This window comes from Tursiops truncatus, chromosome 8, assembly GCF_011762595.2.
Source record: "Tursiops truncatus isolate mTurTru1 chromosome 8, mTurTru1.mat.Y, whole genome shotgun sequence".
NCBI lineage: Eukaryota > Metazoa > Chordata > Mammalia > Artiodactyla > Delphinidae > Tursiops > Tursiops truncatus.
Genome location: NC_047041.1, coordinates 27,746,943 through 27,819,031, shown reverse-complemented (window position 1 = coordinate 27,819,031; position 72,089 = coordinate 27,746,943). Strand labels below are relative to the sequence as shown.

The window sequence follows — 72,089 nt, the reverse complement described above, 5'->3', positions numbered from 1 at the left end:
CTTCTTTTTATATGTGTTTATGTATATTTCATAATTTATGTTTGTATATGTATATACTATCTGTGTGTGTTCTTATTTCCAACTATGTGGAAATGTGTGGCAGTCTTTATGTTATTAGGTTTCTAATATTATCATGCAGTAGTCAGAGAATGAAGTCTCTCCCTGTATATTTTTGAACTTTGGAATGTGTCTCATGTCTCCACATGGACAAATGAAGTCCAGAAACCTAAATATCATGAATCTTTGTAGTGTTAGTTAACCTTACAATTCAAACTTCAGTTAAATTGAAGTTTGAATTACAATTCAAACCCATACAATTTCAGTTTCTCCTTGCTTTGGAGATGTAAGGTGGTACAGTGGTTAATAATTCAGATTCCAGAGCAAGCCAGATTGCCTTGAAATCCTGGTGCAGCCACCTACTAACTGTGTAACTTTGGGCACATCACTTAAGCTCTATTTTCTTTTGTTTCCTTACCTGTAAAATGGTAATATTGATAGTGATTACTTTATAGGGCTGTTATGAGGGTTAAAGTAGCTACTTATATACACACAATCCCTTATAACAATCAAAATCCTTAAAATAATCCTGACATACAATAATAAATATTACCTATTATGGTTGTACTTGACATCTAGAGAATCCTTTTATTTTTTTAATGCAGTTCATCATGTACTAAAATATTTATTCAGAATTCTGTGTGTATGTAACAGAAGTGGTACATCTCCTTACTTAGTAGCTCAGATGACCATGTGCCAGAATTCTTCTACCAAGATTCACCCTTCCAGAAATTTTAACATTCTCCTCTTCCATTGCTGACACTCCCCAATCTCTTTGCTGTTCTTTATCTAATAATATTTGTCTTTCCATACAAACATACTCAGTTACACAATCTTGAATCAAAAGCCCAATTTATTTTAGACAATAACCAAATATTTGCTAAATAATAAAATTTTCCTGAAGCTTGGAAATATGCAGAAATCTGGAAAGAAAATAATCAACAAGAAAGCAAATTAACTTATAGATGGGAAGAAAGACACATAGGCATAATTTGCTAAAATCATAACTTACTGAAGAAAAAAATGAACTCAAGCTATGATGTTGGTTAAATAATATATTAGGAAACTTCTTCTGCACAATTCTAGGCCTGGGGCTTAATGAGTGTATAAAGGAGGAGCTGACCAATTTACAGCTCTTGTCTCCAGATGGGCACCATCTCCTTTCACCCTATTGCTGAGGGCAAGTCATGACCAGTTCCCCTTACTCAATGAAGTGCAGATATTATATGCAATAAAACTAGAAAATCCAGTTTGCTTCTTCCACTTCATTTCCATACATCCACCATTTTAACTGAAATTCTATTCTCTATTAGAAGACCCCCCAAAACGACAGTTCATTTGTTTTCATTTTCACTGAAAGACAAAAGGTTAAACATGCGTTCTGTACTGGTAAAAGTGCTTCTTGAAGTTGAAACAGCTGAACTTCCTGTGATTTTCTGAAGAAGAGAAAAAGAACAGACGGTTAAGATAGTGATCCCTGGAAGCCTTCAATCCAACCCTTACTGTGAATCTTCCATATGCTTTTGCCATTTCCCTTGGCTTCTATCTGTGACCTTTGTAGTCTATTCATCAAAAAGTACTCAGAGTGATCTTTGCAAAATCTAAGTTAGATTATATCATTTCTCTGTTCAAAAGCTCTTGAAGGGTTTCCTATCTCACTTAGGATAAAAGATTTTAAAACATTTACATGTGATCATCAAGGCCCATGTGATCAAGCTTCTCACCATTTTTCTGAATTTTACCCTGCCATTTTTCCCACTCTTATTCTCTAGCCAGCTGCCTTCTTGCAGTACTTTAAAAGTCTTAAGCACACATCTGCCTCAGGGCATCCGTACTTCCTATTTCTGGTGTTGGGATTCATTTCCCACTAGAGCCATAAGGTTCACTCCCTTACTCTATCCATTCTTTGTTCTGATTTCAAATCACTTCATTACTTCAAAGCAGCCTTTATTGAGTAATCTATTTATAACAGTATGGTATTCATCTTTTTTTTTTTTTTACCTTGCAGTACGTTGGCCTCTCACTGTTGTGGCCTCTCCCGTTGCGGAGCACAGGCTCCGGATGTGCAGGCTCAGTGGCCATGGCTCACGGGCCTAGCCGCTCCGCGGCATGTGGGATCTTCCCAGACTGGCGCACGAACCCGTGTCCCCTGCATCGGCAGGCGGACTCTCAACCACTGCGCCACCAGGGAAGCCCCGGTATCCATCTTTTTGTGTCTCTTTAGCCCTTTTTATTTTTTCTTATTAGCTCTTACCACTCTCTAACATATATTAACTTGCTTGTGTATTTAGAGTCTGTCTCCACTCACTAAAGTATGAGCTTTCTGAGAGCAAGGACTCCATTTATTTTGTTCACTGGTACATTCCAAGCATCTAGAACAGAACTTGGAACATAGTAAGTGCGTGATAAATATTAGTCAAATAAATAATTCAATCCCCAAATATGGTTCTATTGGACTAATTAGGCAGTCAAAGCTATTCTGCTGAAGTATCTATGCATTTATGTAGCCAGGGTGTCAGAAACCAGGGGTAGAAGATGGTGGGTAAATATTTCAAGAATTGAGATAAAATTTACTATAAAATATAAACTTAATTATGTTTCTGAGAGGGAGATTAATAATATGCTTATAATATAGTGTGATATAAAGCTGTTATGAGTGAGTAAATAATTGTTGGGTCTAAACTCAATAAACACATTCTAAAATAATTTGACCAAAAATTTTTTGTTTAAGTGTTAATATGGGTGATTGAAGGGGTTTCTGAACAGTAATTAAGAATCTGAGGGGCTTCCCTGGTGGCGCAGTGGTTGAGAGTTTGCCTGCTGATGCAGGGGACACGGGTTCGTGCTCTGGTCCAGGAAGATCCCACATGCCGTGGAGCGGCTGGGCCCATGAGCCATGGCCGCAGAGCCTGTGCGTCCGGAGCCGGGAGAGGCCACAACAGTGAGAGGCCCTTGTACCGCAAAAAAAAAAAAGAATCTCAGAACTGACTCAGAATGTTCTGTGATCTACACTGTGAGAACAGTCAGAGAACCAGAGTCTTCATTGACACCAACTCTTCCAGGGTGCATTTTATACTGTATAGTAATGGTAGCTCAGTATCAGTAATATGACACCTGCACTCAGAGGACCACAGTCCTGCTTTCTCTACAGTCACCTCTTTTTTCTGTTTTTTTTTTTTTTAATCTGAGGCAATATTTGGTAACTAATAATGTGTGTGTGTGTGTCAGAGAGAGAGAGAGAAAGAAAGAGAGAGAGAGAGACATGAATATAAGTAATAATGGAAGCATGAGTACATGTCTATGCTAATAATTGTTACCCTGTGTCCTTCACTGTTTATTACTTTCTGTCTTGATTTGGCTTACCTTCTTGGTTGAGTGATTTATTGATTGATGATTGTAGAGATGGAGGGGTGGATCCAGATGCATATAAATAAGGTAAAAATTAGCAACTAATCAACAAACTACATAAACAAGGAATACTAATTTACTAATTTGACTACTAAAGCAATAGGCTGTCATTGGTCATTGGACCTCACTACTAATATCACTGTCCCACTTATTCTGCCTGCCAACAAAAACTCTTGATACTTACTATTTTCAATTGCCAGGAAAGAGGTAGAAATATCTTGTCATGGAGAGTCGTTCAATGGTCGGCATCTGGGCTTTAACACTTGGTTTTTCAAATGCTTTTTGTACCTAAAAACAAAAAGAGGTTCTGGCTGATACGTACCTCTTATGCATTCTCAAAATATGTTTTGCACAATAAGCCAAAAAATTCTTCGAATGAAGGGTGCTCCTAGGATCGATGGAACCAAGCCCTTGGACATTCTTATTCCCTGTCACTGCTACCCTACCCCTTAGAAATGACACCTAATGTCAGAATATGCTCTTTATCTCAAAATACACACTTCATGCCTAATTCAAGTCTTTTCAAACTGCATTTTTTTCCTAGTTTCCACTTCTGATCTACAGATCTGATGATTAATTATCCCTTGGTGTTCGTTCATGAAAAGTGGACCTCAGAGATCCTCTATCTTCAAACTCTAACAAGGTTAACTCCTCAATTCAATAAGGTTAAAATCCCAGAATTTTGTCCTTAAAGCCTGAATGATGAGCAATATTCACATTCACCATCAAGATGAGCTCTGAAGTATTTTTCTGTAGACTGATCAATGAGATCCTACTTACCTAGATCCACTATTTCTAATCTCTTCTGAGGAATTCCCTTGAAAGTATGTCTAAATCCTATTCATCCAATAGGACTTAACTTCCTAAGCTCCTAGTCACAAAGACTGTGACTCAGGTTACAATGCAATCTTCTCCAATTTACTAAAGGTATATCCTTCTTTTCCCATGGGAGTGCTATTGTTCTTTATGGTTTTAGTTTAAAAATAACCACACTTTCCCACGTTCTTAATACCAATACTTTTCTCCCTAAAAAAGGAGGGACATTTATTCACTCATTCATACATTTATTTATTCAGTGAATATTAATTCCTCCCTTCCAGCTTGTTGAGTGTTGAACAAATCCCTGCCTTCATGAGCTTGCATGCAAGTGAGTAAATACAGACAATAAACAAACAAAATATATACTGGGTGGGTGGTAGTAAGAGCTATTGGAGGAAAATAAATTAGGAAGGAAGGGGTAAATAAGGAATGTCCTGAGTTGGGGAAGAAGTATCAAGTCTTCCCTTCTGGGCCACTCTATTCAAAGAATTTTTCTCCTACATTCTCTTTCATGTGTCCTAGGACTTTCTCTTTTGGATCCTATCACAACCTGTATCACACACTTTTTATTGTTGTTGTTGGACTGCTTATTCAGTACCCATCTCTCGCACAAGAATGTTAGTTCTAGGTAGCCTTATGTCACATATGTCTCATTTACCCCTGTGTCATGAAGATATAACCCATTACCAAGTAGACCATCCAATGTATATTTATTGAATAAATGAAGCAGTGAAAATTAATCCAAAATACTTTCCATTCTTTGAATTTTAAGAACTTATAGCCCATAACACACAAGCTCACATGTTATAATATTTTGTTCTATTTTGATCTTTTGCTGTGGTACATTAACATAGTCTTTTTGTAAATCAGATTTTAAACACATGGATTACAGAAACCAGTACCACTCTACTTTCGTTTGTCTGACAAAAATCTGTCATTGTCACTTGAAAGGCAAATAATAGTAAACTCTTCCTGAACAAATACATGATTAGAAAAGGAGAGAGGAGCTTACCTTTCTAAATACTTCCTCTAGATGACAGCACCAAGAATATTTTTGGAAGCATGTGATGAGTTGAGTAATGAAGAGAGAACCTTTTGTGATGTCTCTCCAGGCCACATTATCTATGACGATAAGGAATGGTAAACCTTGGGCTGTGGCCTTCACCATGTTTTTTTTTTACATTTTTTGTCTTTTAAAACATAGCTTGGGAATTATCTTGACATGTTTAGGGGAAGAACTTACAACCTTTCATTAACTCATTTTCCATAAAGAAGTTGAACTAAAGAAGCAGCTCATCACAACTGTAGGTCATTGCATAGTGATTACCTTGTATTTTGGGAATTGACTTTCTACTATGTGACTTATGCTTATTCATTTGGCTTTTAAAGGAGGCTTGAGAGATAATTGTAATTATCCCATTTTACAGATGAAAAATAGAAGCTCAGAAGGATTAAAGAATTTCCTCATGTTCACATAGGTGATTGTTTACAGATTATATACCATGATGTCTTTCACAATACAGTGAGCAAAATAAATAAAAAGATCTAATGAAACTTTTGGAGGGAAGGGAAATGTTTTTGGTATAGATAGTGGTAATAATTTCACAGGTATATACTTATCTCCAAACTCATTAAACTGTATACATTAGATATGTGCAGCTTTTTGTATGTTAATTATACCTGCATAAAGTGGTAAAAGTACTTAAAAATATGTAAATTAGAAACCCTCAGATATAAGGCTTCTCAAGATGATTACCTAAAGTTCAAGGACTAGATACTGTTCCCCTAATAGTAGGCCTAATAAGTCCCATTGTATCATTTTCTTCTTCCTTTAAAAGGGCATCCACCTTCTTGCTGGGATACCACTCTAAATAGTACCAGATGGGAAATATGGAGAAAATGGTTTGGAGTTGATAATTTTTGAGAAATGGCCATCAGTCCCTAGATCCATAAAAACTCTACTCAAAATGTTGAATGGATTTAATAGAAAACTGAATCAATCATTTGTTTTTAACTAGTGTGATGGTAAAGGGATTTTCTTGTATTAGGTTGTTTTAATGGTTACTATACCTTTGTCTGTAAAGTGCAACATATAATAAAAGCCAATTTTTAAAAGTGAAGAATAAGTAAAATATATTGACAGCATTCAAAATTTGCATCAAATAATTGCTGCCCAGAGCTTATCTTGTTTTTTTAGAATCTTCAGAGGTAGCCTCAGACCCACAAATCCATGTCTGCAATTGAAAGACACATGCGTGGGGTTGAGGAGCAGAAAGCAATGAAGTCCTTCTCCACATGGGTCTTGTAAATGGCATCCTCCTCCAGGTTCTCAGGTGACTGTGAAGAGCTGTCTGCCAAGGCTGCTGGAGAGTCACTGACCCACAATTCCCCATGATTTGCTGTAGAGACATCAATTTCCTACACACTGTGTGTCTCCCTCAGTATGACTGTTACAATTGCCCACCTCATTCTTTTACAATGTTTATTCTAACCAGTTTCACACACACATGTGCACACATACATACACACATACAGGTATATCTCCACCCCACATACAACAGTTTGCCTTTTTATTGTGTTGTTGAGCAACATGCCAATTAATAGTGACAGCATTTTAGAATTGGAAGAACCCACTTGCTGAGAATAACAAAGAAGTTAAAGCCTTATCTGCATAATTTCAGAGCATAGTTATCATTTTATAGCTAAATTATTTTGGCTTTTCATCTTCAAACACTGTTCCAAAAAGCTAAAAGGGAACTGGGAGTCAGGAAAAAAAAGCAAAGAAAAATGTCACTGCAATCCCAGTTTCCCTCATCTACTTATTCATTTCCCTTTCAATAATATATGAGAAAAAAAAAAGATACTGCTATCACATAATAGCCTGACTTTCAAATGAAATTATTCTCAAGCCAGAGAATGTCAAAATGTCTGTAAAACATTTACAAGTAAAGTTGTCATTTAAATGATTTCATTCCAAGGTTGGAATATTTTTGTTTAACTTTGATTTGAGAATTCTGGTGATCTCCTTCACCACTTACCTTGAATCAAATTGAACAGAAATTTCTCAGCTAACAAAACAGAGTCTCATGATACCAGCCCCCTAATTGGAATTTCCTAATAATTCAATTTAGTTTATTTTCACTGGATGGGGTTTAAGATTGTTTCCCCTAGAAACAAAACATACTACAGTTCTCTGCAAACACCTTTATGACTTTTGGATTTTTCATCTCAGAACTTACCACCTCTGCAGGCCTGGACAATGATGACCTTAGGTTTGTCCTTTAGACTGAGGCAATTGCGGTTGTTGAATATCCAGAAGATGGTGTCATAAGGTAGCACATCTGGGTTTTCATCACTATGCATAGTCCCACAGATCCCATCCAGGATGCCATGAGACATGAACACCAAGAATGTGCTGTCTGAAGATTTGTGCTCTTCACAGGCAGCAAATCTGCACAGCACTGATTCCATATCCTGAAAAAGACTGCAAAGTGTTACTTTAACAGGACAAGCATTAAAATTAAACTGACCTCCTATTTATTATGATCAGTATAAGAAACATCTGTAACGTTCCAATAATGGTGGCTTTACATAGTGGTTACTTGATGATAGTTTTATTTTTATTTCTATAATGGATCAATGGGTTCAACTTTTTGTTCCTTCTGACATTATATAACCTGTCCCCAATACATTTTACATTTGCTTATTGTCGTTATATACTTTCATTTTCATCTCTGTATTTTCTCTCATTACTTAATAAAAACCTTGAATAATAAATGTATCATACCACTTCCCTTCTAAGGCACTCCCCACCATACTTAGAATAAAATAAAACTTGTGACGTAAGTATACTTCTCCCTTCTGACATTCTTCCTCCTCCTCTAGGCTCTAGTCACACTGGTCTTTCTGTACTTTTCAAGTGCCAGTTTCATATTAGGTTCAGACTTTTCACTTGTAGTCGAGCCTGCTTGGAATATATTTCATTCACATCTTTCCAGAGTTATCTTGTCTCTGATAGTCATGTGTCAGATCCCATATTACCTCCTCAAAATGTCTTTCTTGGCCATTCCATCAAACATTATTACTCCTCACTCACCAATTTGTTCTTATGTTTCCTTTTTCCTTTTCATTTCCTTTTCACTTCTTTTCAATCTTAGAGACACACAGATACATCAAATCTCTGAAATGTTCTGTTTTGCTTATAGTTTGATCACCCCCCACCAAGTGAACCTAGATCAATGTGAGCTGGGAACCTACTGTCTCATTTACAGACCCATCCCCAATGCCAAAATAGCCCCTGGAACAGTCAGGATTCAGTATTTATATGGTGATCACACTCCTGCTAACATTCATTACTCCAGAATTTTCTGGGAAATATTGGGGCTGAATCTCAATCATCCCACTTCAGAATTAAGAATTTTGTGGGTACATATGCCAATCAGTTTTTGTACAGTTTTATGGAACTGAGGATATTTGAAGATCTAAAGAGATATAGATTTCACCTGTCTTAATATTTTTATTTTATAACACACATTCACACACTTAGATACACACACACACACACACACACACACACACACACACACAACACACACACAAATGAGACCTATGGTTGTTAAAGTTATTTGCTTAATATTATAAAGTTCACTTGTTAGGAAGATATGTGTTGAATATGTATGTGTTTGGGGTGGGTGAGGGGCCGTTACCCTGGCTGTGAGTTTCTCTTCCACATCCACACTGTAGCCAAGGCCCTCAAGCAGCCCCTTCATTACCATGATGTCATGGGCTGCCCCATTCTTGAGAGGGAGATGATCAAACTCTGTATTGCATATGATGAGAGCCAGACGAGTGCGGGCCTTTATCTCCTTTATTGGATAGATCTGCAGGAAATTGATATGCAGTGAGTTTGATTTACCTAAATCTCTCTTAAACCCTCATACACCAATCACTGTTGCTTTTAAGGGCTTGCATAGATGTCCTCTCTCCTATCCTGTACCAGAAGACACTGTCTTCTCTCTTTTAGTAATGGATTGAATCGACAATAGAAGGAAGTACAAATTGGAAGGGAATTATTTTTCAAAAGCCCAGACAATGATCCAGATTATATTTGTGATGGTTACTCGAGAATCTTCAGGAGACTAGAACAATTCCTACCCTCTCCTTCTCCTCTTTCTTCTCCACCTAGTCAAATCTTTCTTAACAATCAAGTTTCAGATCAAATTTTGTAAAAACCAGGAGATATTTGCCATTGACTCCAGCTAAAAATAAAGATCCTTTGCCTTGGGTAACATTATTCTGGTACTATTTTTTTTTTTTTTTTTTTGCGGTACGCAGGCCTCTCACTGTTGTGGCTTCTCCCGTTGTGGAGCGCAGGCTTCCGAATGCACAGGCTCAGCAGCCATGGCTCACGGACCCAGCCTTTCCGCGACGTGTGGGATCTTCCCGGACCGGGGCACGAACCCGTGTCCCCTGCATCGGCAGGCGGACTCTCAACCACTGTGCCACCAGGGAAGCCCATTCTGGTACTATTTTAATTTATAGTGTTTTGCAGGTGTTAATAATTTTTAACTGGAATGCAAACAATTACTACTCAGCCATGTTATCTTATAAATATTTTGATTCTATGACTACAGCTAAAATTCTAATAAATCCCAAATATATAGGACAACAAATAAATGAAAAAAGTGAGAGACTTGTATTTTATCATAGGGTTGAAAGAGAATTGGAATCTGTGTGAAGCCATGTGATTTCTTCCTGCTCAAAGCATCTATGAAAAAGGAATCCACTGTCCCACCCTGCCACTCTGTAACTAATGCTTTAAGAAATTGTGTAATTAGTGAAAGCAATTGTTTTTCTCTCTTCTTCTCTTTCCTGTACAGAGCACAGTACCTCTTCAGCCCTTTCTTTACACAGTTTAAGAAATTCTTCATGGGGGCAAAGCTTGAGGGTATCTGTAGTTTCTGCTGACTCATCTGGTCCAGTCACGATTTCCTCAGGAGCTGCAGAATACATCACATAATATAAATTGTGATATCTGACGATGTGACCCAGTTATCACCTAAGAAAACTGACAGAAAAGGGTTATCCTGGGAAAAAGATTTTTAACATGTTGGGTTATAGTTGTATCTAACCTGTGTGTGAGGAGACAGATGTATTACGACTGGGAAAGAAGGGAGAAATCCTTGGTAGTAAAAACAGATCCACTCAAAAATGCAATAATAGATTTTGATATTATGAAGAAGACACCTTAATGATTTAGGGTCAAAGTTAGCCTTCCCTTTACTCATGAAAACAGTTTGATTTTTCCAGTGGTTTTACTCTAGGGTATTACTCATCTGTGTGGACTTTCTACTGTCTGTGAGCAAGAGTACATTTAGTAAATATTTATCAGAGTGCTATCTACTAGAAATAGAATTAAGTCACACTCACATTGAGTCACTTTTTTTTTTTTTTGAGAGTATGCAGCACTTATTACAAAGCCAGGAGATACAAATATCCCAGGGCAGGAGGAGGATACAGCCACAGCACCTCAGACACAGGACAAGGTGCAAACACAGACAAACCTGTTGGGGGACACCTGACCCCAAACACATAGGTTGTGATAGAGTCTTGCCTCCTCCCTTCATCCTGATCTGATCTATGCACATTGGAGAAAAAACTGGTGGGTGGGGGTCTGTTGGGGTCTGTCCCTCAGGGGTTGGACCACTTGATTTCTTGGGGATGGAGCTGAGGTCAGATCTCACAGGTTCTGCCTTCCTGTGCTTTTAGATGCCTGTTGCTCTTTCCTGACTTGGCCTCAGCTGCAGGTGGGGAGGGCACTGCAATTTAAAATTTTCTAATGTCCACATTGAATATAAACAGACAGAATCAATTAATTTAACAATATATTTTGTTTAACAATATATCCAAAATAGTATCATTTTAACCTGTTACTAGCCACAATTTATGCACTTAAAAGCCACGTGTGCCCAGTAGCTATCATATTGGGTAATATGACATCTCAAGTCCACTCCTAATTCACACAACAAACACAGACACATACACACTCAAATACTTAATAGAATCCTAAATCCTGTACCAACCAGGTATTATTTTTTCAGCAACCTCAGCGTGAATTCTTAACCTTTCCGGAGGAGATAGGCTTCAATGATTCACCGAGTTGTGAAATCAGCTATTTAAAGTAGAAATGCTATGCATTAATCATAGTATTGCATCCAGTGTCGAAGGTACAATTTTTTTGTCAGAGATGCTACATTACTCTGAATGTCCTTGCCTCCAAAGTGCTGAATAACCAGCCCTAAATTTTCAACCCGTGTTTTAAAATGTGAGGAAATAACTTCTCCTTGTTGGAAATGAGAAATGTAATATTTTCTGAAACTGTTTGGCCTCATTTGACTAAGATTGTGCAAGAGACTGGGAAAGTCCAGAGCCCTCCCTTGAAGAAGGAAGGAAGAGATTCCTCATAAATAAAAATCAGAAGAGGTTTATCAAGACCTAACATAACAAGGTTTTTGTCTATGAAAGGAATAAACCTTTATGTTCATTTACATGAATGAACCAAGACAGTCTCTTATTTTATTTTATTTTAATTAGAAAGGCAATATTATCTTCTGTAAATTTTTCAGTTTTTAAACTTTATAATTTTTTTCAATTTCATTTATTTGTTTCCATTAGTTTTTAAATAATATTTTTTTATAAATGTCTTTCTAAAAAGTATGCTAAAAATGTAAGCTCTGGAGATAGAGCAAATGGTATGTCTTTAAGTCTACCAAACTGTCTTAACATTTATTTCTGTAGATAAAGTACTGACACATACTCTCCTTTCCTACTGCAGAAGATTCTGCCAATGTGAAGAAGTCCAGGGTCTTGCGATAGTCCCTGGTCAGAGGGTATGTTTTGTCATTGAAAGTCTCCTGTTTCCAGGTCATTGACAAGTTTGGTGTACTCTTGAATTTAATAAATGTCATCTCCTAATGACCATTATATGTCTATATATAGATACACTATTTACAGAGAAAACTGAAAATTAGACTATCTTATGTCTAATAGTAAAATTATCATGAAACTGAATCATTTCATTACAACGTAATATAGTGTAGCCTGCTGTTCAAAAGGAGTACCCATGGGCCTGAGAGCACAGCAAAAAGAAATAAGAAAATAAGCAGATTAGATAAAAACTTTAATATCTGAGTTTTATCTGTTACCTAATGAAATGCTCAAGAAACCCCTTAAACTGAAACAAAACTAAAGATACTGATATTAGATAAGACAAGTCCTTCTCCCTTGGCAAGTAGGAATTTGAGTAATTATCTCTCTGACTGAATAACAGTGCTTGGCACATAGTATGTACATATACTGCTAAATAATTGAAACAAATAGCTTAGATTCTTCCTATCCCCCACTCCATTTCCTCAGTATCTCATTAAGAACCCTCTGAATTATATCCATGCCCAAAAGGCCTGGCTAGGACTTTTACATATTCTAATAGCCCCACTCACCAAGCTTCCTGTTCTCCTGGGCCAGTATACTCTAGGTGTCCTGAGATTCCTCTGGAGGTTCCATGTACAGTAGAACTCAGGGGGCTACTGGATACTTCATGAAACGGTCTATACCTGCCACCTGCCTGCCACAGACTCTGCTGATGGGATAGGTTATTTCAGTTTAAGGTTCATTCTAGTTCCTGGGGTTGCTAAAATCATTTTGAAGTTCCCCTTATTTCAATTCTGATTCCCATTTGTTGAATTATCTCTGATCTTGTTTTTATTTATTTTATTTTATTTTAGTCTATTCTATTCTATTCCTTTATGGCTTATTTTAGGATATTGAATATAGTTCCCTGTGCTATACAGTAGGACCTTGTTATTTATCCATTATATATGTAATAGTTTGCATCTGCTAACCCTAAACTCCCAATCTATCCCTCCCCCACACCCCTCTCCCTTGGCAACCACAAGTCTGTTCTCTTATTTTGTTTTTAAATCCAAATTGTTTTTATCCCATCCCAGGTTTAAGAGAAAGTAATAAACCTGCACAAGGACCAACTTAAATGTTAATGATAACATAGCCTAGGCCACAATCTTGGACATCTATTAGACTAGTGTATAATTCCTGCTGGTGGGAGTGTCCCTTCTCCATAGAGAAGGGATTATTGAAAAAGCTTATTTGCTATAGTGAGGTCTCTACAGTTATGTTGCATGTTGTTTATTATTGCTTATCATTATTGATAAATGCTAGTATTCAGGCTGGAATTTTAGGTTAAACTCTATACCAAATTGAGTCCATCACTGGTGAACTTGGATCTGAGGATATTTAGACTCTAGTAATATTCATAATTCATTTAAAGTGAAGTTTTGAAAGATGTTAATATATTGGACAGTTTATATTGAATAAGTATTCTCCTGATCATATTTTGTAACTCACAGAAATTAATAAGCACAGTAAACATTTAAATATTATAAGCTAAAAATAATTCTGGTAACTAATATTTATTACATGCATGTTCTTCATTTGCCTATTCATCCTATATTCATTACATGCCTGCTATGTCTCTGGCACTCTGCTAAGAGCTATTATTCATTGGTGAAGAAAACATTTGTGATCTGGATTAAGAAACTCAGTGGATTATAGTCCTGTCTAATGAGATAAACAGGGGAAAGAAGTGTAATAGATTTGATGTGGAGAATAAAGTGTTTCATTTTATATATCTTAGCTTTGTGAAGCCAGTGGAACCTTCAAGTGGAAATGCTGAATATGCAGCTAGAGCTAAATATATCTGGAGTTCAGAGGAGAGTTCCAGAAAGGAGCTAAAATATTAGGAATTGTCAATCTGTGTCTGCCATTATGTTCCTAGCTTTACAAAGCCTGTGATGAAGTGACTGAAATTGTCCCCATTTCACAGATGCTCATACTGATGCTTAGGGAGGTTAAGAAACTTGAATGAAGTCACATAGTGTCCAAAGTGACAGAAACCTGAGTTCAACTCCAGGTATCCCTTACTACAAAGTCTCTACAATTAGCGATCTCTATGATCAACCTAAACACAAGGACTCAACTTCTAAGCTAATTGGAAATTAGATACCTTCCCACAAATGACAAGGTGGCCTCTAAAAGGACAATGATAGGTTTAGTGAAAATTATACTTTAGTAATAGGAGGATGGGGAACTTAGAGGACAGTGGAGCAGCCTTGGAGCCAAGTAGATCTGAAAAATTTAAGATATCCCTTGAAAATAATTCCAGTCTTACCTTTTATACTGGTGGAATTTTTGTCTATGTTTAGGAAGGTTTGAACAAAGATTTGACCTGCTTCATGGCGTTTCTGTCTCATACAGTCCACCAAGACCCGTGCCTTGTCTTCAAGCTTGGCATTATAAATTTTTTTCTTCTCCTCTTCCTCCAATTTCAGGACATTTTTTCCCACCAAGTCATCCAAAACGCCAGTAATGAGCTCTTTGCCCACAGATTCCAAAATCTTAAGTGGGTTTTTGTTGTGTGTGCCTTGTCAGAAATACAAAGCTTCCTTTTACTTGATCTTGTCTCAATAAAAAATTCAGAATTGAAAATAATCTGATGACTGATCTTTCAATATGGTAGATCAATATGACACCAGGTTAATATATTACTGTCTGGGATAATTAGAACTTTTGTGGGTGATTAAGGAAGTCAAATTAATAAGTATTTTATTGTAATACCACAGGTATTATTTGAATGGATAGTGCATGGGAAGGCAGGGTATCTCATCAATACTTAATTAAATCTACAAAGACAGTTATAAAGTTCATCTAGATATAAAGATAGTCGACACAAAATGACATATTCTAAAAAAAAATGCACCAAGACATTGAACAAGAACTTTGCCCCAGAAGCACCAGCCTCATTGTTCATGTTGTCTTGAAGTATCCTTTCAGTAAATGTTTATTGGGTAAATATTATGAGAAAGAAACATGGACATTACAAAGCATGAATAAAAAGTTACCCAATATCAGTTCATTTAATAACAGCTAACATCTATTATGCATTTAGGATTTAAAAAGAAATACATTTAAAGCAATATACAATATTTTTATTATTTACAAGTATCTGTACTAAATACTTTATAAATATTAATATGATGGACCCTCACAATAATCCAATGAGATGGTTAATATTTTCCCTATTTTACAGATCATTTAAATAAAATGCCCAGATCACACAAATTAGGATTCAAATTCTGTTCTTACACCATATTCTATAAAGTTAAACATAGTACAGCTTCAGTAATAATAGTTGATATTCATTGAGGCCCCATTGGTCTCAAGTGCTTCATATGAATCTTATAAGTTAAAGTTAATAAAAATTCCACGTAACATGTATATTAATATTTCTATTATATAGTAAAGGAAACAGACACAGAGAAGTTAGTTAAATATTTGATCCAAATTGTGTGAATAGTACACCATGTTTAGTAAGAGGGTAGGAAGGGATTCAAACTCAGGGGTTCAGAATCGACTCCCCACTCAAATCATCAAACTACTTTACATGATACTTGGTAAAGAGTTACTTAAGAGAATAGAAAGTGATTCAGGGACTCAGAAAAGACTGGGTAAATTTCTGCAGATGAGGTCACAAAATGCTTCTTCTTAGAAAAGGTGGCAGAAACACTGGTCTTACACTAGAGTATACACATGTCAGAACAGAAAGATTGAAGAATTATGAACAACATGCAGGTTAATCTATGAAATGTTTACTCTGACTGAATTCTGGGTTTCTATTTTATTTATTTCTGCCTTCAACAGGTTGAGTGTTGACTGAATAAGTGGTACTGGGAGAAATATGGTAAACAATAAAACCAAAGAATGTTTACTTTACATCCTCTTATTATCTACACATTCTCATGTCTTCAGTTATTAGCTTTAAATAATAAATAAATTATCCCTGAATTTATAGATTCAGCCCAAAGGTGGATCCCCAAATTGAGGCTCATATATTCATCCCTTCTCTGTATCCCACAAATTCATTACACTCAACTTTTAAAAGCTGAACTTCTCATTTTTCATCACCTTCTTCATTCCCTATATATACTAGTTAATGGTATCTTACAGTCAAGTACACCAAATCAGTAAAAGTTGGTGATACTGAACCTCTTCTGCTTTCTTTGTATCTTATTTTCCATCTCACTTCAAACTGTATTGATTTTATCTGCTATATATTTGCAGAATCTGACTACTTCTCCCTCTCTAACTGTTTGATACTCTAGTTCAGGCCAACATCCTTTCTTGTTTAATTACTCTAAGAGTCTGATAAATCTACTCTTGTCCCCTTCTAATCTGTTCTTCTCAATGAAGCAAAGTCAGTGTTCTAAAAATCTAGACGTAACCATGAAATGTCTCAGCTTAATCTAATCTAGGTCTTCTCATTCAGCCTCATCCTCTGCTACTATACCCACCTTGCTCATTACATTTTAAACACTTTACCTTTCTTTCAGGTTCTACAAAGCCTTTACTTAGGGATCCTTATGTGTACAGTTTCTCACACCCAACATTCCTTTCTATTTCTCAACTGCTTCCTGTTTATCTTCAGGTCTCAGATGACATGGCATTTTCTTTAGGAAATTCTCCCTGGTGCTTAAGACTAGACTGAGTGTCAGAGCAATATGCTCCCAGAGAAACTTGTTTCTCCCTAAGCTAACATTTTTTTCCTTATAGTTGTTAATTAGTTAACAATGGCAACCAAACTCATTAGTTTATGTTTATTGAGTCACTTTACTTGTTTTGTCTACCGCTTTTCAGTTTATCATATCTATTATCTAATGATGTCCTGATTCCAATTCAATAACAAGTAAGGTCATCCTGCCTAGCTAAAGAGGCAGCCATGAGTGTGAATTTAATGTACTACTCCCCAGTCAAATGCTGTATGAGCACCATGAAGAAGATAAGAAAACAGTCAGTCCTTACATTTTAGGAGCTTAAATTAAATGTGTGAGATGAGACAGAAACCTTGGAAAGAATTACACTACAGGGAAAATAAGAAATAAAGAAACACAATAGCAAGAAAGTGTGAGCGGGGGCGGGAGGGGAATGCAAGTAAATGTTTGTTAATGAAGCTGAAATCATGCTTTAGAGAGATTAATGGTAAAGTGAATAAATATATTTTGAAAGGTAGGAAAACCTGTCTGACAAGTTCAGACATTTTTTAAAAGGCAATACAGAGCCATTGTATGTTCCTGAGTAAGAAAATTGCATTTGTAAATACCTAGAAGGTAAGAACTGAAAGATAAGGATCTGATCATCTTTCCTAACAATGCTAATCTGCAGACAAACCTAGTCCAGCTACATAAGAATCATTTGTAGATCTTTAAAAGATTATAAATGCTTACAGTCTATCCATGGTTGAGTAATTCGGGGTTATGAAGGGGGAAATAATCTAAATTTGTTAATGTCTACAGATTATTTAGATTTGTTGTAAGGTTTAGAAACCACTGATCTAGTTGAACCTCTTCCTTTTCAAATGAAGAAAATGAAGCCAAAGAAGTGATATATACACTAATATGTATAAAATGGATAACTAATAAGAACCTGCTACATAAAAAAAAAATAAATTAAATAAAATTCTAAATTCAAAAAGAAGTGATATGATATACCTGAATACTAGCTACATAAATAGCCAATGATTCCATCTCTTATACTTTCCAGTTTCTGTGTGTAAGATATGTGACCTGAAAGCAGTATGCAGTATGGATAGGAGGGTTAAATCCTGGAGAGAGGGAGACCAATTAAAAACTGTGATAGCAATCCAAGAAATACTGTGCTAGAGTAGTTAGCACCACAGCTAGAATGGGAGGAAAATGTAGTTACTTTACAAAGACAAAGAGCATAATTCAATATAGGATATAGTAAGGGGGGGTGGGAATTCAAAGACTCACTTATCTGATTACAGGGACAATTTTATGGAATCAAGAGGAAGCTGAGAAGATTTCAGAGTGCATTTAGGAATTTTCAGAGTTTTCTCACACATAAATAACTTACTCTATTTGTCTTTATCCACCCTTCACTTTGATTACCAGGGCTGCAAAAAAGGAAATAACTTCTTCCTGGCTCTGAGATAATCTGGACACCATACTCTCCTTCAGCATCTCCGAGACAGTGTCCCCCCGTTCAAGTTACACAGAGCTAATAAGGAATTTAGTTTGCACAGAATTGGCTCACTTCCCTTTTGTATATTTCTTCCTGTCACAAAGCAATTAATAAGTGTTTTCTAAGACCCAAGTTCCTGACCCTCAGCTAGGAAAGGACCCTTACTCACTAGCCATATGTAACAACCGTAGTCCCTTCCTGATGCCTTGAGAAGAGCACAGGCTTGAAAATGAAAGTTACTGGACACTTCCTCCATTCAGGGGGCGGGGACTCCTAATCATAGATTAGGAAACTGCTGCTCAGAACTTCTGCGTTCACTGTCAGGAAGTCCCCTGTAGTCAGCAAATGGATTTCCCAATCCTTTGGGAAGGATTATTTCTTCCTTTTGGAAGAAAAAAAATGAATTGACAAAATATTTTCCAACCTATGTTGGAACCTCTGACTGTTTTTTTCCCTCATTTTCTTTTTCTTTCCTCATTGCTCCACACCTCGTTCTCTCTGTCCTTCTGCTTCTGATCTCTCATTATTTCTCCTTTGTTCAGCTACTAGTGCAAATCATGAGAAGTTAAAACTAACAGGTTCCCTTTCATTTCTGGATAAGGATTACCCAAATAACTTTAGTTTCCTGTTTTAACTGTGCTGATCATGGTGGTATTATTCCCTCTCCATCTCCCTATCATCTTACACTTTTATTGGAAATAAGTTCTGAACCCTTGTCTCCATTCCTTTCATGATTTTCTTTAACTGCCTAAGCTTCCCTTAACATTTAATTTTTACTGAGAGTGACTATTCACCTCCCTTTTTGTTATATTCTGAACTAAGACTGACCATAGAAGTAGTCTCAGGCTGTAGTAGAATGATTGTGTGATAGTACAAAAGATATATATCCAGAAGAACTGTTAGTGAAAGGGAAAAAAAAAAAAGACTATGAAATGCTCAACTTGAAGGTCTTGAAAAGGTCAGAAATTCTAGGTCCATCCATGCTGCTGCAAATCATACTAAGTGAAGTAAGTCAGACAAGAAAGAAATATCATATGGTATCACTTATATGTGAAATTGAAAACAAATGGTACAAATGAACTTATTTACAAAACAGAAATAGTCACAGAAGTAGTAAACAAACTTATGGTTACCAAAGGTGAAGGGGGGTGGGAGGGATAAATTAGGAGATTGAGATTAACATATACACACTACTATAGATAAAATAGATAACTAATAAGGACCTACTGTATAGCACAGGGGACTCTAGTTAATATTCTGTAATAACCTATATGGGAAAAGAATCTAAAAAAGAGTGGATATATGTATATGTACACCTGATTCACTTTGCTGTACACCTGACACTAACACAACATCGTAAATCAACTATGCTCCAAAATATATATATGTACGCCAATTAAAAAAAAAAATAAGTGTATTTTTAACAAGTCCAAAAAAAAAAAAAGGACAGAAATTCACCTTCATTGTTAACGGGTTAGGATTAGAAAAGGCTCATATTTGCAAGTAAAAGAGTAGTTTTTCCAGTTCTTCCTAAGTCTAACCTTGCTAAGTAAAAACTTCACCCCAAACTCATTATCTGTGCACCACACAGGGACATTGTTTTGCATACAAGTCACCCTAGCATTTATTCATAGGGTGTCATGTACTGTCTGCTGATTGTTTCATGTTTGTTGACTGTCCCATCTTATCAATAAGACTGTAAACTACTATGTACCTAGAGTTGAATCAAATTACTTTGTATATTGAAGAATCCTTGTATCCCTGGGATAAACCTCACTTGATCATGGTGTATGATCCTTTTAATGTGTTGTTAGATTCTGTTTGCTAGTATTTTGTTGAGTACTTTTGCATCTATGTTCATCAGTGATATTGGTCTGTAATTTTCTTTTTAGTGTGATATCTTTGTCTGGTTTTGGTATCAGGGTGATGGTGGCCTTTTAGAATGAGTTTGGGAGTGTTCCTTCCTCTGCAGTTTTTTGGAAGAGTTTGAGAAGGATGGGTGTTAGCTCTTCTCCAAATGTTTGATAGAATTCACCTGTGAATCCATCTGGTCCTGGACTTTTGTTTCTTGGAAGGTTTTTAATTGCAGTTTCAATTTCATTACTTGTAATCAGTCTCTTTATATTTTCTGTTTCTTCCTGGTTCAGTCTCAGAAGGTGTACCTTTCTAAGAATTTGTCCATTTCTTCCAGGTTGTCCATTTTATTAGCTTACGGTCGTTTGTAGTGGTCTCTTATGAGCCTTTGTATTTCTGCAGTGTCAGTTGTAATTTCTCCTCTTTCATTTCTAATTTTAGTAATTTGAGCCCTCTCCTTTTTTTTTTTCTTGATGAATCTGGCTAAAGGTTTATCAATTTTGTTTATCTTTTCAAAGAACCAGCTTTTAGTTTCATTGATATTTTCTATTGTGTTCTTTGTATCTATTTCATTTATTTCTGCTCTGATCTTTATGATTTCTTTCCTTCTACTAACATTGGGTTTTGTTTGTTCTTCTTCTTCTAGTTGCTTCAGGTGTAAAGGTAGGTTGTTTATTTGTGATTTTTCTTGTTCTCTGAGGTAAGATTGTATTGCTATAAACTTCCCTGTTAGAAATGCTTTTGCCACATCCAATAGGGTTTGGGTGGGTGTGCTTTCATTTTCATTTGTCTCTAGGTATTTTTTGATTTGATTTCCTCTTTGATCTCTTCAATGATCCTTTGGTTGGTTACTAGCATATGGTTTACCCTCCTTGCGTTTTGTTTCTTAAAGTATTTTTCTTGTACTGGATTCCTAAGTTCCTTGTGTTTTGGTCATAAAAGATGGTTGATATGCTTTTAATTTTCTTAAATATACTGAGGCTCACTTTGCGGCCCAGCATGTGATCAGTCCTGGAGAATGTTCCATGGGCATTTCAGAAGAATGTGTATTCTGTTGCTTTTGGATGGAATGTCCTATAAATATCAGTTAAGCCTATCTGCTCTACTGTGTCATTTAAAGTTTTTGTTTCCTTATTTATTTTCTGTCTGCATGATCTATCCATTGGTGTAAGTCAGGTGTTAGAGACCCCCACTAGTATTGTGTTACTGTAGATTTCCCCTTTTATGGCACTTAGCATTTGCCTTATGTATTGAGGTGCTCTTATGTTGGGTTCATAAATATTTATAATTGTTATATCTTCTTCTTGGATTGATCCTTTGATCTTTATGTAGTATCCTTCCTTGTCTCTTATAACAGTCTTTATTTTAAAGTCGAGTTTATCTGATATGAGTATTGCTACTCCAGGTTTATTTTGATTTCCATTTGCATGGAAAATCTTTTTCCATCCCCTCAGTTTCAGTCTGTATGTGTCTCTGGGTCCAAAATGGGATTCTTTTTTTTTTTTTTTTTTTGCAGTACATGGGCCTCTCACTGTTGTGGCCTCTCCTCCTGTTGCGGAGCACAGGCTCCGGACGTGCAGGGTCAGAGGCCATGGCTCATGGGCCCAGCTGCTCCATGACATGTGGGATCTTCCCAGAATGGGGCACGAATCCATGCCCCCTGAATCAGCAGGCAGACTCTCAACCACTGTGCCACCAAGGAAGCCCCAAAGTGGGATTCTTGTTCACAGTATATATATGGGTCTTATTTTGGTATCCATTCATCCAGTCTGTGCCTTTTGGTTGGAGCATTTAATCCACTTATATTTAAGGTATTATCGATATGTATGTTCCTATTATCATTTGTTTTTTGCTTTGGGGTTTTTGTTTTTGTAGGTCTTTTTCTTCTTCTTCTCTTGTGTTTCCAGCCTAGAGAAGTTTCTTTGGCATTTGTTTTAAAGCTGGATTGATGGTGCTGAATTTTCTTAGCGTTTGCTTGTGTGTAAATCTTTTGATTTCTCTGTCAAATCTGAGTGACAGCCTTGCTGGGTAGAATATTCTTGGTTGTAGGTTTTTCTCTTTCATCACTTTAAGTATATCCTGCCACTTCCTTCTGGACTGCAGAGTTTCTGCTGAAAAATCAGCTGATAACCTTATGGGGATTCCTTTATATGTTATTTTTTGTTTTTCCCTTGCTACTTTAAATATTTTTTTCTTTGAATTTTATTTTTGTTATTTTGATTAATGTGTGTCTCAGCATGTTTCTCCTTGGGTTTATGCTGCATGGGACTCTGCACTTCCTGAACTTGGGTGGCTATTTCCTTTCCCATATTAGGGAAGTTTTCTACTATAATCTCTTTAAATATTTTCTCAGACTGTTTCTTTTTCTCTTTTTCTTCTGGGACCACTATAATTTGAATGTCGGTGCATTTAGTGTTGTTGTAGATGTCTCTGAGACTGTCCTTATTTCTTTCCATTCTTTTTTTTCTTTATTCTGTGCCTTGGCAGTTATTTCCATTGTATGTTCCAGCTCACTTATTCATTCTTCTGTCTCAAATCAATCAATGTGATACACCATATTGACAAATTAAAGAAGAAAAATCATACAATCATCTTAATAGATGCAAAAAAAGCTTTTGACAGAATTCAAAACCCATAATAAAAACTCTCCAGAAAGTGGGCATAGAGGGAACCTACCTTAACATAATAAAGGCCGTATACAACAAACCCATAGCAAACATCATTCTCAATGGTGATACACTGGAAGCATTTCCTCTAAGATCAGGAAAAAGACAAAGATGTCCTCTCTCACCACTCTTATTCAAGATAATTTTGGAAGTCCTAGCCATGGCAATCACAGAAGAAAAAGAAATAAAAGGAATCCAAATTGGAAAAGAAGAAGTAAAATTGTCACTGTTTGCAGATGACATGACATTATTCATAGAAAATCCTAAAGATGCCACCAGAAAACTACTAGAGCTAATGAATGAATTTTGAAAAGTTTCAGGATACAAAATTAATGCACAAAAATATCTTGCATTCCTATACACTAACAATGAAAAATCAGAAAGAGAAGTTAAGGGAAAAAATCTCATGTACCATTGCAATAAAAACAATAAAATACCCAGGAATAAAACTGACTAAGGAAGTAAAAGACCAGTATGCAAAAAACTATAAGACATTGGTGAAAGAAATCAAAGATGACACAAACAGATGGAGAGATATACCATGTTCCTGGATTGGAAGAATCAATACTGTGAGAATGACTATACTACCCCAAACAACCTACAGATTCAATGCAATCCCTATCAAACCACCAATGACATTTTTCACAGAACTAGAATAAAAAAATTCACAATTTGTATGGAATCACAAAGACCCTGAATAGCCAAAGAGAAAGAAAAAGAGAGCTGGAGGAATGAGGTTCCCTGTCTTCAAACTGTACTACAAAGCTACAGTAAAAGCAAAGCTACAGCACTAGCAGAGAAACAGAAATACAGATCAGAGTAACAGGATAGAAAGCCCAGAGACAAACACACACACATATGACCACCTAATCCACAACAAAGTAGAATATATAATAGAGAAAAGACTGTCTCTTCAATAAGTGGTGTCTGTAAAACTGGACAGCTACATGTAAAAGAATGAACTTACAACACTCCCTAACACCATACACAAAAATAAACTTAAAATGGATTAAAGACCTAAATGTAAGATGGGAAACTATAAAACTCTTAGAGGAAAACATAGGAAGAACACTCTTTGACATAAATCACAGCAAGATCATTTTTGATTCACCTCCTAGAGTAATGAAAATAAAAACACACAATAAAAACCAACAAATGGGACCTAATAAAACTTAAAGCTTTTGCACAGCAAAGAAAACCATAAATGAGACAAAAAAGACAGCCCTCAGAATAGGAGAAAATATTTGTAAACAAAGCAACTGACAAGGAATTAATCTTCAAAATACACAAACAGCTCATGCAGCTCAATATCAAAAAAAGCACATGAAAAGATGCTTAACATCACTAATTATTAGAGAAATGCAGATCAAAACTACAATGAGATCTCACCTCACACTGGTCAGAATGGCCATCATCAAAAAATCTACAAACAATAAATGATGCAGAAGGTGTGGAAAAAAGGGAACCCTCTTATACTGTTGATGGGAATGTAAATTGATGCAGCTGCTTTGAAGAATAGTATGGAGGTTCCTTAAAAAACCAAAAAATATAACTACCGTATGACCCAATAGTCCCACTACTGAGCATATACCATGAGAAACCCATAATTTAAAAAGACACCTGCACCCCAATGTTCACTGAAGCACTATTTACAATAGCCAGGACATGGAAGCAACCTAAATGTCCATCGGCAGATGAATGGATAAAGACGATGTGGTACATATACACAATGGCATATCACTCAGTCGTAAAAAGGAACAGAATTGGGTCATTTTTAGAGATGTGGATGTACCTAGAGACTGTCATACAGAGTGAAGTAAGTCAGAAAGAGAAAAACAAATATACATTAACTCATATATGTGGAATCTAGAAAAGTGGTACAGATGAACGTATTTGCAGGTCAGGAATAAGGATGCAGATGTAAAGAACGGACATGTGGACATTGTGAGGGGAGGGGGCATGAGATGAATTTGGAGATTGGTATTGATGTACGTGCACTGCCCCGTGCAAAACAGATAGCTAGTGGAAACCTGCTGTACAGTGCAGGGAGCTTCTGCACTGCAGTGACGTAGATGGGTGGGAAGCGGGGAGGTGGGAGGGAGATCCAAGAGGGAGAGAATATATGTATACTATAGCTGATTCACTTCTTTGTACAGCAGAATCTAACACAACATTGTAAACCGACTATACCCAAATTAGAAAAAGAAAAAAACTTACTTTGTATTCCTGAAATTCATTAAGGAAGGGTTAGAATTACATTAAGTGTAGTCATGACTTTTTCATCCTAAATTCTGGGATTTTGGATGAGTTACTTATCACATTACCTTCTCTGAATCTCTTGTTGAGCTCTAAATTCTTTGAATTCAGGTACCTACTGTAATTTTTTCTGTATTCCTAAAGCAGAAAGTCTAGCAAATGGTTTCTAGAAGGAAAGAATGGTGTTAGCCAGTTCAGGTCTTATGAAGTCTAAAGACTCCAAATCCATTACTTGCTCCAAATTCCATCGCCTGCCTTCTAAGAGTGGTGGAAAAAAAAAAAAAAAGACAGCCTTTCATTTTTATTTCAGATTTATTGGAATGTTTAAAGAAATGTCTCTTTTCTGCTGACAGGATCCCAAAACATGTATACAGTGGCAGAACTCCTGGCTTCCTAAAGAAAAGGAAGAGGAAATAAAAGAAAAAAATGAATTCTACTAAAAGAAATTCAAGTTATAAAATCACTCCACCAAGGGGTCACACAGACTCATAAGAGGGAAGAGCCCATGTTATGTCTAAATATTGCCCTGCTGAGGTAAAGGGGAGGAACATCTAAAACTGAGCTTTCATCATCTCTGGCCACCTCTCAATCTATATCAGCTAACCTTGAGAAAGGGCCATCTATCTCTGAAGAACTTTGAGAGGAGTGCAGTGTGCTCTGCACTAAACAACAGAAAGGCATCCTTTCATTATCCACTGTTTATTATATTAGACCTTGAGATCTTGACCAGGATGTAGTTCAGCACTCTTCCCCCAACCTCGCCCCACCCATACTACACACACACATCTGTCCCTACAACTTACTTTTTTAATATCCTGGAAAGAGGTAGAAACATCTTGTCAAAGTCACTCTTTCAGCAGTGGGCATCTGTGCCCTACCATCTGGCAGCTCAAATGAAAATCGAACCTAAAAGTAAACGAAGGTCTGTAGATTTTGTTTTTCCTGAGTAAAAGAATTTTCACTTATGCTGGAAAAATTGCAAAAAGTATAGCAAAATAAGTGATAAAAACAAAAAGTTTGTGCCTCTGTACAGATCAGCAATACACATCTAAGATGGAATGACCATGCTTTTAAAAGCTACTGAATCTAATAGATATGAATACAAGCAAATTAAAGTCCACTCATTTGTCTATTCAGAAAAGAGAGGAGTTCAAATAATTGATTGTCTTCTAGGGGGTTTCTAGGTCACAAAACTTGGAACTGGCTTCCAGGTTGGCTGACTCATCAAAGACCCTCAAAACTCATTTGAAATGGAGAGCAGTTTTTAGTAGAAAAACATGTCCAGAGCTGCTCCGTAGAGAGTTAGAACAAACAGGTAAGTAGAGTGTGAGAAGTATCTAGCACCTACCTTTCGGAAAATTTCTTCCAGGTCACAAAACCAGGCATATTCTTGCAAATGTTCAATGAGTTTAATAATAAAAAGAGAACCCAATACAGGATGTCGCCAAGAAACATTATCTGTGAAGAAAGCACATTCCAAATTTCATGCAAAGTCTTGCCTGACCACAAAAATGGAGTCCTAGGATTTCTATTCCAGCTGAGGCAGGATGTTGAGTTTATGTTGTTTCCTACAGACTGTATGCCATTTTAAACTGAATATATTCATCATTTAGTGTGTATATTTTCACTGATACTTGCCAATAGTTAAAGTCATGTGAAGTATACTATATAAGGTATAGATGTTAGGACAGCACAGTCTCTGAGTTCAAGGAAACACAAGTCTAGTAAACAAGGAGAGAAAGGCAGAATGCGGTGGAAGGGAGTGACTGGGCTTTGAGAAAGAAATACCTGAGTGTGGATCCCAGGAGTACTACTTAGTGACTTGATAGTTAATTATATGTTCTGAAATGCAATGGCTTTGACTGCAATGGGTAGGGTAATAACTTCTGCCACAAAGATATATTTTCATATTAGATGTAATGTATCACAAGAATCTGGGGGAATATAGGATATATAATACCCAGTCTATACAAGGTAATCATATTAATAATATTTCAGTTTATCTACTTTATAATTTAATTAAAATCAAATAATACTGACCATAAGGTATTTAGACAAAGAAAATATTAACTAAATATGAAAATGGTACCAACAGCAAAGAAATACATACCTAGAAAACATTTCAGAGGGAAAGATCATATTCTATTGGAGGACAAAACAGTCTTATGGAAAAGACATTGAAAAAGAATAATTATACAAAATAGTAGGGACATAGAAGTTATAAGCCATTTTAAAGTTATGCAAAGGAATATATAAGAAAAGTATCAATACCTGTGCATTTAACATGGTTACATGCTTTAAAAACCTTTTTGCCAATAAACATGGTAATAAAAGGTAAAATAGTAATGGATTAATATCCTATCTAAAACTACAACTGTCTTACGAAGCTGGTTCCAGTTAAAGGAAGTAGGTGGGAGAGAGTTGCAGGCTGGTATCTCTGTAAGTTCTTTGTGAAATTAGGTAGGGGAAGGTCACTTTTCTTCAGAAGAGCACTACATACAATGTAATTGGGATTAATACCAGAGAATGTGAAACTAGGTTTACTTTTGGAAACTGAAGACAACTGAACTGGAGTTTCTATGAATCATCTGGAAAGGAGGGTAAGGAAAGTGAATGAAAAGGAGACAGAAATCACCAAGATGGATGACAAGAAGACAGGGGGCTACAAAGTCTATAATTGCCAGGGGTAAATCTCTTGTGGAAGACTGGGATCAAAGGATTAAAAAAAAATAGTTATGTCTAATATTAAGTCTGCTAAATATACACAAACTGTAAATGTGTGGAGGTTTTGCTTAGTGTCATTGTTTTCAATTGTTGAAAAAAATTGATTTCTACATCAAGATATAGTCAACACACGAAGTGAGAGAGTGTCATGGACATATATACACTGCCAAATGTAGAATAGATAGCTAGTGGGAAGCAGCCACATGGTACAGGGAGATAAGCTCGGTGCTTTGTGTCCACCTAGAGGTGTGGGATAGGGAAGGTGGGAGGGAGACGCAAGAGGGAGGAGATATGGGGATATATGTACATGTACAGCTGATTCACTTTGCTATAAAGCAGAAACTAACACACCATTGTAAAGCAATTATACTCCAATAAAGATTTAAAAAAAAGGTTATGATCAACAGAATGCAAAAAGCAGGCTATCTCTGGAGAGATGCCACCTTATTATAGAAAATAATATGGAAATGAAACTATTTGATCAGAGGCAAGTTTTTAAGGTTGGAAGTAATCAAGAGAATGTCAATGTCCAAGAAATTCCAAAGCATAGTGTATGACTTTTATTTAAACCTTTATATGGAAAGTAACTCAAGGTAAAACCTTGAATTAAGTTACAACATAGAAACATCTTTAATAGTTGCCATCATTTAATGTGCACTTTACTCTGTCATGCTCAATATTTCATATTTATTATCTCATTTAATCCTTACAACAATGATATTTGTATTCACATATATTAGTGAGGAATTCAAAGAAAGCCCAGAGAAGCTACATACAGAGTACTAAATGACAGAGTCAAAATATAATTGGCAGTACTCTTAATCTAAAACCTAGACTTAGAATCATTCAGGTTGTTTCTGTTTCATAAACTCCATATTTCTGTTTGAAACAACTTTAACTTAGGGACCCAATATGCTTTGTCTGCTTTTCTCCTTCTCCCTACCCCTTTTATAAATACCACAGTTTTATAATACTTGTCTAGGCAAATTGAACTGTTGAGAGATCCCAAAATGTAGACCTTTTGGTATGTGGAGTCAGATTCTAATTTACTTCAGTGTGGATATGTTTCTATTTATTTCTCACAGTCCAGGAAAATATTTTGCACCATGGGAGTTTACTAGTTACTAATTTAGTAAAAATATATGTATATTTATTTGGTCTCCATGGATAAGGGGAATTGAAGGTGTAACTGAGAGGAAGGCTTGAGTTAGTCTTCAAGAGTCTCATGAAAAGTTCAACACAGATATCCACACTCTAATGGATGGTTGTGAGTTTCTGCATTGGTAATGCCCACAAACGTGTCTTACACAGATACCCATTACCTGGTGTTGAAGAGCAGAAAGCAATAAAATCCTTCTCTACGTGGGCTTTCTTAATGGCATCATCCTCAAAATCTTCTGGAGCCAATAAGGAACAGTTTCCAGAAGCTTCTACTGAATCTTTTAGCCATACCACTCCTTGATTCTCTGGAAAGACAAGATTTGGTCCCTTGTTCTATCAATAGTCAAGAGAACTTTCTCCCCTAAACATCTGTTCAACCATATTTACTAATTTATTTGTCATTAGCTTTAATTCACATGCAGATACACACATAACTTTCAAAAACTATCTTTTCAACAACGCTTATCTTAAGAGGCTCATCTTATCTCTCCTAACCCTCAAATGAATATATCCCATCCAAGTATCCCAACCAAGTATCAAAGTCTTAAGATTAAAAGTGGTATCTCAGCTGAAAATGGAACAAATATCTTCCAACCAGTCATACAATTCATAGAAGCTACACTCTTGTTTGTAATGTCAAAGAACATCTACTGTCACCAAAAAAGATTATAACCTTTTTTGAGTAGACTCAAAGGAATTGAAAAATACTGGATACATACAGATGATGAGATCAAAACTTCAGCGTCTGTGTTCTAACAGACATCAGCACTCACCACCACGGCAGGCCTGGATAATGATCACCTTGGGTTTGTCTTTCAAACTTGGACAATTCCATGTGTTCAAAATTTGAAAGATGGTGTTGACTTTTAATACATCTTGGACTTCTTCAGAGTATTTCTTCCCACAAACGCCAGTCCGGATTCCATGAGACATGAGCACCAGAAAAGTACTATCAGAGGTCCGGTGCTCTGGGCGAGCAGCAAATGCCTTCAGCTCTATAGTCATATCCTGAAAGAGACATACCACTGATTTTGAACTATGTGATTGGTTATCATGGCACCTTGGAATCCAATAAAGAGACATTAAGGAATTGCTGAATGATATGAAAATCAATGAAATACAAAAGGAAAATTTAAGTTTCAATTCACGGAAAGGTGAAGAAAGTGTTATGGGGTGCCATTCAGGGATTTCTGGTAGAATGTAAGGGACTATTTATTTATTTATTTAGCTGTGGACATTATTGAATTAATAGAACACTTCCCAGTTAAAAGTTTTACCAGACCCTTGCTAAAAGACTCTATGTTAAAAAAAAAAAAAAAAAGACTCTAGGTTAGAAGCATGAAGTACCCTACAAGAACAAATTTAGATTTTAGACTGTCAAGAGATTAAGTTTCTGGTTCTACAACCAATCTTTCTAACATATTTAGGAATATAAAGGGCATGACCATTGTCTCTACATTATGACAGACATTACCGAAGCGGTGAGATTTTCTTTCACATCCACACTGTACCCCAGACCTTCTAGTAGCATCTTCATGTTTCTGATATCAACATCAGCTCCATCTCTCCTGGGAAGATTTTCAAACTCTGTGTTGCAGATAATGAGGGCAATACGTGTGCGGATTGACCTTTCCATTATTGGGTAAATCTGTAAGAAATGCAGGTTGGATGCACAGTCTTGTTCTCTCTAATTAAATATTCATCTTGTAGGTATAAGACAGCTTCTCCTCCCTTAGTCCTACATAGAAACCTAATCTCTTGTAAATGGATAAAAGCAGAGAGGGAGAATGAGTCCTACCATAGGAGTGGAATGAAATTTGCAAATGCCCAGATGGCAGCTGAGCACTTGATTTAATTACTTTTGAGAGGTAGGGCTGTGTGAGATGAACTGGCTTGGAGTCATAATGACTCAATTTTAAAATGTATTCCTTGACTTACTGGTTTAGCCAAAATAGTTAACAATCCATGTCTCAGTTTCCTGATCTCTAAAATGGGTTATTTTGAGGGTTCAAGGTGTTATTAATAGCAACTTCCTTAGAACAGTGTCTGATTCATATTAAGCATTAAATAGATACTATTGTTGTTATCATTATAATTATTCACTCAGGGGATTGGACCAAACTTGGAAATCTTTACATAAACCTGGGAAATAGGAAACCTTTATGTAAGGGAAGAGCAGGATGGTTTTCCAGAACCTCTCAAGGAAATTAGCTCTAAGGCAGAACACTGCAGTTTTGAATGGTCTCCAGTGTATATTTCACCCGGATCCTTATGTTCTGAGCACAGCACCTCTGCTGACTTTTCTTTCCATATCCTTTGGGCTGTTTCTAGGGGGCAAAGCTTGAGGTTCCCTCCTGGCCCTGAAGATGCAAACTTAACTGGGTTGTCCTGCATTGCCTGAGGAGCTGCAAGAGACAAGAAACATTATGAATAATGGCATTCCTGAGTGTCCCATTTGGTGCTCCTCCTAGAATCATCTGTGTGTGAAGCCACGGAGGAGGAAATTAATCTTTAGGAAGACAATCCTGGGCTAGTCCTTAGCATCATTAAATGCATCTCTGCTAAAGGAATATATTCCAAGCCAGAGATTTCCAGTGGTGTGATACAGTCATCACAACGCTTCATCTCTTGGAATCAGCATTTCACAAATCTTTTTCATTAAAATAATCGAAAGGGAGTTTTTTAAGGCCATGCATGATAAAATTCTCAGAAAACAATATGTTAGATAAAATAGTTAAGATATAAATGTATTTCAAATAATTGAAAGTTAGGATAATGGAGGTAGACCTTAATGAATCTATTTCAATGATTTTTTTAAAAAAATACGTTTATGTATCTATTTATTTAGTTATTTATTTGCTTAACAGGCATGATAGGCATTAGAGATGTGAAGGAAAGAAAGAAAGAGAGAAAAAAAGTAAGAAAGAAAGAAAGTGAGCCTTTGTCCTAACCTTTAAGATCTCTCTACTGTGTGTACATATAGTGAGAAGGAGAAGATATTGAATACATGAACTAGAATTAATATGAAATAGAATGATAAATACGAAAATCAAGGTGTACTCTTAGAGAGATTTAAAGCACTAAGCATTGATTGCACAAATATATGAGGAAGAGTTTCCACAGCAGTTCATGTGAAAAAAGCCTTGGGGGTTTCTTTGATCACAAGTTCAACACCATCCAATAATGTGATGTATTTTCTAAAGAAATTAACATAATCTTTGTCTCCAAATAGAAATAAGTTTTCTTGATATTTGGAAGATCCTTTAGAAACTAAACTATTCAAGCAAGAAACCTATTCAATTTTGAAAGGGAATTTGAAGAAAATTATGTATATTCAGGTAAACCAAGGTAGCATGAAGTGTGTTGACTGTGGAGAAAGTAAGAGATAATTAGAATGGATATATCTGAGAAAACTATAGAAATCAGTATTATGTGGAAGAAATGTATTCCTTCATAAAGGAGTCTGAAGAACAATAGAAAACATTAAAGATAAATATTTGGATTTTGTTAGAACTAATTTTTCTTATGGCATTTGGTTTTATAGTGAGTGTCCCATCCCATGAAATAGCTAAGAAAATATGCACCCTTAATTGATTCACTAGAGTAATTTCTAAACTTGGTGAAATATTTGCTTCTGTGGCCTCTAAATTTCTTCCAAATTAAGGGTATTTTTATTTTAAGAGAAAAGGGTCACTTTGTGATGAAATCTATCCACAACTGTGGATGAAATACTGTTCCAGGACAAGTAAAGCACTGATTATTTGATAAGCAAGAAGCTAGATTCAGACAAATATAAAGTTTGCTAATAAGAAATCTAATGCATATTGACCTTGATTCAATAAAGCTGAGACCACCATTTTCAGGGTAGAGAATGAAATATTTTTAAGAACTTCTTTGTGATTTGGGACCTAGGTATTTCTTGTGCTACCTTCGATATTGTGTAGAATTAAAAGTTTTTCATTTAAGTTTTGTGGCAGAGACTGGCTAGCTGTTCAACAAGACACTTTATTCTTTTTTTCCTGGACACATAGCTGATCTATATTGCCAACAAATCCAGTGACTTGGTGTGACCATATAACTAAGTTCTAGACAATGGGATGCAAGCTGAAATACTGTGTGATTCATCCAGGTCAAGCCTAGCAAAGTCTATCACAAATGATCCCACATACTCTTTCCAATGTCATTAACTTGACTGTTATTACCACAGTTATTCTGACATCATATGTTGCAGATATCAGATGATGGAAGAGGCCTAGGTATCTGAATTAGCACTTGGAGGAAAGCTGCCTTCTGATGAAAAATGCCCATTTTAGAATTTTTGTGATTTGGGAAAAGCTTTTCTATCATATCTGAGCCATTATAAATATGTCTGTGTTATAACGTTCCATATCATCTTAACTGATACAGATATGTGTAGTGTCATTTCCATCCCTAAATTTATGGTTGGCTTTAATTTGATGGTGGAGCTTCTTAAATGCCTATTCATTCACTACTCATATATTCATGTAAGTTCAATAAAAGCAAGACCCTTTCTTGTTTCGTTCATTACTCTCTAAATAGTTTATAGAATAGGGTCTGTAACACAGTTGGCATGTGCTAAATATTTTCTAATGGCATAGCAAATAGTAGTGACTCTGGCCACATTAGTCAGTGAAATAGTCTTAACAAATATATGTTCATACACATTACAGGTCAACTTCTATTAGATGTTATCTATAAATAAATCAGATATGTTCAATTTCCTCATTAAGCTTAAAGTTCTGTGAGGGAAAAGGATGTATTTACTAAAAAAAAAATACAAGAAAAATATATTGAGAGTTATGACTGGAGAATTATGGAACACTGTAGCAATGGGGGCTCTGAAATCTAATTGTAGAAGTAGAAATGCAGAGACAGATCTGAATTTGAGAGAGAAATCAATAAAATCTGGCTGCTGCTTGAATGTTGGAAGTGAGGAAGAAGAAAGAGTCTATGATAATTTCAGGTTTCTGGTTTGAATAACTGGGTAATGGTGGCACCATTAATCAAGATAGAGGAAAGTGGAAGGGAAGCAAGGTGGGGGAAGGATGGAAAGCTATCTCTGGGCTCATGTAGAGTAAAAGTGTCTGCAGGAGATATGAGTGTACATGTTCAGTAGACACTTAGTGAAGTGTGGCACTCAAGTGGTTAGTCAGGATTTGAGATACAGATTCAGAATTTGTTGGTATAAACATGATAGTGAAGCTATAGAAACAGCTCCTGCTAAAGCAGAATAGAGTAAGAAGAGAAAATGGTATAGAATAAATCTGTGGGAATTACTCATAGCACCCCTTACCCTGGATTCATCCCATTAATCTGTAGTTAATGTCAGGGAAGGTGGGGTTCAAAGAATGACATTGCTTTGAAAATACCATTACCTGGGAAAGGAGGAACCACCACTTGGGATTCTTGTATATTAAGATAATTCCCAGATTGTGAACCTGAGGAAAGATGAAGGACATTAAAATAGTCACAGTCTCTGAAGATTCTTACCCCAATGTGTTAGACACACAGCCTCTGTAATCTGCATTTGACTTACTCACTCAAATCTATTAATGTCTTCTCTGGGGTCACTATGCATTGTGATTGTCAATTTCAAGGACAAGGATTGAGATTTAATTATTTAAGGTTTTATAAGGATCTCACTGTAGCAACACCCACCTGAGAAACTTATTCCAGAAACTTAAGAATTGGCATGAGCCAACAAATTAAAAATACTCCAAGTTTTTCTCTCATAGTACCTATTGAAGACAAGATTTCTATAGGCAAAATATGGTTCATGTCTCTGTTGTGAATGGAGGAGAGCCATAGGACATCCCACAAAACTTCAAGTCCAAGGAAGCAGGCTGCAGTTTGTCCCATCTTTCCCATGTAGACTGCTGGACTAAATTAACCATCAATAAATTCAAGAACATTTTCTGGAGGAGGCCTTGCTATTGTAGTATTGTGTCTGCTAAGAAGTTATTTTATATCTCTCCCTTTACAGTACATTTAAATATTACATCCAATTATCATATACTAGCACCCTGAAACAACTGGCAAATAGACGAGGAGGAAACAAGTCATGACAACCCTGACAGAGGAGGCATCATCTGACAACTAGGGAGGCAGACTCCAGGAATTAGAATTATCACGAGTTGTATAAGTGCCTCTACAGTTCAAGGACTATAAGTTGAAAGAAATATGACAAGGAAGAAGACACTTTGGTTATTATACAAATATTCTAGAACCTTACTGTTATTGATTGATTGTCTTTAATTCTTGAGGCAGGGGTTAAAGTAAAATATGTATCAAAAAAAACAAACACACACACAAAGAAATTCGACTCAGAAAACATTTGCTGTGTCACTCAGAGGGGCACAGGCTTCTCTCAATCCTTAGGAAAAAAATGGCTTCTTGCTTTCAAATAACATCTTCTTCCCCTGAATGACTTCCAGAAGCACAAAAGAAACCCGTAACTGTAAGTCCATCAGAGCTCCTGTTTTTTTTTTTTGTTATTTGTTTTTGTTTTTTTTTTTTATGGAGGAACTAGGGAACTACAGAAGTGGCAGCTCAGATGGTTGAACCTGTACTGGGCCCTCAGGAGACTAGAGTAGGGGAGCTGGGCCTCCCAGAATGGTCCCCAGCAGAGTACCATGCTAGTGCACAATCTTATTCAAAAGAAAATGCAAGGGGGCAACTAAAAGAGTCTGCTTAAAATCCTTACTTTTCTGTAAAAGTTGAATTTATTCTCTGAGAGTTCCACTATCCCTGAAATATATTTTATTCCACCTGGAGAGCAAAATTTGGAGAGAAGTTGGACAAAGTATTTGATTACAGACCTTAAACCTTTGTGTCTGATGACTACATAAGTTCCTAGGGACCTCTAGGCTTTAACTAACTATTTTAACTAACTAACTAGATGAATCAATAGTGCCTTGCTAGGAGGACTAGAGGATATAGCATGAAGCTTTTCAAGACTGTTCTCATGACCTTCAACAAATAAGCTACGACGTTCTCAGGATAGGAAATAAGCTTTAATCAAAATAAGGCCACTAAGGGCTTCCCTGGTGGCGCAGTGGTTGAGAGTCTGCCTGCCAATGCAGGGGACACGGGTTCGTGCCCCGGTCTGGGAAGATCCCACATGCCACGGAGCAGCTAGGCCCGTAAGCCATGGCCACTGAGCCTGCGCGTCCGGAGCCTGTGCTCCGCAACGGGAGAGGCCACAGCAGTGAGAGGCCCGTGTACCGCAAAAAAAAAAAAAAAAAAAAAAAGAGAAGCCCTGTAAGACCAAAAGAACAGGAACAAAGAAGAAAAGAGACAGAGGGGATGCAGAATGACCACTGATATAGAAATGGGGCCCTGAAGCCAGAAGTAGGGAAGTTGTTTGCAAACTAACATGACCAATGAAGAAATCAGATGTTAGGCATAAAGAAACATGGCCTACATGAACTTCAGTCTGAGTCATTGACCCTTACCTGAGGAAAGCCCCAGTGTTCCTGCAAGGAGGGAGTCATCTTCACGAATATGACTGATGCAAATTTGGCATGCCTGGGGCCCTTTCCGAATAACAGAGTCTATTAAAGCTCGGGCCTTATCCATAACTGTAGCATTTTCATCTCTTACTTTCTCCATCTCCTCCTGGTTCAGCACTCTTTTCTCTAATAGCTCATCCAGCAAGCCATTTATTGTACCCAGGCCCACTGAGTGGACAAACAGCTTTCTCTTCTCCTTCAGGACCTTGTCTGTTGGAAACACAAGGATGCCTCAAGTCACAGAAACAGCCTCATTTTCCTTTCATCTCAGCAACGGATTATAGAATCCTTTAGATTTAATCAATAAAATGTCCCTCCCCACACAGTGTGGTAATCCTGAGGACACCCACATCTCTTATTCTTCCCTCAGTATTACCCATATGCTCACTGTGTGGCCTGAAGACTCAGATTTACTACCTCCAACTTAGTACCTGAAAACCAGGGGTCGTCATAACGTACCTCATGTTTATTCAACTGTGCGTAATAAAATAATGAAATAGTGATTGCCCATTTCCTTTGGGGACAACAACTGCTGGTACCATTCTATGCCAATTCTGCATCGTCTGTCAGACTATGACATTTAAGAATTCAGTTAAGATTGCAAAATGACAGCAGGATACCAGCCAGTAAAGCCCGGTTCCTTTCTGGACCTTGTCTTCCCTTTTTAAAGACTGGGGGGCTTCTGGGCCCCTTCTCTCCTTCCCTTTGCCCCCACCCCTCCCTCTCTTTGCACTCCCTCTGTTCTGCTCACCTAAACATTCACAGAACTTAATTATGGTTTCTGCAAAAACCAGCCCCTTCCAAAACTATTCTTTCAAGAAAGAAACTCACCGGCCATAGCTTTTCTCTCTTAGCCTTGGTGTGTTGTATGAAACTGAAAGCATGTTCCACCTTCCTTTTCAGCAGGGCGTGTACACATTGCAAAATACCCATGACACATGCATATATATGCATTTTTTGTTGTTGTTCCAAAGAAATTATCAGATTACTGAAACTTAGGCCACATCAGGGAGTGTATCCTTCACGAGAACTTGACTCACGTCAGGGTAGGAAGGGAAAGGGGCTTACAGAATAAGAAAAGAGTGAGAAAGTATATATACAATTAAACTCACATAATAATGAAGTGTGATCTGCAAAAGCAACTCATTCTTTGGTATCTTCATTCATTCAGGCTGCTCTAACAAAATACCACAGACTGTATGACTTATAAACAAGAGAAATGTATTCCTCACAGTTCCAGAGGCTCAGAGTCTAAGATCAGGGTGCCAGCATTGTTGAGTTGTGGTGAAGTTCCTTTTATGAGTTGCAGACTGCCAATCTCTCACCATTGTCCTCACATGGCAGAAAGAACAAGGTATCTCTCTGGGAATCTCTGTTATAAGGGTTCTGCCCTCATGATCAATTCAACACCCAAAGGTCCCACCTCCTAATACCATCACCTTGGGCATTAGGTTTTGAACATGTGAATTTGGCACAGACATTCAACCTACAGTACTGGGAGAAGATGAACCACTGTGATCCATGGTCCCACCTCATGACTCTGGGCTGTGTCCTAGGAGCTGTTTGTCTCTGTGAAGCTTTTAGGAAGGGAACTTCCTAAAAAGTTCTACTGAAAGAACTTCCTACATTTTCTATTTTTAGGAAAGAAACATTTCTCACCAGAATCAAATCTAACACTCTTCTTTTCAAGTGGCTCTGTTTTGAGGGGCAATGCAGAGATAAAAGCACAGGCTCCAGACTCAGAATGTTGGACTTAGCATTTTCACTATATGTTCTTGGGCAAGGTATAGAACTTTTCTATGCTTTGCTTCCTCTATCTGTAAAATGCTTTCATTAATAGTACATACATACACAGTTTTGAGCATTAAGTAGGTGAAAATGTGGAAATTGCATAGAACATTTCCTGACACATGATAAACAAACAATAAGTGGTGTTATTATTTATAATATAAATATTTTACACTAGAAAAATAGCCAAGGTTAATTATCTGCAGATTTTCCTTCTATCTTTTGTGCAACACATTTATTCATTCATCTAGCAAATATATATGGATGACCTACTCCATACCAGACACTGTTATAGGTGCCAGGGTTTAGCCAAAACAAACAATGGTCCCCTACCCACCATGGCCTCACATTCAAAATGAAAAGACAAACATGAAACCGAACATGCGTAACTAGGATATTCAGAATATTAGATGTGGTAAGTGTTACGGAGGAAAAATTAATTAGGGAAGCAGGTTATGAATGTTGGAAGACTCATTAATACTAAAAATAAAGGAGTCCGGAAAGGCACAAGAAGTCATTGCTTTTTGTAAACACATGTACAATTAATTATCCCAGAAATAAACTCAATGTGGCCAATTTATTTTAGATATATTTGATATATTTGATGAAAAATGGGCTAGTAAAAAAATGCATATATTAGGCCTTCATGCTTATCAGTTTACTTACTGAAAATACTTTTGGAGAATGTAAATTGGTACAACCACTATGGAGAACAGTATGGGGGTTCCTTAAAACACTAAAAATAGAACTACCATATGATCCAGCAATCCCACTCCTGGACATATATCCGGAAAAAAACATAATTTGAAAAGATACATGCACCTCAAAATTCACTGCAGCACTATTTACAACAGCCAAGGCATGGATGCAACCTAAATGTCCATCAACAGAGGAATGGATAAAGAAGAGATGGTACATACATAAAATGGAATATTACTCATCCATGCAAAAGAATGAAATAATGCCATTTGCAGCAACATGGATGGACCTAGAGATTATCATACTAAGTTAAGGAAATCAGACAAAGACAAATATCATATGATATCACTTATATGTGGAATCTAAAAAATGATAAAATGAACTTATTTCCAAAACACAAACTGACTCACAGACTTTGAAAACAAACTTATGGTTACCAAAGGAAAAACGTGAGAGGGAGGGATAAATTAGGAGTTTGGGATTAACATATACATACTAGTATATATAAAATAGATAATCAGCAAGGACTTAATGTCCATGGGAAACTCTACTCAGTATTCTGTAATAACCTATATGGAAAAAGAAGCTGAAAAAGAATGGATATATGTATATGTATAACTGAATCACTTTGCTGTACACCTGAATCTAACAGAACATTGTAAATCAACTATACTCCAATATAAAATAAAAATTAAATTAAAAAAATTTAAAAATAAAACAAAAAATAAAACACTTTGGGCATTATTACCTTATTATCTTAAGACAATAAGGATCCAGAGTTACTAAAATGTTCTGTGTGTGTGTGTGTGTGTGTACATTCACACATGCTTGAAATATCTAAATTAAATATTGATAGCTCTATGACTATTGTTTTAAAACTCTGTACAATTACAAACAAACTGGCTTTTGCATGTGGGCACCAGTTTTGCTCCCTGCACTCTAGGCTAAGTGTTAAATTTATTTTAATTAGAAAATTCACTGTGTAGATTTTAGTAGTATGCCAGTGTATGCATATAATACAGTTTGTTTACTCCAGCACCTATAATGGGCATTTGGGATATCTTCCATGACTCTACTTAACTATTTGAAGATATAGAATACTGTCACAATACCTGTTTACTTCCTTTTCTGCTAATCCTAATATTTGTGCCAGTTATGGATCAGTTTTGAGTGACTTATTATTCAGCTAATGGTGAGTTTTACTTTCTTGATTCTTTGCATACTTGACATTTTAAAATTAGATGTCACGTATTTTGAATTATATATTTTCATTTGAATTATATATTTTCAAGTGCTGAATATATATATATATATATATATATATATATATATATATATATATATATATATATATATATATTTGTAGTATGTGGGCCTCTCACTGTTGTGGCCTCTCCCGTTGCAGAGCACAGGCTCTGGATGTGCAAGCTCAGTGGCCATGGCTCACGGGTCTAGCTGCTCCACAGCATGTGTGATCTTCCTGGACCGGGGCACAAACCCATGTCCCATGCATTGGCAGGCGGGCTCTCAACCACTGCGCCACCAGGGAAGCCGCTGAATATTTTTGTATGTATTCTTGTGCTTTGTTCTCAGATTCATTAAGTTACTTTATAACAGTTTGATCTTTTTGGGTCTTGCTTTTAAGATCTGTTAGGAAGGACAGAATTATTTATTTCAGTGCTTTTTATACTCTACAACTTAGAAAAGACAATTATGTATAGTCTGCAGGCAAATTATGAGATTTTCTAGTCTGGCTGGTGGCAATAGGCACTATTCCTGGCTCTGTATATGCACCATAGTATTGTTCCCTCTAATTCCTTAGGATAGTTTTGTCTTGACTCAAGTAGTTTCCTCACACACATGCTGTACATTTCTAAAAACTCAATGAGGACCCTCTGAAGACCTCCAGAGTTCTCTATGATAGTTTCTTCTCTTTGATAGTTTATTCTGTGAAATCCATCTACATTTTTTTCTCCCTGAATTCTCAGTTCTGTCTCCTAAGGGATTCAAACAGCTTCTGCCTTGCTCCTGCCTCCCTGTGCTTTCACCTGGAAACTTCCTCGAGATAGTAAGTTTAGGTAATTGTAGGACTCGTCCTTGTTTATTTCACATTTCTCAGAGATCAGTATCCTTCATTACCTGATGTTCATTTCACTGAAAACTGTTGCTCATATTATATTTTGTTTATTTTTGTTTGTTTATTTTAGATAGGAGTATAAATCTAGTCTCTATTAGGCCATCTTAGCTGGAAGCAGAAGTCTCTTACTCCTAGATTTTAGCAATAATTTTTACCTCAGGGTTTATGCACTGGAGACCTTAACCCCGAAGAATTTTTTCTTCAATCCCCATTGAAACCTGATTGGCTCAGTCTTCTGAGATTCTCATCCCAAATTCTTGTCCCTTAAGGCTTTACCTCAGATTCTTTTTCACTCATTTCCCACTCCCTGCCATCTCTCTTCCATTGGCCAGTAAATAAATGTTATGCCAGTCAAAAACACACAAAAATTGCCCCATGCTACCAAACTTACAATTTGCAGATGACCGCATCTGACATAGAACTTTTCCCGTATTCTTTCTCAAAGAACCCCATTATTCTTTTCCCTAGAAGTTGGAAATTACATATTTTTTTAACAATGTGATATTTACTAGTTGTACCTCCTATTAGAATATTAGCAGGAACGCATCTGTCTTTTTTACTGCTTTATCTGCATCAGATAGCTCTAGTTCTTATCTATAAAGGAAATAAATATATATCAAAAATAAATTTTTATACAAAAGGTGTCCCATAATCAAATATTTAAGTAAATACTGTTTCATACCACATTATCTTAATAAATTATATTTTTCTCTACAATATTCTTTATCTCTTTCTTATAAGATTTTTAATATTTTGAATAGAGAAGTTCAACATGTATCAACTTTCTTCATCTACCAGAGCTTAGTAATTTAGAATAATTAAAAAAGCAAGGTGTGTCACAGTGAGAATAATACTCTGTCATTGGTATAAAATATGAGGATGAGTTGTTATACACGTTTGTTTTGGATTGTATGAATAAATACACAGCATGTCAGATAATATGGTACTTACCATCACAAATATTTCTGTCAGATAACACCAAGAATATTTTTGAACATAATTTGAGTTGTGATATTAAGAGAGAACAACTTGCACTTCTCCAGGGGACATTATCTGTGTATAAAGGAAATTATAAATCCTGTGTTACAACATCTATCCCTTAAATAATGTCATAGATTGTGAATATCTCTAGACAGACTTAAGCAAGTAGGAAAAATAAAGACAGATTTCTGGGCTGGCTTTATATGTAAAGTAACATAGGGTACTTTGAACCACAGAAGACATCATGCAAGGATTATAACATAGATGAGGGAATAAAGTTATATGGTTTAAAATGTAAAACTGATAAGTTTAAATTGATACTATAGATCATATTTTCTAATAAATATTCTCTCACCTAATCTTGCAAATTTTCTCAATTCAGAACAGCTACAAATTGATAGAGCAGTTATTGAACCTATGTCTATTTGGCTCAGAAGATGATTCAATACAACACCATTGATGCCCTCTTTAGATAACAGGCCAGCCAGCAGGTAACCCTGAGAGTGTTCTCTCTTAATTAACAGTGTTTTTTCCAATTCCTAGAATAGTCACAGAGACTGCTTTTCTAAGTCTGCTATATTCTGTTTTTTTAGTAGCTCATTCCTGGACATAAAAGTCTACATGTTTCTGACTTTGGAATTATCCAAGGTTCTAAATAATATAGTCTCTCTATTGTTTTTGTTGGTTTAGCTAAAATGGTCTTAACTTCAGAGTTAAACTGACTTGAATTCAAATCTAGCAAAATACTACCACTGTTTATTCAGGCAATTTATACGATTTTTGTGAACTTAAAACTTCCTTATATAAGAATGAAACAACAGAGTTTATCTGACAGAAATGTGCTAAAGATTACATAAGAATATACCTATATCTATCTATCTATCTAATACATGAATACATATAAATGTATAGGTATAAAATAATTAGATAAATAAAATAATATATATTAAGAATAAGCTTTTACTTGAGCATTTTAGAAATTCTGCCTGTTTTTGTCCAGACCTGGAAATTCTCTTCTCTCTATTATACTATCTTCTTTTTCAAATTATATCACCTTAAATATGATGGGCTTTGGACCCTCTAAAACTCTAAACTCTTTTTTATCCCTAGTTTGCAATTTCACTTTACCAGGTGCTACTAATTATGATGATCTTTTAACAATATTTTATAACTGTATTTCTTATTTTACAAACTAGAAAATACACTTTCTGAAAAGGAGTTCACCTCATTTTTCTCTTTTAAAAATCTCCTCAGCAGTAAAAACAATATTATTGTGCAAATTAGATTCACTGAACCAATACTGTTGTATGTCTAGTGACTGATCACTTACTCAGAGCATAAAGAAGGCTGACATATGTGTAGATGTAGAGGCAGAAAGAGACTGGATGACCATTAAGAAGCTATAAAAAAGGCTTCAGAAACTTAGATGGGCTCTCTGTTCCTTTAAAAATGCCTTCCAAAGACTTTTAGCCTATGTTCTTTCCTGGGATAATGAGCCAAGTCATGTAGGCAAGCAGGCCTTATCTCCATAAATCCTTGACTACAAATAAAAGATACATACATGGGGTTAAGGAGCAGAAAGCAATAAAAACCTTCTCCACATGAGTCTTGTGGTCACCATCATCCTTCAGCTTTCTGGAGACTCTATGGAGCTGTCTGCTAAGGCTGCTGGGAATCACTAATCCACAGCTCTCCACTGTTTGCTGAGGGGACACCACCCTGTTATTCACTGACGAGCCCATTTTAGCAATTCTTTGACAAGCAAATATTGATAAATAGGACACCCTTTTATGAAGGTGTTCCAGTTAATTGCACGCATGTGCACAAACACACAGTATATAGGCCTAACACAACTGTATCTCTACTGACATCTAACAAGATGTAGATGAATAACAACTACCTTCTGGACCTGGAGGTACCTATGGATCAGGGGCAGTAATGGTGTAAAAAATACTATTGACTATTCCTAAGTAAAGTGAGCAGTTTTTGGTTTAGTGATAGTACAATAACAACAGTGCAAAGTCAAGGAAGGTAATATCTGCTCTATTCAACAATAGACATAAGATACTAAAACAATCTTTTCATTCCCTTTTCTTTCCTATTGCTGCTCCTCTCTTCTAAGCTATTCCTCAAGTGAAATAATCATATTAAAGTCTGAAGTAAAATATTTATGAGAGAATGCAATATCATAATAATTTGTTTTAAGTGCTGGAGAGGGTGTGGAGAAAAGTGAACCCTCTTGCACTGTTGGTGGGAATGTAAATTGACACAGCCACTATGGAGGTTCCTTTAAAAACTAAAAATAGAATTACCATATGATCCAGCAATCCCACTACTGGGCATATACCCAGAGAAAACCATAATTCAAAAAGACACATGCACCTCAATGTTCATTGCAGCACTATTTACAATAGCCAGGTCATGGAAGCAACCTAAATGCCCATCAACAGACGAATGGATAAAGAAGTTGTGGTACATATATACAATGGAATATTACTCAGCCATAAAAAGGAACAAAATTGAATCATTTGTTGAGACGTGGATGGATCTAGAGACTGTCATACAGAGTGAAGTAAGTCAGAAAGAGAAAAACAAGTATCATATATTAATGCATGTATGTGGAACCTAGAAAAATGGTACAGATGAACTGGTTTACAGGGCAGAAGTTGAGACAGAGATGTAGAGAAAAAACGTATGTGAGGAAAACCACGGTGTGGTGGGGATGCTGGTGTGCTGAATTGGGCGATTGGGATTGACATGTATACACTGATGTGTATAAAATTGATGACTTATAAGAACCTGCAGTATAAAAAAACAAACAAACAAACAAAAACAATTAATACTAGACTTTCTTTGGGTTATTTGTATGGAAATATGTTAACATAAATGTTTCAGACATTACATGAAATCTCTAAAAATCTTATATGTTCTGGTATAATGTTACAAGTCATAATTCTAGTTATTACTTTAAAATGTATATCTCAGAAATAACTAAATTTCCTTGTCAATTTCATTGTTATGAATCTTCATCAAATCTTTAACCGTGGTCATTTTTAAGTCTTCTGTCACTTACACACAGTTCTGGGTGTACTCTGATGCTTTTGCAAAAATGTTCCTATAAAAGTGTTTCATCTTCAAGGAATTCATGAAAAAGACTCTGACAAGTACAGGTTTCTGGTAACTGACTATACTGCTGAACTGAATGAATAAGCATTTTCAGAACTCTAATGGAAAACTGATGAATTCATAAAAGTGCCAACAAAAGATCAAGATTAAAAAAATTAATTACATGGGACTGTGTGAACTGATGAGGATGATTATAATTTTTGTGACTTTCTGTTTGAATTTAAAAAAAAAATCCCACACTCAGAGGCAAAAAATATACAAATCAATTATCGCTGCAAAGTAAAGGAGCTGTCACAGTGGAGGATTACTAGACTGAATGTCAATATTATGGCATAGTATGAGTGTGTTTCGTGTTTGGTAATTGCAATCATTGTTGCTTTTTCTGTGGTCATACATTTACAATGCTTGATGTCAGTTTTTCTCTTGTAAAAATAAAATACAGTGTGTATGTGTGAAAAAAAATTTGGTTTTGATTTATTGAGGTATAATTTACATACAGTAAAATTCTCCCTTTTCAGGTGTACAGTTACTTAGTTTTTATAAATACATAAAGTCATGTAACTACCATTACAATCAAGATACAGCATAACCCTTCCATCTTCAGCCCCTGACAATCATTCACTTGATTTTGTCCCTATACTTTTGCCTTTTTCTTAATGCCATATAAATGTAATCATATAATATGTAGAACTTGAGGTGTGGCTTTTTCCATTTACTTAGCATTGTATTAAATTTTGTTCCCTCACTATCATGTGAAACACTTCTCAGTTAAGAAATCATCAAATTTGATTAGCAAATGTTGAAATTAAAGCCATTTTATGGCACAATTTTAATAATTCTATGTAAAGATAATTTAGAGTTAACGTTAATATCATCATTTGCTGTAGTTCACTGAGAGTGGATGGCATTTATATTTAAGGTGTATACCAGTTTCTATTTGTCACCCCTAAGTATTCTTTCCAAAGATATCTATTTAGTATAATGGCACTAAAGTGAGGCACAAGGTCATTTTCACTAGATATAAAACACACAGTAAAACCTTGCATGATACACACATCCCTGACCTCTGGATCCCATCAGAATCATCACCTCTGCAGGTCTAGATGATGATGACCTTGGATTTATCCTTAAGATAAGAGCAGTCTTGGTTGTTGAAAATTTGGAATATGGTATCATAAGATAGCACATCTGGCTTTTCATCTCTATGCATAGTCCCACAGATTCTATCCAGGCTGCCATGAGACATGAACACCAAAAATGTGCTGTCTGAGGACCTAAGTTCTGAGTGGGTAGCAAATGTCTTTAGGACTAACTACATGGTCTAAAAGAGATCCTTTAAACATCAGATAATAATGTCCACCCTTTCTAACAGTGATGCTTTGAGCAAGGGAAAGAATAAATGTAAAGTGCCTGGCACTTTGCAGTGTCTGATGTATAGAAGGAGCTCAGAAGTGGCCGTTGCTATTGCTATTTTGTTGTTGCTGCTGTTTGTATCATATTATTATATTAATGCTGGCAAATTTACATGATATAACATTTTCATTTTAACCATTCATAAGTGTAAAATTCTGTGGCATTAAATACATTCACAATGTTATATGACATCACCATTATCTATACTAACACTTTTTTATCATCTCCAAGAAAATCTCTCTACCCATTAAACAATAACTCCCACTTATCCCCTTCTCCCAAACTCTGGTAACCTCTGTTCTACTTTCTTTCCCTATGAATTTGCATATTCTAAGTACAGCATATAAGTGGAATGAAATAATAGTTGTCCTTCAGTGTCTAATTTATTTTAGTAAACATAATGTTTTTAAGGCCCATTCATCTTGTAGCATATATCAAAATTTCATTTCTTTTTATGGCTGAATAATATTCCATTTATATTTATACCATATGTTGTTTATCCATTCATTTGTTGATGAACGCTTGGATTATTTCTACCTTTATCTATTGTGAATAATGCTGCTGTGAATATTGGTGTACAAATTTATATTAAAAGTCCTGATTTCAATTCTTTTGAATATATATACCCAGAAGTGGAATAAAACTTCTTAATTTTGATGAAGTCTAGTTTATCTATACATTTTTTTTTATTGCCTGTTCTGCTGACGTGAAGTTGTTTCCAAATCCAATGTGATGAAGATTTTCTCCAATGTTTTGAGAGTTTTACAGTTTTAGCTGTTAAATTTACTTTGATTCATTTTTGAGTTAGTTTTATATATGGTATAAGGTAAGGGTCCAGCTTTATTCTTTTGCATGTGGTTTATCCAGTTTTCCCAGTACCATTTGTTGAAAGACTGTCCTTTCCACTTTGAATAGTCTTGGCACTCTTCTAGAAAATTAATTAACCATATATATGAGATTTATTTATGGTTTTTCTGTTCTGTTCCATTGATCTATATCTGTATCCTTATGTCAGTACCATATTGTTTCAATTACTATAACATTATAGTACATTTTAAAGTTGGGAAGTATGAGTCCTCCAACTTTATTCTTTTGTTTCAAGAATTGCTTTGGCTATTTGGGGCACCTTGCAATTCCATATGAATTTGAGGATTGGCTTTTCTATTTCTAAGAAAGAAAAAATGCTATTGGAATTCTGAGAGGAATTGTATTGCATCTGTAGATCACTTTGGGTAGTATTCGTATCTTAACAATATTAAGTCATGAAGATGGGCTGTGTTTCCACCTACATAGACCTTCCTTAATTTCTTTTAGCATTGTTGTATAGTTTTAAGTATACAAGTCTTCATCTCCTTGGTAGATTTATTCCTATGTATCTAATTATTTTTAGTTCTATTTTATAAGAAATTACTTTCTTGATTTTCTTTTCATATGTTCATTGCTGGTGGACAGAAACACAACTAAATTTTGTGTGTGTTGATCTTGTACACTGCAACTTTGCTGAATTTATTAGTTATAGTAGATTGTGAATTATTTAACATTTCCTATATTTAGGAGATGTCATCTGTGAATGAAGATAATTTTACCTCTTCATTTTCAGTTTGGGAGTCTTTTATTTATTTTTCTGTTTGGTAGCTCAAGCTAGAACTTCCATTACAATGTTGAATAACAGCAGTGAAAGCTGTACCCTTCTATTGTTCCTGAGCTCAGTGGGAAAGCTTCCACTATTTCATCACTGAGTATGATGTTAGTTGTGGGTTTTCTATAAACATACTTTATCATGCTGAGAAATTTCCCCTTTATTTCTAGTTTTCTGAAGAGTTTTTTTCATGGAAGGATGTTGGATTTTGTCATATGTCATTTTCTGTATCAACTGAGATTACCATGTTTTCCCCATTCATTCCTTTAATATGGTGTATTATACTGATTTATTATTTATATGTTGAAACACCCTTACTTCCCCAGGACAAATCACCACTGGTCAAGATGAATATCCTCTTAATATGCTGTTGGACTCTATTATAATGTTTTGTTAGGATTTTTACATCTATACTCACAAGGGATATTATTCTATAATTTCCTTATGATGACTTTATTTGACTTTAGTATTAGAATAATTCTGGTCTCATAAAATATGTTAGGAAGTATTCTTTCCTCTTTAATTTTTTTGAGAAGTATTGGTGTTAATTCTCCTTTAAATGTTTGGTGGAATTCACCAGTGAAGACATCTGGTCTGAGACTTATTTTTGCTGTGAGGTTTTTATTATTAATTCAATCTCCTTACTAGTATAGGTTTATTCTGAATTTCTTTATCTTCATGATTAGGTTTTATTAGGTTGTACGTTTCTAAGAATTTTTCCATTTCATCTAAATTATCCCATTTGCTGGTATACAATTGTTCATATACTCTTTTATAATACTTCTTTTATCTCTGTAAGGACAGAATTAATATCCCCACTTTCATTTCTGATTTTTTTTTTTTGTGTGTGTGTGTGTGGTATGCGGGCCTCTCATTGTTGTGGCCTTTCCCACTGTGGAGCACAGGCTCTGGACGTGCAGGCTCAGCAGCCATGGCTCACGCTCCACGGCATGTGGGATCCTCCCGGACTGGGGCACGAACCTGCGTCCCCTGCATCGGCAGGCAGACTCTCAACCACTGCGCCACCAGGGAAGCCCCAATTTCTGATTTTTTTTATTTGAATATTCATTCTTTCTTTTTCTGTCAGTTTAAAGTTTTGTCCATTTTGTTGATCTTTTCAAAGAACCAAGATTTTCCTTGATTTTCTCCTTGTCTTTTTATTCTATTCAGTTATCACACTTTTCAGTTCCAAAATTTCTTTTTGATTCCTTTTTGTAATTTCTATCTTTTTATTGATATCCTCATTTTGTACATATATGTTATTTTTGTCTTTGCCCATATCTTCCTTTAGCTTTTTTGTGCATTTTTAAAACAGTTGTTTAAAGACTTTAATCTAGTAAGTCTGGGCTTCCTCAGGGATATTTTTTTTCCATTTTTATTTTTGTTCTTTTTGAATAATTTGTGCTTCATTGTTTCTTCATGTGCCTTGTGATATTTTGTTAAAAACTGGGTATTTGAATTTTATAAAGCAATGACACTGGAAATCATATTATTCTCTTACCCCAGGGTTTTCTGTTGTTGTTATTATTATTGTTACTATTATTTATTATTAATTATTCATTATTATTGTTTTTGTTTCAGTGTATCTCTGTACCAGAGATCAGCCTGATATCTTAAGGTCTTATCCAGTATTTTTGATCCTGGGTACAAGTGGTGGCTTTTATTTTTGAACACTGAAGATATTCTCCACCTATTTCAGTCTACACTAACTTTCCCTCGTATTTTCAGTTGTTTTTGAGTGTCCAAAAATAATAAGTGTCCAAAAAATAATAACTGACTCCTTTAAGTCTCCTAGAAGCCATTTCAATCCATGTGTATTGAATATATGGTATCCAGCTTCTGCACCCACTGCTCAGCAATCCAAAGCAGGAATGCACAGTCAGAACACAAAACCCTGATATGTGGAGGACAAGGCTATTACTGCCCATTCTGGATCCAAGAAGTGGCACCATAAATGCATACCATAGGACTTGGGAGAGGGGTTAACCAATACTGCGCTCAAAGTTGAAATGGACTGAAATTAGCTGAAATTTACCAGTGAGATGTTCCCTGGAAGCTGCAAGTTTTCAAATAAGCTCCAGAGTTCCAAAATAGTAACTTCAGAATGTTTCTGTCAGGAGGAGAGATGGATTCTGGCCACTTCCTACTTCACTACCTCCCTGATGTCACTCACTTGGGCTGGTTATTTTTTACTTGCTGTCCCAAGATCCATTCTCTGCTTTTATCTTCCCTGTTTTATGACTATGGATCATACCCATTGGACTACTATTGTCAACAAATTTGAATTGTGATTGGCCAGTAGGATTCACTACCTGAGGAATGAAGGGAACTGGAGAGTAGTAGAAGACAGAAGTTAAGATATTCTACACTTCCACATACCTACATGCCCCAGTGTTAGCACAATTCTGTCAGTGGCTGTGTCCTCTATGACTGCAGTGCTTTCTGGATGAACCCCTTCCTCAGCTGTTATCACATCACCACGGTCTGGAACAAAGTGTGTGTGTGTGTGTGTATAATTCCTAAGAAAAATGAGCAGTTTTTGGTTTAATAATAATCAAATAACTACAATAATAATGACAATATTATGGCTGAAATACATACACACATGGGCACACAAATATGTATGTGTCATATATTTGTATATGTATGTATATACACTGCTCAAAGGAGGTATAGACAATTATAGACACCAGGTTTAACTTTTTAAAGTTTAAGAAAGCAAACTCCAGGAAAGTAAATGAATGACCTCAAATTACAAAACTATTTAGTCATTAGAGCTATATGGGCATGTAGGTTTATATGTACTGCACAGGGAAGGGACTCTTACCCTTGCTGTGAGATTCTTTTCCACACGCACACTGTAGCCTACATCCTCAAGCAGTCCTTTCACCTAAGTGATGTCACGATTGGACCCATTGTGCCTAGAGAGGTGGATAAACTCTGGGTTACAGATGATGAGGACTAGTCCTCCTTCTCTCATATTGGATAAGTCTGCAGAATAAAGGCAAGTTAGATGCATTGCGTTTCTTCTTACATATCCACATCATAGTCAGAGTTACACTCTAAAAGATATGACAGCTACTTGATTGTCTGTTAGCTTTTCCCAGAACTATTTCTTCATTCTTCCCTACTAATGGATAGTAGAAGGAGTTTCTGAAATGAAACAGAGGCAATGGGGAAAAGATTCTAACTCAGGGTACGACAAAAAGAGCAAAATGTCAGAGTGGTAAGCAAGAACAGACATGAGTTTTTTACTCAATGATTTTGTACAGTTTGCTAGAATATTTTCTCTCCTTGTTTCCCTCCTCTCTTCCATTTAGTCAAAGCTTATCTAATATTCAATATTCATCTCAAATTTTTTGAACATTGAAGATATTCTCCACCTATATCAGTCTACACTAACTTTCATGTCCCTTATAGGGACATTATTTTTAATAACTATATATTAAAATATACATATTTTAGCATCTACATATAATGTATTGCATCATTATTATTTCATTATTGCATAAATAATATGTTTGGAGAGTAAAATTGCTTTACAATGTTGTGTTAGTTTCTGCTGTACAATGAAGTAAGCCAGCTATATGTATACCTATATCCCCTCCCTCTTGGACCTCCCTCTCCCCACCATCCCACCCATCTAGGTCATCACAGAGCACCGAGCTGAGCTCCCTGTGCTGTACAGCAAGTTCCCACTAGCTATCTATTTTACACATGGTACTATATTTATGTCAAACCTAATATCCCAATTCATCCCACCCTCCCCCTCTATGTCCACATGTCCATTCTCTATGTCTACGTCTCTATTCCTGCCTTACAAATAGGTTCATCTGTACCATTTTCCTAGATTCCACACATATGCATGAAAATACCTACCTGTAACTGTATTTTAACTCCTATAATGCCTTAAGACAGAATTAGAAAATATAACTTTCAGAACCTCTGCATATTTCGTATCTAGGGAAACTTCCACTTCATTTTACCCTCCATTTCATTCATTGATCATCTTATCCTTCCAGCCTCTTTTTTGTGTAGTTCCAGGAATTTTTCATGAGGACAAAAGCTTAAGTTTTCCTATGAGTTTTCTGCATTCTGACTCTGTTCTTCTAGCAAGAATTTCTGCAAAAGTTTTAAAAGACGTGGCATAGAGTTGTGATATCTAGTATATTGGCTCTCTCCTTGGTCCCAATACCCTAGAAATCATCACAGAGAAGGGGACTTATTCTCTTGAAAGAAAGAAGAAAACTTTGTAAGAAAATATCTTAGCTTTTAAGAGTTATAGTTTTGTCCAACATCTTGTTAACAGAGATGAATTGTCAGGCAAGAGACAGCTCCTTTGTCAGGAAAGTATCTGATTTTGAGATCTACACACAAGATTCAGAAATGAATGCATGTGACTCTTTGGTGAAGACTAGAAGGAAATGTGTCTGATAATAATAATCTATTGATCTACCTCAATTCTTGGAATTCACTAAGAATCTCCTTTAAGTCTAGTCTCTGATTCATAAGGATTGTCTGGCTTGTCCCTGAGAATAATAGGGGAAGTGACTTTTGTTTTGCATAGGCTCCTCCCTCTCTTCTCCCAGATTAAAAAAAGATCTGGGCTCTTGCTTCAATTGAACAATGGAGGAAATGTTTTGTTTGTTTTGTTGTTGTAGCTGTTGTTTTCCTTTCCTTGCTCAATAGTGGAATAGGTGAGTGACAGGACAACATGAGGCCTACTGTGGTGTTGGTGACAGGATTGGGTAGAGGAAATGTCCTTGCTGAAGATCCAGAGCTCAGAACAAATGTCAGTCTCCTGGAGAAAGTGTGTTCATGATGATCAGGAAGCCAGGTTCCAGCTGGAGAATATTGATAATCATTTCTTCCCTGACTAGTCTTTAGCTTACTTTTGGGGGACATTGCACCCAAAAGCTCCAAATGAGCTTCCAAAGAAGGAAACAGAACTGGACAGAACAGGTCTTTTAGCTTCACTTACTATAATCCTAGAATAGAGTAATAAAACAATGAGATTAAGGTGTACTTGATGCTGAGTCACCAATAACAGGATTCCCATAGACATCTATTTTATCATTTTAGCATCATTTGATAGAAAACCCTGCTTGTTCAAGAATCACTATAGCTTAATAGTCATAAGGATGAACTTTGGAAGCAGGCTTGAATATTCTTTCTATCATCTATTAGCCAAGTCAACTTAGATTTCTTAATGTCTCTGTTCTTCAGTTTCCTCAGTTGAAAAGGGAGGACAAAAATAGCAGTTTCCTCATTAGATTTTTGTGAGTTAATATTGCTACATGAGAAATGCTTAGAGCAGTGCTTGCATATATTAAGTTTTATTTTAGTGTTAACATCATCATTATTATCTAGCTAATACAAATATAATGTGGACTCATAAAACAATGGAATCATAATTAGATATTATATACACATGTGTAGTTCATATTGAATCACAAGGAAGCAATATTCCCTACCTGACATTGCTCCTGCAGATTGAGGTGAGTTATTTAATCTAGAGTTCAGTACTGTCTTTGATTCCAGGGATTGTGAAACTGTCCTGGTGTTTTATCATAGGCTCCTTTTTTACTTTTTATCTCATTGTGATTTCATCCATTCCCATGACATTAAACTGAGAGCTCCCAACTGTATGTCTCCAATTCTTCTGATGTCTAGATTTATGTAATCCACCATCTTTTTAACATCTGCTCTTGGATACATAATAGGCATCTTAAATTTAATGCATAAAAACTTTTGATATCTTCAATAATACTAGCTGATTTTCTCTCATGTTTCTGCTTCTTAATAAATAACACTACTCTCCACTCATTTGTCCAAGTTCAAAACCTAGAGATCTTTGACTCCACTAGTTCCCTCATCCTCTACCAATTCCATCCTCCTCCAGTATCCATTTTATTAGCATATCCTGTTAACTCTACCACCAAAATGTATCCTATTTATCAGTTCTTACCTTCTCACTGCTACCCTCCTATTCCCATAACCCATAGTCTCCCATACAGATAATTGAAACAGCCTGAAAACTTAACCTCTCTATATCTATTCTTATCCTACTATTTTCCACTGTCCCAATAGTGACCAGAAAAGTCTTCTGCCTTCAGTTCAATGTCTTTCAGAACAAAGATCCTACAAAAATACCAGTGTAAATATCCTCGAGTAAAACTTAGATCATAATCATAGACATCCATCAGACAATCTCACAGTCCCTTCTCTAAGGAGAAACAAGGTGTCAGAGATTTCTCTGTCTTCACAATTAAATGTAATTGCCTTCTGAGCAATTATATTGACACTGAATGAAACACTCCAGTGGCTTCTCATCCTACTTAAAATATCCTTTTGACTCTAACATGCTATTTAAAGACCTATATCATCAAGTCCCTGGCTAAAATTTGAGTTTATTTCATTCTTGCCTAGCAACATATATAATTTTTTGTGTGTTTCTCAAACACCCCATGCCTGTTACTGCCTTGAGACCTTTGTACTTATTGTCCTCTATATTTATGGTTTCATTTCCCTAGATATTTGTAAGACTGGGTTTTATTACTTATATCACTTGTATGACCTAACTGACTACTAATCCAGGTAGTCTTTCAGTCATTTTCTGTCCTAACCTATCCCCTTATCATATTTTGTTTTTCTTTATAACTCTTTTCAACATCTGAAATGCTTCTTTTTAACTTCTAGTGGCCACTCCCTCCCCACGCCAGTCTAAAATCCATATGTTTTATTTTTAAGTTACATATGCCCAAGATGAAAAATACTGTTTGTTAGTAGTTACTAAAAGTTTTTTTGAGAAAAATGAACCTGAACCAGGTTAAGAGTTGTGAGCTTTGGCCTCAGGAAAGTGGGAAGTCCATGTGTTTTAAGTTATGGAAAGACAGTCTATTGAGTTACTTATTTTGTACCTGTTAAGCTGACTATTGACATTAATAGTTAGTATCTTTCATGAAGGAAAAGCATTTGGGTATCTCACAGTGAAGACTATGAAAAACATTTCTAAGATTTCTAATTGTAAAAAAAAGAATGTAGGGAAAAGAATAACAATTTGTTTATGCAGAAGGAGTGGCATGTCTGTCCTATTGTTTTTGAAAAACATGAGTTGTATATTTTGGTAGGGGGAGGGAATGTTGCTAAAGAAATGGCTTAAAAGCATATCTAAATCAACTAGGTAGAGAGGAGGGGAGGGGGAAAGTTCTTCTACTTTCAAGAGCCTTAATGGACAACAAGGGCCTACTGTCAATGAACAAAGTAAAGTTCTTTGTCTTTTATTTACTTAGAGAGATTAGAATAAAGTCTTCCAAATGATTTCTGTAGGACTGAATTATTATTCTCTAATATCCCCTTCAAACAGAGAGTAAGATATGGTCTAAACATGAAGCAGAGACCTGGAAGGTTTTTCAAGGACAAAGCAAAGGAGAACAGAGATAGCAGGCCAGCAATGGTCTGTGGCACATGAATGGGTGCCTGAGGGTGAGTAAATATGAGGGTAAGAGCTCATAAGTCACTTATTAACTGGCAGGTGAATAAGAAAGCAGATATTAGGTACAGAGATACAAGGGTAAATTGAGACATCCCTTGAACAGAATTAAGGAATCTTACCTGAAGAAAATCCCAAATTGTAAGCAAGGGTAGAATCTTTCTTGCAGATTTGGCAATAAATATTTGTCTAGCATAGGACACTTTGAGAATCACAAAGTCACTCAAGTCATGAGTCTCAGCTATAGTTGTAACATTACCCTTTTTCCCTATTTTGATCTCATCTTGGTTCAGCACCTTTTTATTTAGTACGTCATCTGAGTTATTGTGTTCTCATATACTGAGTCAACAAATATTTTTATTTTCTCTGTTAGTCTATTATCTGTTGGAAGCACAGAAATGTTGAGACTTATAGCCATCTTAATAAATAACACTCTGTGACCTCAATAACTGAGATTCTCTTTCTTCTATATTCCTTCTTTAATGGCTAGGAGTCCCAGGCAGTGGCTAATTTACCATATCCAAGATCCCTTTCATTCTTTCTAAGTCCATGGATGCCCATGCCCATAATTCTACCCAGCTAAGTCAAAACAATTCTGTACTTATCCAAACCATTCTTCTTGTTCTGCTTTGGTGAGTTACCATACAGGGCAGAAGGAGCTTCACCTGTGCTACTTCTTTGTTGTATATGGATAGGAAAATCAGAATCACTAATGGTCACATTCATGTCATTTTTATTTATTTTATTTAGGGACAACAGCCCATGGTAATCCTGTCATGCAAATTCTGAAATTCAGTCATAGAACATTTGAGCATTCAGGAAGACCCACTAAAGAACCTCAGAAAATGAGGTCACGAGACTTTCTGGCATTTTCCCTCTGAAATGCCAGGAAAGTCCAGCTGAGTACCTGACTTCTCATAACCTGAAGAATATAGGTCAAGGAAGAAGACTCCTTCCTTTCCCCTCTAGCTAAATATCGCTCACACAAACAATAGAGTCCAGTAAAAAAAAAAAATATTAGTCAATATGACCCCCCAAATATCTCTCCTAAAGACACAACTTGATGAAACAAAATAAAACCAAATGCTACCAGCCTTTGTGACTCTCTTTTCTGCTTTTTTTGTTTGTTTGTTTGTTTTTGTTTTTTTTGTTTTTTGGCCATGCCATGAGCCATGTAAGATCTTAGTTCCCTGACAAGGGATGGAACCTGTGCCCCCTGAAGTGGAAGAGCAGAGTCTTAACCACTGGACTGCCAGGGAAGTCCCATGTGGCTCTCCTCTTATGAGTCAGAAAAAAAACAAAGAAAAAAAAATCCTCAGAGCAATCAGGTTCTTCCTGTCCAGGCAGGGCACATTCACATCTTGATACATAGCTATTGCATTGCACATGTGGGTGGCTATATATATATATATATATATATATATATATATATATATAGCATTTTTAAATGAGACTCTGTTTTCGTCTCTCAGGATTTCTTCTTATGAAAGAAGGAGGTAGAATTCCATAGGCTGCCTTTCCATTTTTGTGATTCTTTCCTTTGCCATGAAGAAGCTTTTCAGTTTGATGTAGTCCTATGCTATTATTTTGCCTTTGTTGTTTGTGCTTTTGGTGTCATATTCAAAAAGTCATTTGCAATACCCATGTCGATAACATTTCTCCCTATGTATTCTCATAGGAGTTTTAGGTCTTACATTTAAGTCTATCCATTGTGAGTTAATTTTTGTGAGTGATATAAGATAGGAAACCAATTTCATTCTTTTGTACATGAATATACAGTTTTTCCAAAACAATTTATTGATGAGACTATGCTAATCTTATTGAGTATTCTTGACCACCTTGTCAAATATTAGTTGACTGTATATGTATGGGTTTATTTCTGGGCTCTTGATTCTGTTACATTGGTCTATGTATGTTTTTATGCAAGTGCCATACAGTTTGGTTTACTATAGATTTGTAATATAGTTTGAAATCAGAATATGTGATCCCTACAGCTTGTTTTTTCTCAAGGTTGTTTTTGCTACTTGGAGTCTCTTATGGTTCCATATGAATTAAAGGGGTTAATATACAAAATATACGAGGAACTCATACAGCTCAATAGCAAAAACAAATTGTCTGATTAAGCAATGGCTAGAGGACCAAATAGATAGTTTTTTTAAAGAAGACAAACAAATGGACAACAGGTACATGAAAAGGTGCTTAAAAACACTAATCATCAGGAGAATAAAAGTCAAAACCTCAATGAGATATCATCTCACACCTGCTGCAATGCCTATTATAAATATAACAAGAGATAACAAGTGTTGGCCAACATGTGGAGAAAGGGAACCCTCATACACTGTTGGTGGAAATATAAATTAGCACAGCCACTATGGAAAATGGTATGGAGGTTCCTCAAAAATTTAAAAATCAAACTACTGTGTGATTTATCAATCCCATTTCTGGGTATACATCTGAAGGAAATGAAATCACTATCCTGAAAAGATGTCTTCATCCCCATGTTTATTACAATATTATTCACAACAGGCTGACATGGAAACAACCTAAGTGTCTATCTACAATTAAATGGATAAGTAAAATGTAATATATATATAAAATTATCTCACTTACATGTGGAATCTAAGAAAGCTGAACTCATAGAAACAAAGAGTAGATTTTGGTTGCCAGGGGCTAGGGGTGGGGGAAATGAGGAGATGTTGATCAAATAGTAAAAACTTCCTGTTATAAGAATAAGTCCCGGGGATTTATTGTATAGCATGGTGACTATGGTTAAAATACTGTATCATGTACTTGAGAATTCTGAGAGTAGACCTTAAAATGTTTTCAACAACAACAGCAACAAATAAACCTATCTGAGCTGATGGAGGTGTTAACTAAATGTACTGGGGTAATCATTTTGCAATATATATCAAATCACCACGTTGTACACCTTTACACAATATTTATTATACATCAATTATATCTCAATAAACCTGGGGAGGTGGGGAAGAATGACGTAGTAGAATTAAGCATTGACCTGGGAGATTGCTAAACTGAAGATTAAATCAATCAGATTTATTGCAAGTTCCCAAGCTCATGGGCACCTCCTCACAGCTCTGATTGGTCGGTTAGTCAGGCATCACAGATAGAAAGCAGACTCCAAGCAGCACCTACACAGACCCTCTGTGCTCTCAGCATCACCCAAACTGAAGCCTCTTATCTTATAGAGGCTCTTTTTTACCTAAAAGAAGACTGACCTAAGTGATTTTTCTGGCCAGTTTTAACAGGTTGTTTTATCATATGGGGGCCCATGAAACAGTTCTGCTATTCATCTCCTCCACCCATACACATGTTCTGTTTATAATTAGAGATAAATTCCATACTGTCCTTTACTCCCATTTGCAACTTTAATAGAAGAGGGTGTAAAAATACTTTAAAATAATGTTTGTCTTTGTCCTCAGTCTTTATTTAGCAGAGAAACATCAAAACAACTATGAAAGCAACTTATAAGATAAGATCTTTAGAAAGACCTGGTACCTAGCACCCCAGTTGACTAAGAAGGCCTGTTATAGTTTCCTCTATAGATGCAAACTGGTTCAGTGGTTCCACGTGTAACACAAATTCAGTAATTTTCTGTCTGTTATTAATCACTTGCTTCTTTTTAATTACAGCCCATGTATTGAATGCCAAATTTCTGAATCAATAAATTAAGGACAATAAGAGTGTAGTAAAAAGTCACTAGTAAATGAATTTATAAGATTCCTGTATCCCAACCTTAGTTTTTCTACTTTCTAGTTCAATGATCATAAACAAGTAAGTTAACCTTTCTTAGTCTCATTTTCATAACAACAAATAGAGGTATCTCATGTACCACCAATTCACAGAGTGTTTGTGAAGAGTTACTAAGATACTTTCCAGCTAATACTTAACAAATAAAAAGACAAGACTCCCAGTTAAATAATGTCCCAAGTATGTCATGGGGCATATTTATCTAAATATCTGGGACTTACTTATAGTAAAAATACTATGTTATTTAAATTGTCCAGTGTTTTATCTGGAAACATTATCAACATTTTGAGCCAAATAATTCTTTATTTTAGAGGGCTGTCTTGTGCACTGTAAGATGCTCAGGAGCATTGTTTACTTCTATCCACTGGGTGCCAATAACACTCCCTCAATTGTGACAACCAAAAATGTCTTCAGATATTTCCAAATATCTCCCCCCACAATCTTCCCTCCACACTGAGCCTCTCTAAATTTTGAGTTAGATGTAAGGTCCCTGCTCTCTCGCTTACAATTTATATCACCTTGGGCTTAGTTTCAGTTGCTTTTACTATATAATGGGGATAACAATAATATAAAGCTTTTTTAGATTGTTATGTGGATTAAATGACAAAGTTTATTTAATGAACCCGTATATAGATATGTGCTTACACATTTCAATTAGGTACTAATTTAATATACATGATGATTCTGTAAACTGGTCAATATTAAGTTCATTTTACAGATTAGAAAATCAAACTGAGGCACAGAGAAGTTAGACAACTTGCTCAAGGTCATACAGCAAGTAAGTGGCAGAGCCAGAATTCAAACTCAGGTGGTCTGGTAGCAGAATCTAGTTCTTCATTATGCCAGACTGACTCTCAGAAATTGGGTGTGGATTACATGGCAGGCATCTGGCATATAGTAAGAGATTAATAGATTATATTGGTTGCTAGGGTTAGATTTGTGTTATTCTTTTATACAACTGTGAATTCAGGTGTTGTGCCATATGGTTTCTTTTGTACTTTTATACACAGTGTCCTTACAATTACCTTGTAAACTAGAGAGGACAGGCAGGTAGCAGCATCTTTATCTGATGAATAGTGAGCCTATATAATTGCCGGAGAGATGGAATGAGCCTGAATGAGAATCCAGTTTTTCTCATCCCTGGGCCAGCTTTCTTTCATATCAAAAGTCACTTCCCTTTTGAACATTGTGTCAAGTCCTCTAAGAAGACGAGGAAGGTAAGATTAAAAGGCTTAAGACAGGCTGGAGGACAAAAGCACAAGAGAAAAATATGTCACAATAAAAGAGAACAGAGAATCCCTAAATGGTAGAACAACCTAAAAACCTACCTGTATTTAAGGGGCACCTACTAAGTGTCATGAACTGTGGTGGATGCTTTATATACAATCAGGTATTATTCAGTCACAGTCCTGTGGAGAAATGTTAGTGCTGTATCATAATTATACAACTGATTAAAGCTCCAGTTTACAGCTCTTGTGGGAAGTCACATTGTTAATATCTGGTAGAAATCAAATTTAAATTCACTCTTCCAGTTTTGAAACCTGAGCTATTCCATGTGCAAATACAAGAGAGGGAAGGACATTATATATACACAGAGAAACATAAAAGTTGAAAACACAGAAATCAGAGTGACATAGATGGAGAAAATGACAGAGGTGAGGAGGAAAACCTATTTCCTTTTAAACAGAGAATGCTTGTTTTAGAGCAAGGTAAAAAGAAAATTATCTAAGTAAATTGTTTTCTTTACAAAGGACTTATCACTAACTGATATTTTCTGTTGTTTATGTATTGCCTGTCTTTTTCTACTACAAAATGAGTCTCCTGGAAAGAATGACCTTTTCCATCTTCTTTGTTTTCTATGTCCACATCACCTAAAATAATGGTTTTGGTCTAGAGGGTAATCAGTATATATTGTAAAATATGAATGTTTTATAGAGTGAAAGGGAGAATAAATGTCAAACATATTTGTGAATAAAAATAGTTTTGAAAAATATCTGATAAAGTAAGGCAATTAATTTAAATTACAAAATTAAACATGAAGATAAATGTAGGAAAGATAAATATGAATTATTGAATTTAATCATAATACATTCTCCTATTTATTTTGATTCATTAAATACATATTTATAGAGTACATAATAAATGTCAGACATCTAGGGAGGCAAAACAAGAATAAGATATTGTTCTTGCCAAATATTTGTTACTGACTACTTGGGGAATACCAACATGTGGTATCATTGCTTTTACAAAATTAAAATATGCATATGTGGGGAGGACATGCATGTGATCAATTGCTCCACTGCTAGGTGAACAAATTTGGCAAAAGCTTTTGTGTAAAATAAAAGTTCTGTACTATTTTAGTCTCATATTTTTTTTTCTTGCGGTACGCGGGCCTCTCACTGCTGTGGCCTCTCCCGCTGTGAAGCATAGGCTCCGGACGCACAGGCCCAGCAGCCATGGCTCATGGGCCCAGCCGCTACATGGCATGTGGGATCCTCCTGGACCGGGGCACGAACCCGTGCTCCCTGCATCGGCAGGTGGACTCCCAACCACTGTGCCACCAGGGAAGCCCTAGTCTCATAAATTTAATCAGTGCTAGGACAATTCAATAATATCTTAGGCTCTATTAATCTTAATTCACTCAAAAATATGTACTGTGACCCTACTAAATATTATACACTGTTTTCAGTGAGAATAGCACAAGTTATAGAATCCTGGCTTTATAAAACTTACATTCTAGTAGGAAGACAGTTAATAAGTTCATGGAATCTTCAATTTTAATAAAATATATATTTCCTTGCTCTGTGAAAAAGGCCTAGAAGCCATAATACTCTAGTAACAATGATTACTTCTGGTGTGCAGATATAATTTCTAAATATTATTTTTTACTAAAAGGGATGAGGGATCCTTGGAAAAATATTGAATAGTTGATTCCAGGTCATAGGCAGGAAATGTACAAAATGAATGTGGGATGTCTACTTGAACCAGAAATCAAGGAATCTCTCATGGGGTCATGCTAAAGAGACATAGGGAGCCAACTCCCACTTGCCAAACATGGAGCAATTTTTCCTTCACAAATAATGTCTTCAAATGATTAAGAAACATATGATTAAAAAAACATATGATGTATTTAAAAAAACAGTGTGCACCAATTTTTTTATGGGGTAGGAGAAACAAAAACTCTTCATTTAAAGTTCAAATTGCTAGAATAGTTGTTAATTATTCTGAAATTTGATACTTAAAGAGAAATTAACCTTTTATCTTCTTTTTCCATATGAATTGTATTTTAGGATAACCAAGTTATGCCTAGTACACAAGGGGAAATTCATACTAAGACTAATTCTGAGAGAGGTGGCATCAAGATGGAGGAGTAGGAGAATGCTGAGTTCACCTCCCTCCACGAATACATAAAAACTACAACTACATATAGAGAAACTAATGAAATAAAATTATCTTTAAAGCAACAGAAGAAAATTTTTAAACATAGAATTGTCTCTCTGCCCATTTGAGCAACTACTCCCTCGCCTTTAGTGTGCACCATGCATCTTCATTATATACTAAGTAAATCCCCGTAGAAGACATAGGAATGCCTACTCACCAAAAAAAAAGAAAAGAAAAAAAAAAGCAATTAATTTCCTTCTGGGGCCAGTAAGGTAACTCCTTAGGAGATAACATTTCTTTCTCAATTCTGTAGGAATCATGAGAACCCACTACTTATTAGATTATTAGATTATATAAACTAAATATGTTACCTTGATATATAATCCTTTGTCTCAAAAACTTATATAACTGTGCCTTGACCTCTAACAGGTGGAACAATCCTCAGAGCTTTCTGAAAGACTGTCTTCCAGGTTATAATCCTCGTGTTGGCTTGAATAAGATTCTCCATTTCTTTCTTTGATTGACTATTTCTTAATTTTTATTGACACAACTGTCACTGAAAATGACATGATGGCTAGCAGAACAGCTTTTCTACAACCAAGGTTGTACAGACAGAACCACATGGTGTCTGTAGGAGGGGAGGAAAAGCCATCTAGTTGGGACCTATGTCCCTATGTCCCAAGAAGAAGAGGGGGATATCACAGGCTTGGGGATCCTTTCTGTGGAGTGAAGAGTTTGAGCCACATATGATGCACCTGAGTTCTGGAGTCTGACACTGGGAAGACAAGCCCCCTTAGCTCGTTTGAAACCCAGTGGGGCTTACTGGAGGATTGTAAGTAACCAAGACTCTGCTCTTGAAGCAGCAGACTGAAAACCACCTGGTGCTCTGGCTGGCTTTCCAGGACCACCCCAGAACACACTCCAGACTGCAACAAGCTTCTGCTCCAGTCCCTCCTGCTCAGGCACTGCTCCCTGCTAATTTGGTGGCTGTCATTGCCAATGAAAGTATGCAAACTTGGAGGGAACAGAGCTAGCTCAGGCCCCAGCCCTGTCTCTGACCAGGGCAGAGGCAGCCATTGTCAGCACATGCTTTAGTGCACACACACAGGAGGAAGTGAAACCAGCTTCAGGCAAAGGATGCCATTGCTGACTTACAAGTTCATGCACAAACTTGAGAGGGGGTAGAAGAAGCTCCATTGAAGAGATTACCATTGCAGGCACACATGTCCATGTGCACATGTGGGAAATGACAGAACCAACCAGCTCAGTAGTTTGGATCCAGATCTCTGACCCCAACCTAGCCTCTATCCAAGGTGTATATACCAGGGAAACAGTGAAACAAGCTCGGAAGTGCAGCCCCAAGCCTGCAGGCCTGGTCATGGCCTGAACCAAGACAGAAATTGCCATCACACCCTGAGGAAATCCAACTCCTTCAGAGGTCCTCCTCTAGCACCTTGGGACCCATCTCCATGCCCCAGTAAACCAGTGAGCATAGGAGAAGCCCTGGCTTGCACCTGGCTCTATCCACAGCTCTTCCAAATCCTACCAGCCATCCACCAAGGATGTTGTTAGCACAACACAGGGAAAGATGCAGCCTATGCTCACTTCAGATTCAGCTATACCACCAAACCATGAGGCACACATATACTGCATAGGGACCCTCCAACACAAAGAAAAACCTTCAAGACTGGAATAAGTAACTGTTTCACCTAATTTCATAGAGACAGAGAAAGTTAAACAAAATGAGAAGACAGAGGAATATGTTTCAAAAGAAAGAGCATGAAAAAAACCCTAAAGATACAGAGATAAATAATTTACCTGATAAAGAGTTAAAAGCAGTAGTAATAAGAATGCTAATGCTAACTGAATTAGGGAAAAGAATAGACAAGCACAGTGAAAACTTAAGAAAGAACTAGAAAATATATAAAAGAACTAGTAAGAGCTGAAGAACAAAATAACTAAAATGAAAAATAAAATAGAAGAAAATAACAGCAGCTTCGATGGTACAGATGAACTCATAAGAGATCTGGAAGATAAAATAATGGCAGCCACCCAATAAAAATATCAAAAAGAAAAAGAAATTTTTTTAAAAACATAATAGTTTATGAGACCATTGGAATAACATCAAGTATACTAACATTCACATTATAGCAGTCCCAGAAGGAGAAGAGAGAGAGAAGGGGGTTGAAAATGTATTTGATAAAATTATGGCTGAAAATTTCCTGAACCTAAAGAATGAAACCACTATACAGGTACAGGAAGCACAGAGTTCCATACAAGCTGAGCCAAAGGAGACCAACATCAAGACCTATAATAATTAAAAAGACAAAAGTAAAAATTAAAGAGAGAAATTTTATAGGCAGCAAGAAAGAAACAAAGAATAACATGCAAGTGAACCTCTATAAGGCTATAAGATGATTTTTCAACAGAAGCTTTGCAGGCCAGAAGGGAGTCACATGATATATTTAAAGTGCTGAAAGGAAAAAAAAATAAAAAAAATCTGCAGCCTAGGATACACTACCGAGATATGTTATCATTCAAATTTGAAGGAAAGATAAAGAGTTTCTTAGAAAAGCAAAAAAATAATGGAGTTCATCAATACTAAACCAATTGTACAAGAAATGTTAAAGAATCTTCTTCGTGTGAAAAAGAAATAGTTACAACAATAAATAAGAAAATATAGGAATGGAAAAACCTCACTGGTAAAGGCAAATATATAGTAAAAGCAGGGGATCAACTAGCTAAATAAGCTACTACTAAAATTAAAAGAAAAAAATTGTAAAAATCAACAATAACTACAAAAAACAGTTAAGGGATAGATATGAAAAAGGAAAATATGACATCAAAACTACAAAATACAGTGAGGGAGTAAAAATGTAGATTTTTAAAAATGTGTACAGGGCTTCCCTGGTGGCGCAGCGGTTGAGAGTCTGCCTGCCGATGCAGGGGACACGGGTTCGTGCCCCGGTCCAGGAAGATCCCACATGCCATGGAGCGGCTGGGCCCGTGAGCCATGGCCATTGAGCCTGCGTGTCTGGAGCCTGTGCTCCGCAACGGGAGAGGCCACAACAGGGAGAGGCCCGCGTACCACAAAAAAAAAAAAGTGTACAAAATTAAATAACTCCAAGTTTAAAACAAGTAGAGTTACAAATCAACATGTATGAACCCAGTGTAACCACAAATCAAAAATCTACAATATATATACAAAAATTCGGATATAGTAACACAAACATAATATGAAAGAAAATCATCAAACCACAAGGGAATGCACTAAAAGAAGAAGAGAAATGTAGAAAAGAACTACATAAACAATCAGAAAACAACTAACAAAATTTCAATAACTACATACCTATTAAAATCTACTTTAAAATGTCATGGAATAAATGCTCCAAACAAAAGACACAGGGTGGCTGACAAGATAAAAGAAACAAACAAACAAAAACACTTCTATATACTGCCTACAAAACACTTACTTAAGAGCAAGAGACACACAGAGACTGAAAGTGAGGGAAGACGTTGAGATCAACTTCCTCCCCCAAAATACATCAAAAATACATGTACATGTGGAAAACTCCCACAAAACACCTACTGAAAGCTGACAGAAGACCTCAGACTTCCCAAAAGGTAAGAAACTCCCCATGTACCTGGGTAGGTCAAAAGAAAAAAGGAAAAACAGAGACAAAAGAATAGAGACTGGATCTGCACCAGTGGGAGGGAGCTGTGAAGGAGGAAAGGTTTCTACACACTAGGAAGGGCCTTTGTGGGAAGATACTGCTGGTGGCAGAAGGAGGGAGCTTCAGAGCCACAGAGGAGAGTGCAGCAACAGGGGTGCAGAGGGCAAAGGGGAGAGATTCCTCCACAGAGTATCAGTGCTGACCAGCACTCACCAACCTGAGAGGTTTGTCTGCTCACATGTTGAGGTGGATGGGGGCTGGAAGCTGAGGCTCATGCTTTGGAGGTCAGATCTCAGGGAGAGGACTGGGGTTGGCTGCATGAACACAGCCTGAAAAGAGCTAGTTTTCCACAGTGAGCCAGGAGGGAGTCCGGGAAAAATTCTGGAACTGCCTAAGAGGCAAGGGAACATAGTTTGGGGTGCATGAGGAAAGGGGATTCAGAGCACCACCTAAATGAGCTCCAGAGAAAGGAGTGAGCCACAGCTACAAGCATGGACATCAGAGATGGGCAAGAGATGCTAAGGCTGCTGCTGCAGCCACGAATAAGTCTGTGTGCAAGCACAGGTCACTATCCACACCTCCCCTTAAAGGAGCCTGTGCAGCCTGCCACTGCCAGGGTCCCATGATACAGGGACAACTTCACCGGGAGAACACGCGGTACATCTCAGGCTGTTGCAACATCATGCCGGCCTCGGCCACCGCAGGCTTTCCCCACATTCCATACCCTTCCCTCCTTCCAGCCTGAGTGAGCCAGAGCCCCCTAATCAGCTACTATTTTAACCCCATCCTGTCTGGGCGAAGAAGATATGCCCTCAGGCGAACTACACACAGAAGCAGCACCAAATCCAAAGCTGAACCCCAGGAGCTCTGCAAAAAAAGAAGAGAAAGGGAAATTTCTCCCAGCAGCCTCACCAGCAGTGGATTAAATCTCCAAAATCAACTTGATATAGCCTGCATCTGTGGAATACCTGAATAGACAACTAACCATGCCAATATTGAGGCAGTGGACTTTGGGAACAACTGTAGAATTGGGGTTTCCTTTCTGCTTCTAATTTGTTACTAGTTTTATGTTTATTTTAGTTTAGTATTTAGAGCTTATTACCATTGGTAGATTTGTTTATTCATTGGGTTGCTCTCTTCCTTTTATATATGTATATATTTTTTCCTTTTTCACTTTTTGTGTGTATGTGTATATTTCATTGTGTGATTTTTGTGTGTATAGCTTTCCTTTTGCCATTTGTCTTAGAGTTATGTCTGTCCTTTCTTTTTTTTTTTTTTTAGTATACATTTTAGCACTTGTATAATGCAAGGATTTTTTGTTTTCGTTTCTGTTTGGTTGCTCTCTTCTTTCTTTCTTTTTTTTAAAATACTTTTAATACTTTTTAATTTTAATAATATTTTTATTTTAATAAATTTATCTCATTTTATTTTTTTCTTTCTGTCTTTCCTTTTTTTTCTCCCTTTTCTTCTGACACAGGGTCTTAGTGCTCTGGCCAGGTGTCAGGCCTGAGCCTCTGAGGTGGGAGAGCCGAGTTCAGGATATTGATCCACCAGGGACCTCCCAGCTCCACTCAACAACAGCCAAACTACATTGTTGGACACCCTAGGCCAAACAACTAGCAAAACAGGAACACAAAACCACTCATTAGCAGAGAGGCTGCCTAAAGTCATAATAAGCTCACAGACACCCGAAAACACACAACCGGATGTGGTCTTGCCCACCAGAAAGACAAGATCCAGCCTTATCCACCAGAACACAGGCACCAGTCCCCTCCACTGGGAAGCCAACACAACCCACTGAAACAATCTTAGCTACTGGGGGCAGACACAAAAACAATGGGAACTGTGAACCTGCAGCCTGCAAAAAGGAGACCCGAAACACAGTAAGTTAAGCAAAATGAGAAGACATAGAAACACACAGCAGATGAAAGAGCAAGGCGAAAACAAACCAGACCAAAAAAAGAAGAGGAAATAGGCACTCTACCTGAAAAAAAATTCAGAGTAATGAGAGTAAAGATGATCTGAAATCTTGGAACTAGAATGGAGAAAATATAAGAAAGGTTTAACAAGGACGTAGAAGAACTAACGAGCAAACAAACAATGAAGATGAACACAATAAATGAAATTAAAAATTCTCTAGAAGGAATCAACAGCAGAATAACTGAGGCAGAAGAACGGATAAGTGACCTGGGAGATAAAATAATGGAAATCACTACCACAGAGCAGAATAAGGAAAAAAGAATGAAAAGAATTGAGGACAGTCTCAGAGATCCCTGGGACAACATTAAATGCACAAACATTCAAATTTTAGGGGTTCCAGAAGAAGAGGAGAAAAAAAGAAAGAGACTGCTGAAATACAAAGGATCATGAGAGATTACTATAAGCAAGTATATGCCAATAAAATGGACAATGGAATAAATGGACAAATTCTTAGAAAAACACAATCTTCTGAAACTGAACCAGGAAGAAATAGAAAATATGAACAGACAAATCACAAGCACTGAAATTGAAACTGTGATTAAAAATCTTCCAATGAACAAAAGCCCAGGACCAGATGGCTTCTCAGGTGAATTCTATCAAACATTTAGAGAAGAACTAACACCTATCCTTCTCAAACTCTTCCAAAATATAGCAGAGGGAGGAACACTCCCAAACTCATTCTACGAGACCACCATCACCCTGATACCAAAACCAGACAAGGATGTCACAAAGAAATAAAACTACAGGCCAATAGCCCTGATGAACATAGATACAAAACTCCTCAACAAAATACTAGCAAACAGAATCCAACAGCACATTAAAAGGATCATACACCATGATCAAGTGGGGTTTATTCCAGGAATGCAAGGATTCTTCAATATAGGCAAATCAATCAATGTGATACACCATATTAACAAACTGAAGGAGAAAAATCATATGGTCATCTCAATAGATGCAGAAAAAGCTTTTGACAGTATTCAACACCCATTTATAATAAGAACCCTGCAGAAAATAGGCATAGAGGGAACTTTCCTCAACATAATAAAGGCCATATATGACAAACCCACAGCCAACATCATCCTCAATGGTGAAAAACTGAAAGCATTTCCACTAAGATCAGGAACAAGACAAGGTTGCCCACTCTCACCACTCTTATTCAACATAGTTTTGGAAGTTTAAGCCATAACAATCAGAGAAGAAAAGGAAATAAAAGGAATCCAAATTGGAAAAGAAGAAGTAAAGATGTCACTGTTTGCAGATGACATGATATTATACATAGAGAATACTAAAGATGCTACCAGAAAACTACTAGAGCTAATCAATGAATTTGGTAAAGTAGCAGGATACATTAAAGCACAGAAATCTCTGGCATTCCTTTACACTAATGATGAAAAATCTGAAAGTGAAATCAAGAAAACACTCCCACTTACCATTGCAACAAAAAGAATAAAATATCTAGGAATAAACCTACTTAAGGAGCCAAAAGACCTGTATGCAGAAAATTTTAAGACATTAATGAAAGAAATTAAAGATGATACAAATAGAGGGAGAGATATATCATGTTCTTAGATTGGAAGAATCAACATTGTGAAAATGACTCTACTACCCAAAGCAATCTACAGATTCAGTACAATCCTTAACAAATTATCACTGGCATTTTTCACAGAAATAGAACAAAAAATTTTACAATTTGTATGGAAACACAAAAGACCCTGAATAGCCAAAGCAATCTTGAGAACGAAAAGCGGAGCTGGAAGAATCAGGCTCCCTGACTTCAGACTATACTAGAAATCTGCAGTAATCAAGACAGTATGGTACTGGCACAAAAACAGAAAGATAGATCAAGGGAAGAGGATAGAAAGCCCAGAGATAAACCCATGCACATATGGTCACCTTATGTTTGATAAAGGAGGCAGGAATGTACAGTGGAGAAAGGACAGCCTCTTCAATAAGTGGTGCTGGGAAAACTGGACAGGTACATGTAAAAGTATGAGATTAGATCACTCCCTAACACCATACACAAAAATAAGCTAAAAATGGATTAAAGACCTAAATGTAAGGCCAGAAACTATCAAACTCTTAGAGGAAAACATAGGCAGAACACTCTATGACATAAATCACAGCAAGATCCTTTTTGACCCACCTCCTAGGGAAATGGAAATAAAAACAAAAATAAACAAATGGAACTTAATTAAACTTAATGACTTTTTCACAGCAAAGTAAACCATAAACAAGACCAAAAGACAACCCTCAGAATGGGAGAAAGTATTTGCAAATGAAGCAACTGACAAAGGATTAAACTCCAAAATTTACAAGCAGCTCATGCAGCTCAATAACAACAACAACAAAAAAAAAAACACCAAATCCAAAAATGGGCAGAAGACCTAAATAGACATTTCTCCAAAGAAGATATACAGACTGCCAACAAACACATGAAAGAATGCTCAGCATCATTAATCATTAGAGAAATGCAGATCAAAACTACAATGAGATATCATGTCACACCAGTCAGAATGGCCATCATCAAAAAATGTAGAAACAATAAATGCTGGAGAGGGTGTGAAGAAAAGGGAACACTCTTGCACTGCTTGTGGGAATGTGAATTGATACAGCCACTATGGGGAACAATATGGAGATCCCTTAAAAAACTACAAATATGACCCAGCAACCCCACTACTGGGCATATACCCTGAGAAAACCATAATTCAAAAAGTGTCATGTACCTAAATGTTCATTGTATCTCTATTTACGATAGCCAGGTGATGGAAACAACCTAAGTGTCCATCATTGGATGAATGGATAAAGAAGATGTGGCCCATATATACAATGGAATATTACTCAGCTATAAAAAGAAACAAAATTGAGCTATTTGTAATGAGGTGGATGGACTTAGTGTCTGTCATACAGAGTGAAGTAAGTCAGAAAGAGAAAGACAAATACCATATGCTAACACATATATATGGAATTTAAGAAAAAAAAATGTCATGAAGTACCTAGGGGTAAGACAGGAATAAATACACAGACCTATTAGAGAATGGACTTGAGGATATGGGGATGGGGAAGGGGAAGCTGTGACAAAGAGAGAGAGTGGCATGGACATATATACACTACCAAAAGTAAAGTAGATAGCTAGTGGGAAGCAGCTGCATAGCACAGGGAGAACAGCTCAGTGCTCTGTGAACACCTAGAGGGATGGGATAGGGAGGGTAGGAGGGGGGTAGAATATGTGTGTGTATAACTGATTCACTTTGTTATAAAGCAGAAACTAACACAACATTGTAAAGCAATTATACTCCAATAACGATGTAAAAATAAGAAAAATAAAAAAAATTTGTAAAGGAAGAACTATATGTTGATCTTCAAGAGTCATCTGGAAAGGCAGGAGGCAGCTGCAGCTCACTGTGGGTACATAGACATTGGCAGCA

The 72,089-nt window shown here is 36.3% G+C and overlaps 2 protein-coding genes and 1 pseudogene across 2 annotated transcripts; all 3 read right to left on the bottom strand.

The window, feature by feature from the left end:
* Positions 1-892: 892 nt before the first annotated feature.
* LOC101334434 (caspase-13) lies at positions 893-18,673 on the bottom strand. Its single transcript, XM_073808264.1, has 9 exons — positions 18,286-18,673; positions 14,528-14,779; positions 10,174-10,283; positions 8,991-9,164; positions 7,524-7,758; positions 6,540-6,683; positions 5,297-5,406; positions 3,650-3,753; positions 893-1,493 (listed from the first exon to the last, which is right to left on the bottom strand). The coding sequence occupies exons 2-8, from the start codon at positions 14,607-14,609 to the stop codon at positions 3,655-3,657; spliced, it is 954 nt and encodes a 317-aa protein (XP_073664365.1). The 5' UTR covers positions 14,610-14,779; positions 18,286-18,673; the 3' UTR covers positions 893-1,493; positions 3,650-3,654.
* Positions 18,674-25,462: 6,789 nt separating this feature from the next.
* CASP1 (caspase 1) lies at positions 25,463-37,464 on the bottom strand. Its single transcript, XM_004319451.4, has 10 exons — positions 37,418-37,464; positions 36,530-36,796; positions 34,451-34,513; positions 31,344-31,459; positions 30,529-30,702; positions 29,828-30,062; positions 29,216-29,359; positions 26,518-26,627; positions 25,973-26,075; positions 25,463-25,562 (listed from the first exon to the last, which is right to left on the bottom strand). Exons 1-9 carry the CDS (start codon positions 37,422-37,424, stop codon positions 25,977-25,979), a joined length of 1,215 nt encoding a protein of 404 aa, XP_004319499.1. The 5' UTR covers positions 37,425-37,464; the 3' UTR covers positions 25,463-25,562; positions 25,973-25,976.
* Positions 37,465-41,597: 4,133 nt separating this feature from the next.
* LOC101334145 (caspase-4-like) lies at positions 41,598-51,388 on the bottom strand (annotated as a pseudogene).
* Between the last annotated feature and the right edge of the window lie 20,701 nt (positions 51,389-72,089).

Coding starts and splice junctions, on each gene's coding strand:
- LOC101334434 (XM_073808264.1), bottom strand. CDS start 14,609: ATGAGACAGAAACGCCATGAAGCAGGTCAAATCTTTGTTCAAACCTTC. Junction 9,165..10,173: donor GTAAAGAAAGGGCTGAAGAG/GTACTGTGCTCT, acceptor AATTTCCTGCAG/ATCTATCCAATAAAGGAGAT. Junction 3,754..5,296: donor TAGAGGAAGTATTTAGAAAG/GTAAGCTCCTCT, acceptor TTTTGTTTTTAG/GTACAAAAAGCATTTGAAAA.
- CASP1 (XM_004319451.4), bottom strand. Junction 34,514..36,529: donor AACACTGGGGCTTTCCTCAG/GTAAGGGTCAAT, acceptor ATCTTTCCTCAG/GTTCACAATCTGGGAATTAT. Junction 30,063..30,528: donor AAGAAAATCTCACCGCTTCG/GTAATGTCTGTC, acceptor TGTCTCTTTCAG/GATATGACTATAGAGCTGAA.